The sequence below is a fragment of the Humulus lupulus genome, chromosome 1 (genome assembly GCF_963169125.1).
Source record: "Humulus lupulus chromosome 1, drHumLupu1.1, whole genome shotgun sequence".
Lineage (NCBI taxonomy): Eukaryota > Viridiplantae > Streptophyta > Magnoliopsida > Rosales > Cannabaceae > Humulus > Humulus lupulus.
In genome coordinates, this window is record NC_084793.1 from 293,983,510 (window position 1) to 294,055,598 (window position 72,089).

General features: G+C 38.3%; 1 protein-coding gene and 1 long non-coding RNA gene across 3 annotated transcripts; both read left to right on the forward strand.

The window, feature by feature from the left end:
• Positions 1-24,963: 24,963 nt before the first annotated feature.
• LOC133810481 (uncharacterized membrane protein At3g27390) lies at positions 24,964-28,751 on the forward strand. 2 transcript variants are annotated; one of them, XM_062246063.1, is made up of 10 exons: positions 24,964-25,495; positions 25,651-25,759; positions 25,876-26,071; positions 26,171-26,304; positions 26,682-26,970; positions 27,082-27,188; positions 27,276-27,447; positions 27,732-27,950; positions 28,026-28,180; positions 28,342-28,751. In XM_062246063.1, the coding sequence occupies exons 1-10, from the start codon at positions 25,405-25,407 to the stop codon at positions 28,493-28,495; spliced, it is 1,626 nt and encodes a 541-aa protein (XP_062102047.1). In that variant the 5' UTR covers positions 24,964-25,404; the 3' UTR covers positions 28,496-28,751. The 2 variants fall into 2 exon arrangements, with proteins under 2 accessions (XP_062102047.1, XP_062102046.1); XM_062246062.1 differs by having other exon boundaries at positions 24,969-25,495; positions 27,732-28,180.
• Positions 28,752-31,655: 2,904 nt separating this feature from the next.
• Positions 31,656-47,141, forward strand: LOC133779028 (uncharacterized). Its single transcript, XR_009869137.1, has 4 exons — positions 31,656-31,800; positions 31,891-32,008; positions 40,713-40,753; positions 46,864-47,141. It is a non-coding gene; the product is annotated as an uncharacterized LOC133779028 (long non-coding RNA).
• The last annotated feature ends 24,948 nt before the right edge of the window (positions 47,142-72,089 follow it).

A 72,089-nucleotide genomic window follows, 5' to 3' on the forward strand; every position in this document is an offset into this window, starting at 1 on the left:
TGATTGATTCTCAACCTACCTGGATGGCCCCAATAGTCGATTACCTCGAAACCGGAATTCTCCCAGCAGAACAGAAGAGGCTCAGAAACTGATGTATCAAATCCTGAGATATACTATTGTGGAAGGAAGGTTATATCGAAGAGGGTATTCTATGCCATTACTCTGATGTGTAACTCCACCCGAGACAAAGAAAATTCTAAAGAAATTCATAAAGGATTTTGTGGAGATCACACCGGGGGGCATAGTCTATCCAAAAAGGTGATGAGACAAGGGTATTTCTGGCTCACGGTCATGGCAGATGCGTTCGAATATATCAAAAGATGTGATAAGTGTCAGCGATTTGCCTCAATTCCACAAGCTCCACCTACTGAGATCACCATGTTGACCTCCCCATGGCCATTAGTGGTGTGGGGGAATCGACCTTATAGGCTCGCTACCAACAGGCAAAGGTGGAGTAAAGTACGCTGTGGTTGTGGTCGATTATTTCACAAAATGGACCGAGGCCGAACCCCTGGCCACGATTACCTCAAAAAAAGTTTTAGACTTTGTGGTAAAAAATATCATCTGCTGATATGGGATGCCCAGAAAGATAGTGTCGGACAATGGTACCCAGCTCGACACTGACCTGTTTACCCATTTCTACGAAAAGAATGGGATAATAAAAAGCTTTTCCTCCGTCGCCCATCCCTAATCAAATGGCCAGGTCGAAGCAGTCAACAAAACCCTAAAGAGCTCTATAAAGAAAAGGTTAGACGAGGCTAAAGGAAGGTGGCTCGAGGAGTTACCTCAGGTTTTGTGGGCTTATCAAACAACAACTCGAACTTCAACAGGGCATACTCCCTTCTCCCTAGCATATGGATGCGAGGCCATGATGCTGATTGAATTCGAAATACCCACAATACGGAGCCATGCCTACAATCAGGCCTCGAACCAATCCTAGCTCTAAGAAATTCTAGACCTCATTGAAGAAAGACCAGATGAAGCTCAATTAAAAAATGTTGCATACCAGCAACGAGCTACCAGGTATTTCAACAAGAGGGTTTGAGATAGAAAATTCAGATTGGGAGATCTAGTATTAAGACGTGTATTTTTGGCTACACAAGACTCATCTGCTGGGGTACTCGGACCTAACTGGGAATGACCTTACCAAATCGAGTCTATCATCCGGCCTGCAATATATAGATTGGCGAGACTAAATGGAGAGTTGGTGTCGCGAGCTTGGAACAGTGAACATCTATGACCTTATTATCAATAATGTAGGAATGGTGTTTTTGTTGTAACCAAGCTTGTTTAATTTTCAGACATTTGTTAATAAAAATGTTAAGTTTTGCTCAAAATTTATTTTCTTTACTAAATGTTGTATTTTTTGCAAACTCTCTTAATTCAATAACCTCTGGTCACACTCATAGGATATTAAGGGGGCATCAGTGGTATACAATCATACCATAAGTTTGAAAAATAAATAACATAAAATAAAAATGTCCGGATCATTAACCCGACATAAAAGTTTTAAGTATACACGTAAAATAAAAATGTCTGAATCATTAACCCATCATAAAAATTATAAGTGTATGGATTAATAACCTAGCACACGAGCTAAGATATTTTGGACATAACCAGATTATAAAAATTATACGTGTATGGATTAATAACCAAACACGCGAGCTAAAGTTGTCTGGATGTAACCAGATTATAAAAATTATAAGTGTATGGATTAATAACCTAGCACGCGAACTAAAAAAGTTTGGAACAAACCCGCTAAAACTAATCAACAGAAATTTGGAATGTAAATAAACCTACTTCGAATTAAGTCGAGTCCAAGGCTGGAAAATTTTGCAAAAATTAGTTTCGACCTCACAACCTTAAGGAGCTACTCAAGGATGAGAAAAAGTGACTAGAAAAGAAAAATATAACTAAACTAGTAAGATTACATGTCATATAAGTACTTTCGAGTGTGTGGTAAAAGTAAAATCCGACCTTCACAATAACGAGGTCGGACATGGATATATCGAGTAAATTGTGCATGAATGCATTGGAACTTGAGCTTAAATCCAACAAGTGTGTTTGTATGAATAAATTAACATAAAAGCAAACCTTTAGTATGACATGCTTAAAATATTTCGACCCAAAAATGTAAAGCAAAAATATTAAAGTAAAAGCTGAATGTAAAATCAAATGCATATAGGTTTTTTAGCAAGAAAATCATATACATAAAGATCAAAATTACTGTCTAAATAAATATAAAATAGCCCTAAAACGAGCTATGTATTGTCTTTGCCCCAAGGGCACAAATATATATAAAAAAAAAGGTATTACAAAAATCTTAATGGGACACAGCCCATGACCTCGCTTTTATGGAGCAGGCACATCCCCATCAGCAACACTAGACTTCTCTGCTGCCTCCTCTGCCTCGTCCCTGGCATCCTCCTCGTCAAGCCGAGCTTGCCACCTCTTAAGGAATTCATCTTTGAGGTTGTCCAGAAAGCTGGTGTCGAGATCAACATTGTTGGCCCAAATGCGGTACATGGTCATGTCAACAGCATGACCCTTCTTCTAGTTAAACTCCTCGAGGAGGCGAGCCTTCTCACCCTTGATTATATAAATGGTGGCCTTCTTCTCCTCCTCGAGCTTGGCATTCAGCTCTTCAAGCTCCTTGATTCTGGAGTCCCTTTCCTTGATTTTAGAATCCTTGGCCTCCAATTTTGACTCGAGTTCTGACACCATCGACTTTGCAGCCTTAAGCTTGTCTGTGAACTTTATCTGGAGGTTCTTCGCTTCCTGAGCGTAGGACAGGCTCACGTGAACTTCATTGTTTAGCTTGTAGTTAAGCTGAGCGAACCAAAGCCTGTACACATAAACAAAAATGGGTTAGTAAACATACATGATAAGTCCGAATAAGCAACATGATAGAGTAAAAGGATCTACCAAGGTGAAGAGCTCGCTGCCCTTGTCAAAAATTGTATTGGTATCGCGGCAGGATGTGAGAAACTGCTATTGAGGAGCACCAAGATTGCTGAGACTTTGGCCAACTAGGGATAGTACCTCCGAGCCCAGACTGACTCCGTGTGTCCCCGCAGCATTATCGATCACATACTCGGGGACATGGGGAAAGACCGACAAAAAACGTTCCCGTGTGGGAACCTGCTTCTTTGGGGTCAAAGCAGTCGTTGGGAAGTTTGGATTTCAGGAGGAGGCGGGGGAAGTGAGATCTCGGTAGATTCTCTGACCTCGGGGTTTGAATCAGCCGATAGGCTCGGGCCATGAGTGTCCAAGGCAGGAGGTGTCGCCTCAGATTTCTTCAAGATTTTATAGGGGTGCCCCGCTCTCTGTGATGCCCTTGGGCATTTACTCTGCTTAGCTCCCGAGCGGGGGTTGAGCACGTTGTCTAAATCAAATTCCATGTCGCATGCACATACACAATTTACACATTAGTGATCGAGCCTAAACAACAAAAAGAAACAGGGCTAAAGTCAAAAGAAACCTAACTATTACTCTCCCCCGAGCTTGTGGTCGGTGACCAAGTAATCCCCCTATCTTCAAAGGACGTTGGGGGAGTCCCTTCCTTATATGTAGGAGACAGCCTCGAAAGGTCTCTATAGACATTGGTCTCGTATTTAGTGGCGACCCCATCCCAAACTTTGTTTAAACTATACATGGTTTAGAATTTTCCTAACCAACTATCAAACTTGTGCACCCTATAATCTACCCAGGACCAAGTATGGAAGTTATATCTAGGATCCGGGAATAGGATTAGAGTGTCGGGCTTGTGCTTAAGCAAGGAAGGGGACCACATGGTAGAGCTAAGTATAACTTTACCTCCACCACCCGAGCTCGAGGCCTCATCTTGGGCTTCATTTACCGAGCTAGGTTGATCATGACGACGAGCCACAGGAGGACGGGCCTGTGAGCTTGAAGACCTCTGTCCCGGGGGAAGTCTCTCGGTGGGAAGTGGCACGTGCTCTGTAACGACCCAAACTCCAGGGACCGTTACGGTGTGCCTTGTAAATAGTGCTAAACTCGCTAATCGAGTCATTTGGCCAAAATCGTGAACTAAGTATGATTAGCGGTTTAGGGATTAAAAACTTTGGTTAAGATGTAACGTTTCACTAGAACGTTTAACATATACATTGGGATCCCGAAAATATAATTTCAGAGTCTATTACAGAAAATATTTACAACAGGCCGTTCTAAGCGGCAAAACAGGGTTCACCCCTAGTTCCACTTTAAACCTCGGCCGTGGTGGACGAGCAGCTGCATATGTACACATCATCACCTAAGCCCTTCAACTCAAGGATGGTCTAGCTTCCTCCTGACTTTACCTGCACCACGTAGCACCCGTGAGCCAAAGCCCAACAAGAAAACACAATAAAACATGATATAATATCAACAACGATCATAATAACCGTTCAGGACTATCAGTCCAAGCAAATAGGTGACAATAGCCGAAAGTCACGATAACGAGCATAGCTTCCTCTGGCCATGTGACGATAGGGTCACCAGAGCTTAACTGATAAGTGATTCTTTCATAAGTTTGATCAGGACAGGTGCATGGTGAATGGTCACCAACATAACCTTCCTCCCGACTCTAGAGTCGTGCTATGGACAGCATCCCCTAGCCATGTGACAAACAGTCACCGGGGTCATATACCTTGGCTATAAACATCTGGTCATAGACCAGGCAAGCGCTTATAAGTTCTTCGACCTTAGGGTCGGTCTGGCATTAGTGCCTTAGAGCCACTCAATGCGCAATTCTCGACTTTAGAGTCGGTCCAGCATTAATGCCATGGAGCCATTCAATGCATGATTCATCGACCTTAGGGTCGGTCTAGCATTAATGCCATAGAGTCATTCAATGCATGATTCTCGACTTTAGAGTCGGTCCCTGACTAGTCAGTGTCAAACACAAGTAAGTCATGCCATCAATCATATATCACATGTTCCATATCCACAAACAAGGTATCCAGCATGCTTACTAAACAGGTACTAGTACAATTAGGATGATGCATAAACACAGAGACTCAAGCTCTGAACGATATCATACTCAGTATACAGGCATGTCCTAATCACATGTTTCTCATGCACCATATACAACATATCCAGCAATCCAACATGCACCAACAACAGCCATGCATGTCACGTTTAATAGTCAACCAACATGCATCAAGAATAGCCATGCATGTCACACATAATAATCAACTGACATGCATCAATAATAACCATGCATGTCATACATAATAATCAACCGACATGCATCAATAATAACCATGCATGTCACATATACACAGGGTGCAGTTTTCTTACCTCAGATTCGAGCTAGAACGATTTATAGAACAACCCTTGAGAACGATCAACCTTTAAGCCTTTAGTGGTCACCTAGTCATAACCAAATATAAAACCTCATCAAAATGAGTAATTAAATACTCCCAAACCTAACCCAAGCCTCCGGAACATCGAATCCCACTCAACTAAGTTGTAGGATCGATCCTAGGCCCTTAGAGTTAAGTTTCCATCACAAAAACACACTTTTGGGAAAATTTTCCCTTAAGGGCCGCGGCCCTACATGGACCATGCCGCGGCGCACCCCCCCTGACAGAGCCTCCACCACCTTCTTCAAGCTAGGGCCGCGACGCCCAAGAACAGGGTCGCAGCCCAACTTCGCACCAGCCATTTTTCTTCATTTTTCCACTTCTAAAACCTTCCAAAAACCCATCCAAACATCTCCAAATCATAAAATCAAAGTTCCCAAACTTCCCAATGGTCCAAAACCACCAAAACCTGAAGCTCAAACCAACCAAAAACTCAACAATTGCCAAAGTCCAATTCTAAGTGTAAAAACTTAAGAAACTCAAAAAAACAGAGCACACCTTAAATTCATAACTGGAACTCACCTCAAACATGGTTTTGAATCCCCTTTAATGGCTGTGACAAGTTCCCTAGCTTCCCCCTTTGATCTCCAAGCTTAACTCCTCAAGGTGGCTCTCAAAATTCAAAGAAAAGGATGAAGGAAAGTTTGTACGGGAGAGAAAGGAAGAAAGGATGAGGTTAGGCTCTGTTTTGCTCTGTTTCTACAGCCTTCCAAACCCCCAAAAATTGATATAAATCCTTAAGGTCAAAAGACCATAATGCCCCTAGGCCAATTTAAAAGCTTCTAAACACTCCCAAGGGTAATTTCGTCATTTTCCAACCTATACCGTTAATTATAATTAACGCTCTCCAATTCCAGCTAATCTCAACATTCCCAAATACCAATAAATCATATCCCATTACCCTTTAATTCCCGGTAATGCTCTAATCATTAAATTCACCCCGAGACTCACCTTGAGCCCCGAACTTAAACCCGTTATGACTAGACCGAACACTTACATCTCATGATCGTCTCATGTCGATAGCTCGAACCAATCCACCTTATAGTGTGGCTATATTAATTAATCACAATCATGCACCCAAAATATACAATTACGCCCACAGTGGCCAAATTACCAAAATACCCTAATAATCATAAATTCTCCCACATGCATGCATCCACCATCATATAATAATATAATTCACGTAAACATGCATATAATCATTAAATACTATAATAAATCAATTATGGCCCTCCCGGCCTCCTAATCAAGGTCCTAAACCTTATTAGGAAATTTGGGGCATTACATGCTCCCACTTGAGGTACTTGCGGTAGGCAGCATCATCTATCGACTAGTCTTGCTCCAGGAGACCGCAGGCTCGAAGCCGTTCTTCATGGAGAAAATAAGATAGGGAGCGCCGACCGTACGACAGTTGGAGCAGAGCTGTCTTGTGCTCCACCATTGACTTTGAAGGGGTGGGACAGTGATAGTTGGCTGAATAAATGGATACGTGTTATTATTTCGAGTCCAATCATTAAACGAACAAGAAAGGAATAAGTATGAGTACTTACAGATGCGTTGGAACGAGTATAATTTGGAGGGAGCGAGGCCATCCGTCTAGAAGAAGGCCAACTTGAAGTTTGGAGGATGGTTTGGCATATCCTCAAAAATCTTCTTCTCCTTCGGATAGCTCGACAAATAGTGGAAGCCATCCCTTCCCCGAGCTCGAGAAGGGTTTTCTTTCAGACAAAAGAGATACAAAATTTCTTGTGGTGAGGGTCCTTCCCACTTTAGCTCGTGGTACAGAGACCTGAGGGCGGAGAAAATCCTATAAGAATTGGTCTGGAGTTGGAATGGGGCGAGCCCAACAAAATCCAGAAAATCCTTAAAAAAGGATTTTAGGGGAAGTAGGGCCCCTGCCTTCATATGCTCGCGACTCCAGGCCACGAGCTTAATCTTACTATCGGGCTTGCCATCACTCGGGGCGTACTAGCTCCACTTGTTTGGAGTCCCAGGTCGACACTTCAGTGTGCCAGAGATTTTCAGGCCGTGGCGAGATAAAATCTCAGATATTTGGCCCGTTGAGGTGACCGAGCACCAATAATGCTCCGCCTCAAAAAAACCCTCTTGCAGGGTCGGAATAGATGCCGCTCGAGAAGTAGAATGGCGATCTGAAGGGTCCTCCATCAGTGAGAAGGAAAGTACACTAGGCTCATAATAAATGGTGACTTTGAGTTTTGTATTGAGCGGGATAGGTCTGATCTCGGGGTCCAAATCTGGATAAATCGCGACCCGAAGTTTCTTCCCTTTTATTTCCTCGACCTCGTCAATTTAACGTCAGAAATGGTCTCGAATGTCCTCCTGTTCGCACCTCGCGTGGTGCTCACGTATTAGTCGCTGGTTCCGAGTGAAGGGAGACTCTGGACTGGGAGTTGATGGAGAGTAAGAAATTGGGAGCACTGACCCCCACCGATTCTCAGAGTTCTGTGACATCTAACAAGAAAAAAGAGGGTGAGGGCCAGGCATGCAAGGAATTACAGAATACAATTTTGGTGATTCGAGCTCGAAATCTCGAGATCACGGAGTAAGCTCAATCGAGACCGAGGTCTCGAAAGGACAGATTGAATTCGAAGTGGAACCCCAAATTATTATAAAGTTCAGGCTTCGAGCGTGTACTCAACATGAGAGTGTGAAAGTTTGGATTCATTTTAAGAATCCCGAATTTTCAAGGATAAAGTTGACGGTTACCCAAAAAGGTGATAATTTTGGGATTTGTGCAATTAAAAACCCTAACACAGAACCCCCATCTCTTGGCTTACCCAAAAAGGTGATAATTTTGGTAGCAAGTTTAAATGTGAGGATGGACCCGGAAAATTCATCCGGATCCCACATGATGGGATATGTCCCCCTGGAATGGACTGCCCACCATAATGATCTAAATCCCAGAGGATGGAGATTGGGTGCGCCCATAAAGTTGGTTTGGGCCAACGTCTCAGGTTCGAGCTCTTTACTATGCTTGTGCTATTCACTAGTTATTGTGCCTAGCATGGTCCTAGCCTATAGGGTTTGGTTGCTCATTGTTTGTTGGGCCCTGGTTGGGCCCGAGCCTCTCCTGAGAGTCCATGAAGCCCGTTTGACCATACCATAATTAAAAAAAACAACAAAAACACACTATATCTCTTCTATATAAAAAGTGTGTAGATAACGAAAATTTTTGGTTTTAACAATTTTTCATTTTTTTCCATTAACTTTAATTGAATATTCATATATTTAACAGAATATTCATATATTTAATAGTAGATTGTAAACATGATTTAAACTTAATTAAAATTATGTAAGTAAATAATTAAACAAATTAAAATAGGATATTTTTGAGATATTTTACAATGATAATTATTTAAAAATAATATAGCGTATGGTTTTATTATTAGAATAATATCATATTAAATATATAATATAATCTACTATCAACTAGCAAAAAACTTAAATTTAAAATTCACATATAATATTAATATTATATTAAACATTTAATATATAATCTCTTGTTGTCACTGCTAAATTCAAAAACTAGAACAAACATAAACTTAAACAAAAATTAATTAATTAATTAAAATAGTTGATGCATGTATACTACTCTATGTTTATCCAAAAAAAAGTTGTTGGTGACATGACAAGAATTTTCGACATGTGGCAGAGATACTGCTCGCCTATCGACCAGAAATATTTCTACATGTGAAGTTCAAGTTTTATATACGATCATACTGGTCGTATACTGTGTGCATTTATGTAAAGATCTGTACAGTTGTAATGATATCCGAGAATATCTCTTCATTATGACCTGAAGATCTGTTTATTAAGGAAATATATTATTATTCAATTCATGTAATCCTTCTTGAGCTTATAAATACATAAGAAATAGCTCAAGGAATGGATCCTTTTCTCATTTTCCGAATTAGATTACTATTATCCATCGTTTGTATTATTTTCTTCTTCTAAGGTCTGCGAAACTCAGGAACCCTAGTTCTTTGATCACACCTTTGGAGCTCAATACTAATAATAGGATCAACTGGACGTAGGTTATTACCAATCACTGGGGCCGTACCACTATAATTCTCTGTGTTATTTATTTTCCATTAGATCATTTTCTCAAGCTCTATATTATTTCTCTGTCATTTTCTAGACTCCGTGTCGTTGACCAAAACTAGGGTCAACATTCTGGTGCTTTCATTGAGAGCGTTGAACTCAAGAAGATCTAATAGAAAAAACTACCAAGAAGACTGGACAGGCTGCCGCTGCGCCATCCCAGCCTCCTCCCCCAAATGTGGCTGAAGACGAACCTCATTTGGAGTTTGATGAGGAGGAGTTGGACTCTGAGACCCTGAAGACAACACTGGGGGTGTTGTAAGATGAGTTGGCCAATCTGAGGGCCAACCAGGAGAATGTTGCCGAGATAATGGCGTCCCAGCAAAGGGAGATAGAGCGCCAGCGCCAAGAGCTGAGCGATCGGCAAGCGGAGATGGACTGTCGGCAGAGGGATGCCATGGAAGCTCTTGAAGCAGCCCTCTAGTTGGCTAGGAATCAGACTGCACTAGCCTCGCAGCCTGATCAACCCCCAAGCGGGCCACCTCAAAGGGGTCCGAATCCTAGCCCTCCGCTCCGGCCAATAAGCCCTCTGAGGCCGAAGCAGCCACCTATGCCTCAGGATGATATCCCACCTAGGGATCCTTAGACGCAACCTCCGTCTCAGGCTGGTCGAGGCAATCCCCCGCGCTCGAGGCAGAATAGGGTCGGGCAACAACCCCGCAGCCCTAAACACCCAAGGGGTGAAGAGCCAAATCCACCAAGCAGGGGGCAACGTCCTTCTGCCAACAGAAGGAACTCGGAGACAGGCTCTGCGGTCAGGGGCCCCACACGGCATGACAATGCACGAGGACCCACCGACCAACGTAGGCCTCCCCCTAACGCTCGGGAAATGCCAGCCCAAGGAGGCAACAGAGGAAATAGTCGGTCGCATCATAGCCAGTCACGGTTCAGAGATGGCCACGACTACAATGAGGCCGACTCAGGCAGAGGAAATGTTGGCCGGAGGAACGAAGAAAGAGGTGGAGGCAGGAGCCCCCCACCTAGAGAAGACCGACAAGCAGGACATAACGCTGGGGGCCAGCCCAGACAAAATAACGTCTTTAGCCGGCTCAGAGCCAGCGAACAGCGGCGAAGAGACAATGACTTGAGGGATGTACTCAACGACCGCCGAGAAAGGCACGATGAGTACATTCCCCTGGCACCAGAGGCCCCAGCAATTCCGAAAGTCGTTCGGGCTCAAATCGATGCCCTGAACCAGGCTGTGCAGCAGCTGGTCGGGGGGCGAACATCGCATATCGAGTACGATCGGAGGAGAGACACCCCTTTCGTACAAAGGATTGCTGTGGCAGAAACCCCCAGCAAATTCAAGATGCCAACTCTGCCAAATTTCGACGGGTATGGAGACCCGGTATCCCATGTTAACAAGTTTGAGATACAGATGGACATTCAGAAAGTCTCTGAAGATGCTCGCTACAGGATCTTCCCAGCGACACTTTCTGATGCCACCCAGGAGTGGTTCTTTAAGTTCCCTCCTGCAAGTATAGTATCCTGGGAGATGTTCGTGAAGGAGTTTTACGGACAGTTCTACGCGGGTCGTGTGCACCCCACCAGGCGAACCAACTGGTCGAGATACGCTAGAAAGAGGGGGAGCCTTTGAAGGATTACGTTCAGTGCTTCATGCGAGCTGCAGTAGGAGCCAAGACTGTGGGCAATGAAGGCAAGATGATGGCCTTAACCACTGGGGTTAGGTGCCATTCTCCCCTTTGGAGTAGCCTCAGGAAACATGGGGTTAAAAGTACCCAGGAGTTTTTGGATCGGGCTGATCGGTACATCAAGCTCGAGGACGCGATTGCCAACGAAGGAAAATCGCCAGCAAAAGACAAGGGGCCCAAGGAAGAACCCGCCAAAGCCGCCAATGGGTCTAAGCCCAATGGCAATGACAAGGGAAACGAGAATGGCAATGGTAAGAATGGTGGAAAAAGGACGAGCAACGAACTCTCGACCTCCGAGAGTAAGCGCCCCAAAGGTAATTGGTACGAACCAAAATTCACCAATTACACCACCATTGTTGAAAGTCGAGCCGAGGTTTACCAGGCGACCAGCTCGAGCGTGCCCGACAAGCGACCCGCACCAATAAGAAAAGATATCTCCAAGAGAGATTCAACAAAGTTCTGTCGTTATCATAACGACTACGGGCACGACACCAATGAGTGTAACCAGCTGAAGGACGAAATTGAGTTCCTGATAAGATAGGGACATTTAAGAAGATACGTACGAGCCACGGGAGGTTCTCAGCGAGAAGCTCAAGGTGGCAACGGGTCGGCGCTTGCACGCCAACGCTTGCCACCTTTACAGCCAGCTCCCGTGGCAGGAACCTTTCTCACCATCTGTGGAGGCCCACATCTTGTAGGAGATAGTGGGAAAGCGAGGGAACAATATGCTCGAACCCTACGCCATGACCAGGACATTGAGATGATGAGTGTCGAGGATCGTGCACCAAAAAAGGCTCGAACAGAGGAGGAACTAATCACCTTCTCTGACGACGACGCCCAGCATGTGCGATTCCCACACTTCGATCTGCTGGTCGTGGATGTACAAATCGCGAACATGATGGTGAAAATGGTGTTGGTCGATACAGGAAGTTCGGTCAACATCCTATATAAGTCCTCGTTGGAAAGGATGAAATTGTCCGTAAAGGACCTGGAGCCATGCAACCAAACCATTTATGGTTTTTCCGAAGAAGGGCTCGCCCCAGTAGGGTCAATTAGACTCCCAGTCACAACAAGCACTGCGCCTGCTAACAGGACATTACTCACTACTTTTATAGTAGTTGATTGTCCTTCAACGTACAATGCTGTGATTGGGAGACCAATCCTAGTCGACCTTCGAGCCATCACCTCTATATGGCACCTCGCCATGAAGTTCCCAACAGACACATGGATAGGATGCGTGTTGGGAAACCAAAGGGAAGCAAGGGAGTGCTACAACGCCTCGATCACCAAGGCAAGGAAGGGTGTATCGAGAGATACCACCGGGAAAGAGTTGCAAATGACAACTGATGTTCAAGACCGCTCAGGTGATAATCTCACCAAATAGGGCATTGCCCAAAGTGAGGATAGACACTTAGATCCTCACTTTGGGGATTTTGAAGAAGAAGTGAGACCCATCGAGGACCTTGAAGAGGTCCAAATCGATGAGGAAAATCTGACCAGAGTTGTCAAAGTCGGTAAAAACTTAGAGACAACAACAAAACAAGCACTGGTGGAGTTCTTAAGGAGGAACCAAGATGTCTTTGCCTGGTCACATTAAGACATGGTCAGGATAGATCCCGCAATCATCAGCCATGTCCTGAACATTGACAAAAGCTTTCCACTTGTGCAACAAAAAAAGAGGCTACTCGACAAAGACAGATCAAAGGCTTTGAAAGAGGAAGTCAAGAAGCTGAAGGAGAATGGGTTCATTAGGGTGGCATTTTATCCATCGTGGGTCTCCAATCTCATACTCGTGCCCAAGCCGAATGGCAAGTGGCGTACGTGCGTGGATTTTACAGACCTAAATAAAGCCTGCCCCAAAGACTATTTCCCATTCCCGAGGATCGACCAGCTGGTCGATGCCACTGCAGGACACGAGATGTAACGCCCCAAACTCCAGGGACCGTTACGGTGTGCCTTGTAAACAGTGTTAAACTCGCTAATCGAGTCATTTGGTCAAAACGTGTAACTAAGTATGATTAGCGGTTTAGGGTTTAAACATTTTGGTTAAGATGTAACGTTTCACTAGAACGTTTAATATATACATTGGGATCCCGAAAATATAATTTCAGAGTCTATTACAGAAAATATTTACAACAGGCCGTTCTAAGCGGCAAAACAGGGTTCAACCCTAGTTCCACTTTAAACCTCGGCCGTGGCGGACGAGCAGCTGCATATGTACACGTCATCACCTAAGCTCTCCAACTCAAGGATGGTCCAGCTTCCTTTTGCCTTTACCTGCACCACGTATCACCCGTGAGCCGAAGCCCAGCAAGAAAACATAATACATCATGATATAACATCAACAATAACCAAAGTAACCATTCAGAACCAACGGTCTATACAGGTAGGTGACAATAGCTAAAAGTCACAATAATGAGCATCGCTCCCTCTAGCCATGTGACGATAGGGTCACCAGGGCTCAACTGATAAGTGATTCTTTCTTATGTTCATTTAGGATAGGTGCAAGGTGATTAATCACCAACATAACCTTCCTCACGACTCTAGAGTCGAAACTATGGACAACGTCCCTTAGCCATGTGACAAACAGTCACCGGGGTCATATACCTTGGCTATAGTCATCTGGTCGTAGACCAGGCAAGCGCTTATAGTTCTCATTGACCTTCCGGTCGGTCCAGCACTAATACCCCATATGAGTCATTCAATGACGACCTCGATTAGATCTAATCCTTATTTGGCCCGGCGTTCACAACGCACTGCCACCTATGACCCTTAGGTCGGTAAAACACGACCAGTGCTCAGCCCGTGGTGAACTTAACTAATAAGTCACAGCTTCACAGACAGATCTGACACCATTGTCGATTCTGACTAATAAGTCAGCGCCATACACAGGTAAGCCATGCCACCAAACATATATCACATGTCCAATATCCATAAACAAGGTATTCAGCATGCTTACTTAACAGATATTAGTACAATTAGGACTATGCATTAACACAGAGGCTCAAGCTCTGAACGATATCACACCCAGTATACAAGCATGTCCTAATCACATGTTTCTTATGCATCATATGCAATATATTCAACAATCCAACATGCACCATTAACAGCCATGCATGTCACGTTTAATAGTCAGCCTACATGCATCAAGAATAGCCATGCATGTCATACATAATAATCAACAGACATGCATCAATAATAACCACGCATGTCATACCCAGTAATCAACCAACATGCATCATAATAGCCATGCATGTCACATATACACAGGGTGCAGTTTTCTTACCTCAAATCCGAGCTAGAACCAATATAAGAACGATCCTTGAGAACGGTCAACCTTTAAGCCCTTAGCGGTCACCTAATCATAACCAAACATGGAACACCATTAATAACATGATAACCCAAAGGTTTCCAAACCAATATCTAGCCTCCAAGAGATCAATCCAAACTAATCCAAGTAGTAGGGACACTCCCGAGGCTCATAGCTAAGTTCCCGGGGTCAAAACGAGCAAACAGGGTGAAAACAGGGCAAAGGCTGCGGCCCTAGCACCTTGGGCCGTGGCCCCCAGAATTTCCAGAGGCAAGCGCCGCGGCGCCCCACACAAGGGCCGCGACGCCCAGCGAAACAGAAAGGCCACCTGCTAACTCGAGCTAGGGCCGCGGCGCCCAACCCAGAACCATTCTCCAACGTGTTTTCAACACTTCAAAGTCCCCAAAAACACACCTAAACATTCCCCAATCATCAAAACAAAGTTCCCAAGCTTCCCAATACCTCAAAACCCTCAAAACCCAAGGTTCAAACAAACCGAAAACTCAACGATTCACAAAATCAATTCAAAGCTTAGAAACTCGAAATAACTCAAAACTTAAACTTCAATTACCTTTGATTGGGTTGTTTTCCGTCAAATCCTTCGGCTAAGAAGCTTCTATTCTTTCCTAGGATCGCTATGCCTCGACCCTCGCTTGATTCCGACTCCTAGAACTCAAGATATCTTCAAAGACGCTCAAACGGTAAAACGGACCGTCTTTTAGAGAGAACGAGAGGTTTCTAACGTACGTTCTTATCTGACAAGCTACTTCAAGCTTAAGTAACCTCAAATAAAACCTAGTGCTCGGGGTCCCGAAAACACCCCCGGGGATACTATAGTCAAAACTTCCAGAATTTCATCCTGATCTCAAATACTCCCAATCCATTACCAAATAAACATTTCTATTACCCCGAAATTGACCCCGTTATGACAAAACCGCTCATCCATTATATATGACCGTCTCATGTCAAATAGCTCGAATATATCTCCATAATAATAAAATCTCATTCACAAATTACATTATGCACCCAATTTACAAATATGCCCTCAACAGGCCAAATTACCAAAATACCCTCACAATAATAAATTCTCCCATATGCATGAATTTACCATCATATAATAATATAATTCACGTAAATATGCATATAATCATTAAATACTATAATAAATCAATTATGGCCCTCTCGGCCTCCTAATCAAGGTCCTAAACCTTATTAGGAAATATGGGGCATTACACGAGATCCTCTCATTCACGGATGCATACTCTGGGTATAATCAAATCAGTATGCATCCCCCTGATGAGGATCACACTAGCTTTCGAACCGATACAGGGCTTTACTGTTACAAAGTGATGCCCTTTGGTTTGAAAAACGTTGGTGCGACTTACCAGAGACTCGTCAACCACATGTTTAAGGAGCTGATCGGTGCAAACATGGAGGTTTACGTCGACGACATGCTGGTCAAGTCAAAGAAAGCAGTAGGGCATGTAAGGGATTTGCAGGAATGCTTCAACGTCCTGAATAAATATAGGATGAAGCTAAATCCCCTTAAATGCTCCTTCGGAGTAGGATCAGGGAAGTTCTTGGGATTTATAGTTAACTCGAGGGGAATTGAAGCTAATCCCGAGAAAATAAAAGCCCTGATAGAGATGAAGTCACCGGTGAAGATTAAGGATGTCCAAAGCCTGACCGGAAGGATTGCTGCTCTAAGTAGATTTATTTCAAAATCAAAAGATAAGTGCGTCCCATTTTTCAATCTACTCAGAGGCAATAAGAAATTTGAATGGACAGATGAGTGCGAACAGGCTTTTCAAGCACTAAAAACGCATATGGCGCAACCACCCATCCTGTCAAAGCCGGTCGATAAAGAGACTTTGTTCATCTACCTGGCAATCACAGATTACGCTGCTAGTGCTGTTCTTGTAAGACAAGAAGAGGGTGTACAGAAGGCTGTCTATTACGTAAGCAAAAGGCTAATCGGAGCAGAATTGAGGTATCCCCCCATCGAAAGGTTAGCCTATTACTTAGTTTTGGCCTCTAGGAAGCTGCGGCCTTACTTCCAAGCTCATCCGATTACGGTATTGACCGACCAGCCTCTTCGGCAAGTCCTGCAAAAGCCAGAGGCTGTTGGAAGATTACTAAAGTGGGCAGTCGAACTCGTGCAGTTCGACATATCTTACTTGCCGCGAGTAGCGATAAAAGGACAAGCCCTAACGGACTTCATCGCTGAATTCACAGAGCCTGCTGGTGGCAAGCAGATTAAGGAGCCCAGCGAGCCTGAATGTCAGATTCAAGCACCCTCGTGGAAATTGTTCACAGATGGATCATCTAACGAATCTCACGCAGAAGCAGGAGTGATATTGATAACACCAGAAGGGCATCGATTTCACTGTGCAATAAGATTTGACTTCACTACTTCTAACAATGAGGCTGAATATGAAGCATTGCTCGCTGGACTACGATTGGCCAAGGATATGGACATAAAAGCACTTGACGTCTATAGTGATTCTCAGCTGGTGGTGAACCAAATCTTGGGTGAGTATCAGGGGTGAGGTTTGAAGATGGTCACCTATTTGAACAAAGCAAAGGATCTATTAGCCCCATTCGACAGATATAGTCTCCAGCAAGTACCTCGCGATCAGAATTCCAACGCGGACGCTTTGGCGAAGTTGGCAAGTGCAAAAGATGCTGATACTCTGAACATAGTGCCAGTCGAGCAACTATCAGAACCAAGCATCCAGGCAGCAGAAACCACTTTGGTCAACCAGATGGTGGATATATGGATGGTACCATTTGTAGAGTATCTGTCAAGCGGCGTGCTACCAGCGGACAGAAACAAAGCTAGGACCCTTCAACGGCAAGCTACTAGGTACATCCTGGTCGATGGATTCCTGTACCGAAGGGGATACTCATTGCCACTTCTTAGATGTGTTACAAAGGAGAAAGCCAAAGGGTTAATGAAAGAGGTGCACGAAGGTTTCTGTGGGGACCGCGCTGGGGGGCAAAGCCTGTCAAAAAAGATCTTAAGGCAGGGATATTTCTAGCCAACCATGAATGAAGACTCAATGGATTTTGTGCGAAAATGTGACAAACATCATGATATTATCAAAAGCTTTTCTTCAGTCGCTCATCCTCAGGCGAATGGGCAAGTCGAAGCAGTTAACAAAACGCTGAAGGATACCCTAAAGAAAAGACTCGAAGAAGCTAAGGGAGTGTGGCCAAAACAGTTGCCCGAAGTCCTATGGTCGTACAGAACTTCCCACCGAACAGCAACAGGTCATACCCCATTTTCCTTAGCATACGGGTATGAAGCCATATTGCCTGTTGAATTGGATCCACCCTCGCACCGCAGATTAGCATACGACCAGGACTCTAACAGCCAGCTACTGATGGAATCCTTGGACTCAATTGATGAAAGGCGTGAACAAGCCCAGCTCCGAGTAGCTGCATACCAGCAGAAGGTCGCCCGGTATTTCAACTCTAAAGTGCGAGAAAGAAAATTCAGTGTTGGAGATCTTGTACTCCGAAGAGTTTTCCTTAACACCCGCGACCAAGCTGCTGGAGTACTCGGGCCAAATTGGGAAGGGCTTTACCAAATTGATGAAGTCCTTCACCAAGGCACTTATAAACTTGCACGCTTAAACAGAGATCTTGTTCCTCGCTATTGGAATGGAGAACACCTGCGCAAGTATTATCAATGAACAATTCTTCTTAAAGAATTGGCTTGTATAAATTTTACTTTTTACAAGTTTTGGAAAAATGTAAGATCTTATTGATCGCTCGTAAAGACATGTCTAGTCTATTTATTACGAGAAATAAAAGGGACTGTGCTCAGCCAGTCATTTCTTGCCAACTATTGTATTTATTACAAGTATTTGCTCATTACGTGTGTTGTTTTACTGTATTATAATTCTAATCATATTGCTACGAGCAGTAATGTTTGAACAGGTTTTGGTCAAGGTAAGTGACCAAGGACCTAAAGCTCCCCAATCACTTGGGGGGCATACAAGGTACAAGTAAGCAAAGCATATCGTTAAAAGGTATGTAAACACATGAGCAAAATAAGTGAAAGCATGCTAGGGCACTTAGAGTATTTTTCAAAATTTTGATATTTTGTTAAATCAAACCAAAGTGTTATGCTAAGTTCGGTCATGCGAACAGATAGATGTTATAATAATATGCAAATATATTATAATATCAAAGTGAATCCTTTTACACCGCAAGCAGTAACTGCTTGGATGTAATTGTTTAAATAAAAGTAAAAGCTGCCCATGCAGCAAACCAAAAAATTATATTGTTTTTACATCACGACCCAAAAGTCGTGTAGTTAAAAAAGAAAAAAAAACATAAAGAGAAAAGACTAAGGAGCTTGAGGAGCTGGAGGATCTTGGGGAAGGTTTTGGTCGACAGCACCCGCAGTCTCGTTGTCTGCACCGTCCATTCCAACGGCCAGTGAGATTTCGGGGGAAGCAGGGACCCTTGATCTTTCTTCCTCAGCCAACTGAGCCGCACAGCGAGCAAGCTCGACATCTTTCACATTCTCAGGAAGGTAGCCGAAGTTGGCACCCTGATTGTGCTTCCAGAAATCATAGAAGCACCTCAGGGTGGCATTCTTGTACCTTTCCAAGTTATCGGCGTTGGTCTTCTCCAACTCCTCAACCCGACCCTTCAAAGTTGTGGTCTCCTGCCTGCTCGCGAGAAAGTCCAGCTCGAGTTGTTTGGCAGCTTTATAGTTGAAGCGGTTGGACTCCTTGAATTGGTCCCTCTGCTCGCAGACTTTCTCCAGAGACCTCTGCTTCTCCTCCAACTCCTTAGCCAGTTGGGCCTTTTCCTCAACCACCGCTGCCAGCTGATCAGCATGTTTGGCCTCAGCAGCTTTGAGATCATCCTCGTGCCGTTGCTCCGAAGTCTTAGCCTGCTCGGTGACGGCACCCAGGCGGATACGGCCGGTAGTAAGGGTTAGCATGACCTGCAGTCAGAACAAAAGTTAGACAAACATTAAACTAAAGAAGACCTGTTTCCATAAAAAGAGATGACTTACACTGGTGAACTCGTTCAGAGCACGGTTCAGGATTGGGTCAACTCCCATCGTCTCTGTAGCAGCCATTGCCTCTTGGCAGCGGTCGTGCTTCGCGATCTTGGTGATCCTCTCCTTAATCAACTTGAAGGCGCGACCAACCATCTCGTTCCCGGTTGAGGTAGGATCAGCCTGCTGAGGTTGGTCGGTCGGTGCCGCAGGAGGAGGAGTCGATCCGGCCGGAGCAGAAGGAGCCTGCTGCTTGTGGGTGGAAGTTGGAGTCATGGTAGCAGAGGGCTTGTCCTCCAAAGGGTCTGTGTTCTGAGCTTTCTTCGCCTGAGGCGCTTTGCTTCTCTCCCCTTGGTGTCTCTTGCTAGTTTTCTTCTTGCTCGGGGGAGCCGCGGCAGCCTCTGGAGTGCTGTAGAGATCGAACACGTTGGCGGATTCCATGTATGAAAAAGAAGGACAAAGTTGAACAGTGAGATAGCATGAATAACCAAGTACATTACATCAGAAAAAGAAGCGAAAAATGATTGCAAAGTCAAATACCCGAGCTATTATTACTGGTCGCTATCCTACAGACTCTACTAGTCTTATACTCATTCTTTGACATGAAGAAGTCTGGACCTAAGTGTGGAGCATATTTAAAATTGCCATCCTCGTCGAATAGATGACAGGGAATTGGCAAATTGTCTAAAAGAAAAATAACTATACCATTGTCACCCGATGAGTCGTCAGAGAGTTCGACAGGCTCGGTGGCCTTCTTCTTTCCTTTCCCCAAGAGGGCCGAGGGCCTCTTTGCTGGAGGGGTGCCAGCAGGTTCCCTGATCGTGACCCCAGTCGGTCTCCTCCGTGGAGGTGACGCTGAAGGTTGCTGCTCGGGTTCCTCCTTGGAAAATGCACTCCCTTCTGAAGGCGCCCTCGTGTCCGATTGAGGGGCCCAGAGGCCAACCAACCTAAGGTTAGCCTCTGTAACCAGATGCTTAACGCACTTTTCTGCATCAGGCATGCTGGCGAGGAATGTAGATCTCAACTCCATTTCCGGAGTTGGGTTTGGTCGCAGCCATGGGCCTGGAAGACATTAACAGTTTAAGAAAATATGGAGGAGAACACTAAGTGAATAAGTAACAGCCAGTGATGCGAAAGGTTTACCTCCTTGTGCGAAGGCCAGGTTGTCTGCGATCATATCAGTTGTGAGGAAATACTCCTGATAGTACCTCCCCACATTTGAGATGTGGGTTGTGTCAGTCAGGAAGGTGCGCCCGGTTTCCTGATGAGAGAAGTGGAAGAACCCCGTGCCTTCTTGGTTGGGGTTTGATTTGAGGTCGAACAAGTAGTTGACCTTATGAGGCGATGACACAGGCCATTTCTTTTGGCTGTACAGGATATAGAGTGTAGCAAGCATCCTATATCCGTTTGGGGTTATTTGGAAGGGGGCAACTCCAAAATAGTTGGCCACCCCCTGAAAAAATGAGTGAAGAGGCAAGGTAGCCCCTGCCTCGATATGAAACCTCGACGAGGCGCTGAAGGCGCCTCCAGGCAGATTCGCCCTTTGGTCTGGTTTGGGTCTAACTAAGGTCACCCCTGGGAGACCGTATTTCCTTAAATAGTTGGCGATCATTCTGATCATCACCATGCTTTCAGAATGCTGCTGGTCGTAGATGCGAGCAATGTTATTCCAACTTTCAACATAAGCTCTCAGGCTGTGCGTCTTATCTCCTCCTTTGTCTGTTTGCAGTTTACATGCAAGACCCGTGGGGGGGAGAAAGACCCATCGACGATGATCTGCTAGCTCAACTGCTCGAGGACGAAGAACAACCCTCGTCATTGATACCCAAAATTCCATTTTCTCGTACTAATCCAAACACTTCCCCAATCTTGACCCGAAATATGGCTCGCACCAAAAACAAGGCCCAGAAAAGGAAAACCTCCAACCCTTCTCATCAGCCTGCTGCTTCGGCTGATGCTCGCTCGACCAGTGGTCGAGATGAAAATGCTTCCAACCCTAACATCCAAAGACATTCCCGCCCTCGAATCCAAAGGGGTGACCTTAGCATTCTAACTGAAACACTAAGTTTTATGCGAACAATTTGAAAAACGAATCAAAAAGTGAAAGTAAAAAGTTTTTATGGAAAAATCTTTTTCAACTCCAAAGGGGCGGGAAAAATCCAGTTTTTCAACTAGCCTAAAAATCGAATTTTTACTTCGATTTTACGCCCTAAACCCATGATCTTGACTATCAAACTGATTCCTAACTTCTACAGAGCAAAACTACACTACCTTATCAAGCATCAAACGGTATACACAATATCCTCACGAAATTTTACCCAAGAACACAAAAAGTTTCAGAACTCAAAAGTAGTATGCATGGCATCTCAAAGGGTTTAAAAGACGAGGAAATTTACCTGGATGAAGGTTGGAGATTCTGAAATGGGACGACTTTGGGCTTGCAAACAAAGAATCCTTAAGCAAAGTGACAGGAGACCTTCGAACATCTGAGCTCTGGGATGGAGTTCTTGAGAGTTCTTGGCAAGAAATGGCGAGTAAAAGGTTAAAAGGTGAATGAGAGGATTGTTTATAGAAGCTGAGATGTGTTGAAAATGGGTAATCACGAGTTACCTTTTTCAAGGCATGAGGGAGTGTAACAGCCGTCGGAAAGGTTACTTGGAAACTGAAAAGGCATGATTGGACGTGATTAGGTCACAGTTTTCGAGAACGCACGAGAGGCTCTGCAGATTTCGTGGGGCATACGAAAAGTTAGTTTTCTAAGTTTACTTATTGCTGGTCGCAATAAATAAACTTGGGGGGCAAATGTTTATCCAAAAAACAGCTGTTGGTGACGTGACAAGAATTTTCGACACGTGGCCGAACACGCGGCAGAGATATTGCTCGCCTATCGACTAGAAATATTTCTACATGCGAAGTTCAAGTTTTATATACGATCAGACTGGTCGTATACTCCGTGCATTTATGTAAAGATCTGTACAGTTGTAATGATATCCGAGAATATCTCTTCATTATGACCTGAAGATCCGTTTATTAAGGAAAGATATTATTATTCAATTCATGTAATCCTTCTTGAGCCTATAAATACATAAGAAATAGGTCAAGGAAGGGATCCTTTTCTCTTTTTCCGAATTAGATTACTATTATCCATCGTTTGTATTGTTTTCTTCTTCTAAGGTCTGTGAAACTCAGGAACCCTTGTTCTTTGATCACACATTTGGAGCTTAATACTAATAATAGGATCAAGTGGACATAGGTTATTACCAATCACTGGGGCCGAACCACTATAATTCTCCGTGTTCTTTATTTTCTATTAGATCATTTTCTCAAGCTCTATATTATTTCTCTGTCGTTTTCTAGACTCCGTGTCGTTGACCAAAACTAAGGTCAACATTCTATACTATGACTTTTTCTATTATTATTTTACTTCTATTATTAATTTCTTTTTAAATATTATTGTAATTTATATACATATGTCATGTAGATATGTAAATATATATTTATGTCAATATTGTATTTAGATGTCATATATGTAGAGATTATTGATATAAATATTTATATATACTATAGAACTATAATTTATTCTATTATATATATATTTTAAAAAGTGAACTACTTTTTATTAAAATTATAGACAATATTTTGCCTTAATTTTTTTACTACATATATGTCATACATTATATTAATATCTTATATTTATTTTTATGATATTTTTTTATTTATATGATAATTAATAATATAATAAAAATAAATACATGATAAGTATGTTTACAATTTTAAAATTAAGTAAATGTGCATTGCACGCTGTTTCTACTTAGTAGTCTAATATCTATGTAATTCCAGTATGAAATAGGTTTAAATATGTAATTAGGATAAATAATATTATTATTGTATATTTGATCATATTTTGTTATCCAAAATGTAATTTTCTCTTATTTATTTAGTCAAATTGATAAAAACAACCTTAGTCAAATTAATTATTTAATTAATGAGTAAATTTTTGGAGCCAAATTCAAAGCAACTTAGAATATTTATAACTTATCTTTAATATTTAAATAACAAAATCACCTAAATATATTTTTCAATGTGATATGTCTCCTAATATTAGAGGCATTTTTTTCAATAACATAATTGTTTTTTAAAAAAACAATTACATAGGTTGTACTCATAAATAAATCAAATAATTTTACGCACACATATTTTTTAGACACCGAAAAAAAACACGAATACATTTTTATGATGAGAAATACTATTTTTATGTATATTTCGAAGCAAATACTACACAACCTCGTATACATATTTTTTAACAGTATTTTTATAGAATAGTTTGTTGGAAAAATAGTGTTACACATAATTTTAAAGTAATATTTTGAGGCATAATTTTTATTGAGACCCACTTATTATTAGTAGTATACTAGGATGTCTTTGGAGAATTGTATTCTTCCCCATGAGTACATAAAAATAAAAAAATGATAAAGAAAAATTATGAGATTTTTATAAGTCTCACATGTAAATTTGAGTAACTTTTTAAAAGAGTATATATAATTCTATATTTTTAGCTTAGTAAGTTGATAAACAATGAGACTATCTCTTGTGCGCGCTGGAAGAGTGCAAATCATTGTGGGTGGAGCAAAACACATGCGATTTGTGTGCGCTCGCACATCCTACAGGTATGAATGCAATCTCATAAAACCCGATCTACATTGGGCTTCTTTTGTAATCCATAATTTATTTTTCTTTCCAAATTCGATCAGGATATTGTAGAACACTCTAGAAACAATTATGGGAGATCTCATTCTTACTTGACACGAAAATTGCTTCATTTATTAATCAATTTTGGACAGTTGCTGAGATTGACTTTTTGGCAGTTACCCAATTTTGTTTGTTTGATTATCAAGCACTTGGAGGGCTTCACTTTATTGTTTCACACCTTCAAAATCATTCTCTTTTATTTTCGAAATTCTCTCTTTAGTTGAATCCTCTCTAAGTTCATATCATCTGTTGTTGAAGCTCTCTCAGTCTTTAGTTAAATCTCGGTGGTGTTTTTACACATTAGTCAGTTCGTTGCAAGTAAAAACAAAATTTTGATGGTGTTCTTAGATATTGGTCAATTTTTTTAGAGTAGAAGTAAGGTACTTAGTTGATGCTCATTGATCGTTTATCTTGGGAGACAACATAAATACCGTTAGCAATGTGAGGAGACGTAATTATTTTAAGTAGATAATATGGTACATCATACTCGATTTAACACAAAAACAATATGTCTAATACATATGCGTTATTTTATTTTAATATATGTATACTCGCTCCATCTCTATTTCTCACATACTTAGTTTAGTAACTATCGTGGTTTATAATTAAATATGCCACCAAAAAAAAAAGATCACTAAATAATTTCGCATAGTATAAACTAAATTTATAAAGTATAAAGAGTTGGCATATTATCCTAGAGATCACTGTACTTTCTTTTTTGTTAAACCAAAATTTTCGATCAACCCTCGATTCTTAACATATAAAACAAAAATATCAATACATTTTATGATCAATTTTCTCTATGACCACCACGTGGTGTTTGAAGGCTTTTTATTTTTTATTTTTTTTTAGGGAAAAAATCATTATTTTCTCATATGGGGAAGGGAAGATTTGGTTTTGAGGTTCCAAACTTCTTGGTCTGATGAGTTTTTGGCCAATTGTCTAATCGTCTTTTGTCGTCTTCTCGCAGAAGAAGCAGGCTTCGGTTCAACAATCCACCTCCTCTAAATCCCACCTCTTCAGCTCATATAAATAATTAACATTGATAAATAGTTACTTTCCTATTGAATATAATAAAATAAACAAACGTTCAAACTGGCTTCTTCTATGAAGATGATCACCATTGACTCTAAATTCATATAATCTAATTCCATTCTTCTTTTTCTCTCTAATTTTTATGGTATGGATTTATTACATAATCCTGGTGATTGGTTCAAGCTCAGCTATCTGATTTTTGCATTTTGTTCTGCTCTCTTCCTTGGCGCTCTCAAAGGTTTTTTCCACAATTTATTTATTTATTTTGGGTTTTCTAGTTGAGTTTGGTTTTCACAGTTTTCAAATGGGTTTTTTGCTAAATTTTCAAGGGAAAAAGTTAACATAAAGGTTGGTTCTTGAGATTTCATGGAGTTATTTTTACTTCTTTTGCAGGTTTACTTGTGGGACCTATTGTTGGTCTTATATTGATAGCAGGGAATGTTGGAGTCATTCTTGGTTTGCTCCCAGCCCATGTTGTGTGGACAGTTTACACCCTAGTAAAGTAACTACCATTAAATACCTTAATTTTCTTTTTAAGAGATTTTTACTCATATTTAATAATTTCCTATCTGGGTTTTTTATTTTTGATCTGATACATCTAAGTTATGGCAATTTCAGGATTAACAGACTTGATACACCGCTTAAAGTTGCAATCTTGTTGGGTTTGCCAGCCTTGTTTGGACTTTGGTTGGGTTTGAGCATTGGTGGGAGTGTTCTCGTGGGACTTGGCTATGGATTCTTCACACCATGGGTTTCCACTTTTGAAGCCTTCAGACATGAAAATGAAACCAAGAAATATGTACACATTGTAGTGGTAAGTACACCTTTGAATTTTGGTCGTTTTCTTTGAATTCCCTGCTCTATTTAGATCTCTCTGATTATGGTTTCTAAATTTCTTTCTGTCACCATTAAGGATGGAACATGGGAAACCATCAAAGGAAGCTGTACAGTAGTTCGAGACTTTGCTGACCTGTGCTACCATTCTTACCCAATTTGCCTAAAAGAATTACGTGAATCCCCTGATTCAAATGAGTTTCAAACTCTTAGGTAAGTGTGAAACTAATGAAGTTGGTTGCCAATATAACAGTTCTCTTTTGCTTTGTCATGAGTTAGGATAAACAAAGGTACCTATACTTTGGTTAATAATGATATAATAGTCATGTTGGGCCCTCATTTATTTTTATTTTTATTTGCTGTATGGAAAGGTAACAATCTTGTGTTGGGACCAATAGTATATAGTGGGGGCAAATATGTTTTAGGACTGCTTTCATACGCACACGTGTATCTTTGATTATTAATACTACATTTTCTATCTTTGAATTCCAAGTAAGGTGTTTGTTAAAAGTCCAATTTATGCAATTGCAATGTAATGACATGTGTGAGCTGTTGAGTGTTCATGCTTTGGTAAATTTGGTACTATGTAGGTTCATTCATGTCCCTGCTTGCATCGTAGCTGGGTTGATGGGGCTAATGGTGGAGGTTCCATTGTACACTGCAATTGCTGTGGTAAAGAGTCCATACATGTTATTCAAGGGATGGTTTAGGCTTATACATGATCTCATTAGCCGAGAAGGACCATTTCTTGAAACAGCATGCATACCAATTGCCGGTTTGACAATCTTGGTTTGGCCGATTGTTGTCGTTGGAAGCGTCATATTAGCTGCTTTCTCTAGTATTTTTGTTGGACTGCATGCATCGGTCATAGTCTATCAGGTTGGATCATACTTCAGTGAAGTCTTTTGATATATATATATTTATATGTATCTATATATATACTGGCTTCTTGTTCAAATGAAGTAAACCTTTGACCTTTTGTGGATAAAGGAAAGATCTTTCAGAAGAGGTGTGGCTTATGTGATTGCTATGGTTGCTGAATTTGATGAATACACCAATGATTGGCTTTATCTCCGGGAGGGGTCTATTTTCCCAAAGTAATTGCATAACCAACTATTATATCTTTCAAAGCTTTTGTATTTCTTTTGACCTTTAATGGTAGTAGTAGCATTGCTTGCAGCCAGGCCCCAGTATCGAAAGAAAAGCGTTTCAAGAACACAGTCATCTGTTGGAGCGAATCAAGTGGCTGGAGTCATATCCAGTTCTGTTTCGTCAGAAGCACCTGCAATGCTTGTGCCGAGTTTAGCTCATTCAAGATCAGTGAGAGAGACCATACAAGAAGTGAAAGTAGTGCAGGTTTGCATTTCACTGCCTTTTTATGAACAGAGGATTTAATCTTGTGATGAAATCTTTCTGCCTTTTGAATGGTAACAAATAACATTGAGTTAATAATATAATATGCGCATTCATATGCTTTCTTCTCTAGATTTGAGATTTGGTTTGAAAACTGATTGTTCATTAGTTTGGTAGGTGCTGATACTATGCATCCATTTTATGCTTTCTTGTGAAATTTGTGTACTCAGTAATCAGCTATCACTCTATTTTCTCTCAACAAAAGAGATTTGTTTTGAATGTAACAGATATGGGGAAACATGATGAAATCTTGTGAAATTAGAGGCAAGGAATTATTGGATGCTAATGTGATAACACCAGCGGATCTCTATGAGTGGTTGAAAGCAAAGAACAGCAATGAAGCAGTGATTATTGATGTAGGCTTGCCTTGCTACTCATTACTGCAGTTTTTGCTGCACTCCATTGAATTAAATTCAAGTGGTCTAGTGCTGCTTGATAATTTTGAGGTAACCCACTTGAATAGACCCAAGGACAAATTGTTAGATTGGTTCTTTAATCCAGTAATGGTTTTAAAAGAACAGATTAAGGCCATAGCCTTAGAAGAAGGTGAGGTGAGATTCTTGGAGAAGGTTGTTCTTTTTGGAAGCAATACACAACGCATGGAAGCTTGGGAAAATGGGAGTTTAACACCTAAAGATGCTCTAAGAGCTGCTCAAATTCAGGGACTCAGTAGAAGGTATCTGTACCTTTCGTCTTAGAACTCTCATACATATAGAGCATAGTAAGAATTTGTTACTAACTGTTATGTGATCAACTTGAGAATGATGAAAGCTTTGCTTTAAATGTTCTCATGGTTTTAACATTGTTATGTATTTGACAAGAGAGTATCCTCTGCAGGATGACTGGAATGGTGAGAAGCGTATCGAAGTTTCCTACTCACCGGAGGAGATTTCGCCAAGTTGTGAAGGATTTGATGGCCTATTATTTAGAGAAGGAGAATTCTAATAGGCCATTTTCCATGAGATCTACTGCATCCATTGAAAATGTGTAAGGAGACCTACTTTAACATGGTTCCTTTTATCATTTTAAGCAAAGAAAAGTTTCAGTGTGAATATCCTTTAGAATTAGTATGTGTGTTGATATACATCACTCTAAATTTAACATTCAGACAGTAGTGCAGGCTAAAAAAATACATGTTCGATTGTGCAAAATTTGGGAGCTAAAACATTCCAATTTAATAGCTCTTTCAGTCTTTTAATACTGAATGAAAACATATAAATATATATATATATATATATATTCCTTTCCTTCTTTATTTTTATGCTAATGCCTAATGGGTATAGTGGATTTTTACTTTATCTCAGTCGAGTGGTTTCATTTTGGTTTTGAAAAAATAAAATATCTAAATAATTAAATATATTTATTGATAAACTAATTATAATGTATGTTGAGTCAACTTTTTATACTGGGTAATTGCGATTTTACATGCATGGGTATATAACTATGGAAATGGGCATACACTGTACATCAATACAAGATGAGTTTAGATGTGAAGTGGTAATTACTTGTGAATTCTTATTGTTATGTTTGGCAAAATAGTTAGGAATTATACTGGAAAATAATATTATGTAATAAATACATTTTAAAATTGATAGTAATTAGTAATTACACAGTGTAATTACATCTAATTCTCATGAGACTATAAGAATTGATGAGAATAATTGAGATCCTTTAATTACCTCAAATTACGCAAAATCGGGTAATTGTTCCGAATTATACCAAATTTCAATTACAAAGTTATTTTCCAAAAACACTCCTTATAGATGAGTAGTTATATTCTAAAATATTCACATGATGTATAATAAAGATGAGTGCACTTTTAATAGTTACTATTCATAGATGGTTACTTTAATATTACCCATTAAATTAAAATCAATGGTCCATATTTATAGTTAATTAATATTTCTAAAAATAAATTTTAATTTTTTTAAATTTTGGGAAGAGTTATCTGATAAAAAATGTGTATTTATTATAAAAATATAATATTATAAACTTTTCATTTTTCAAATACTACTAAATTACTATATTGCTATATCATCATAATTGTTAGTACACATCTATGAGTAGTAACTATTGGGAAGACAGTAAATATATATCTATATGTTATCATGTTATTAATGGCACCAAGAGCACCATTGAGTAGTTATATTCTAAAATATTCACGTGATGTATAATAAAGATATATCATCTATCATATTTAGTTTTTAGTTAAGGTAGCATACTGTTCATCCTTTAAACTTATTTAATTATTTCTTTTATTCTTTAGCTACACATTTAGCTATAATGTATAAGTATAACGTAAAATAAAAAATGAGGTTATGTAATAAATATCTATTTTTTATGATTTTTTTATATTTTTTCGATCCTTCATTTTTCTGCATTTTAACTAATTCAAGTTTTTAAAAATATGATTTTAATGTTGCAAAATTACAAAAATACGATTTACATTAAATATTAACCCACAAAATATAATATTAAAAAAACAACAAGAAAGCAACATGACAACAACTTCACAATAACTCAGTGCAACCTATTGCATCTACAAAAAAAAAACATAAAAAAACTCGTTCTTATATTTTAAAAAAGCAACATACTACAGTACAATATCAAGAAAGCAACTTAAATGCAACACGACAACAATACAGTGTTGAAAATGGAATTATACATCAGTTCATTGTATTAACTCAAAATAAACTAAAAAACAATTTCAAAACTTTAAAATGTGTTAAAAATAAACTTAAAATATATCTCAAAACAACTAAACATATATCCAAAATAAACTAAAAAAAATAACATTAAATAACTTATCACTTCATTTTAAAACGTGTAAGAAAAACTAAAAATTTACTTAATTAGAAATCAATTAAACATCAACACAACAATATAATAACTATATATAAACTTAAACATCTAAAAAAAACAATATGAAAATAACTATACATAAATATAAACAACACAAAAATAAAATAATATTAGACAATTATACATAAATCTAAACGTAAACCTAAACAATACGGTGTTGAAAAAACAACTTAAAATTAACTAGACATCAACTCCAAAATAAGATTCAATACATTGCATCATCCTAACCTAAACTAAAAATCAACATAAAAAGTTTATCTAATAAATGCATGTAGTCTTTTGTCTTTATTCAATTACTATATATAATTTAATTGAACTTAAAAACAAACAAAAAATCAACACGTCTTCTCCTTCATTCTTACTTAAGAAACACGTATATTTACACCAATTATTATTAACATGATTTTTTAATAAAAATATTTATTTATATTTTTAAAAAATATATTAATATAGATGGATTTGTATTAATTAATGCATGTAATGGTAATGGAGACATATGTTGCTCCAAATATTTGACATATAGTATTTCATGTGGTATTGGTGGAAGAGATAAGTGTTGCTCCAAGTATCTCATGTTTTGTTTTAACGATTTTTTATTTTTTTAATATTAACTTTAACGAAATGTTTTTATATTTAATAGAATATTATTATATTTAATAGTAGATTGTAAATTAAACTTAAACTTAAATAAAATAAAATAAAATAAATAATTAAAAAAATTAAAATAGGATATTTTTATGATATTTTACAATGATAATTATTTAAAAATAATAAATAAATAAATAATTAAATAAATTAAAATATAATATATATTGTAGATATTTTACAATGATAATTATTTAAAAATAATAAAATAATAAATTTTATAAACTAAATAAAATTTAATTAACTTAAACTCATGTATCAGAATAATATCATATTAAAAATATAATATAATATATTATCAATTAGTAACAATCTGCTTTTTTTAAAAAAACTAGCAAGAAACTTACATTTAAATTTTTTGTATAATATTTAATATTATATTATATTAAACATATAATATATAATATTTTGCTGTCACTTTCAAATTCAAAAATTAGACCAAACATAAATTTAAACAAAAATTAATAAAGTATTTAATTAAAATATGATATTTATTTAAAATTTATATAACATTAATAAAAATTTAATAAAAATAATTAATCAATTTTATAAATAAAATTAAGCACATTATTTGTATATAGTATAATACTATGTATGCCGTGTATTGTCTTCTTCTTTTAGAATCAATACAGAGGTTCTTTCATTTATATTATTATTATATTATATTTGGCATCTCACATTTTGATTTATTCTATAGAAATAGATTTTTCATTGAAAGACAACTCCCATGGCCAGGCCAAAGGGACATGGAGTCCTATGCCATCAAAGGAACCAACAAGGTCCTAAGAGGTCCAGTCATCTCTATTTCTCTTTTTTTGTTTATCTATGAGGAATAAACTTATTAGGTATTAAAGTTCTTATTTTTCTCTCCTTCGGCAGCGATGATTGTACCAATAAGCTCCTGTATGTGGCGTGCATGGAGAAAATCGAAACGGACAACCAAGGTGGTACTACAAACTAGAGCAGTCAACACAAAGATTATTTCTTCTCCTCACAGGTTACGCTTTCTTCATCGCTTAGTCATCCGTATAACTGAAGAAAAAAAAGTAGATACCGTAAAATTAAAATAATAAACGTCCAACCGTATATTTGTAATTTTTCCATAAGAATCGATGTGTTATGTAAAAATCTCTAAAAAAAATTAAAGAGTTTTGGTAATATATTTTGAATGCATTATTTGAAAACTACTCACTTTTATCATTTGTTATTCACAAATAGCCACATATTTTATTTTTATAATTAATATCCACAATAAGTGAATAAAATACCTGTGGTTTACATTTATGAACACATGGTTTACATTTTTGGCTTGTAGATTACATTTCAAAACATGATTGGTTTACATTTTAAAGTCTAAAATGGATAAAATAGATATTGGGGTTAGAAAAGTGGGTATATTTCAAAATTTGGATAGAAATAGAAATGGCTAACTAAAACTGAGTAGAGAGTAGAGAAGGGCTAACTACATGTAAGATAGATGAGAGAAGCTATTGTGAGTGATCTAAAAAACATATGCGCACTCTTCAATTATTGTCACTGATTTACTTTATACAAAATTAAAAAAAATTTAGTCATTAATCCCATTTTTTTTAATGGTACTTTTGAAAATGAAGTCTAAATTAAATTATTATACTACAAACCCCTTGAGAAACAACGAGAGGATGATATTATTTTCTAATAATAATAATATACAATTAAGAGTTGCTGCCTTGGGACACTCTCAAAGGATTGCATGAGAGTGATAGAATGGAGCTATTTGAAAGGAATTTCATTCCGTGAGTAAATGAAATTTGTTCGGCTTAGAACTTGTCCAATCAATTTTTTTTTTTTTTTTTTGAAAGTGATTTCATTAGAATAGATGACAACGTCCAAAGATAAAATCATCACAAAGATTAATTTTTGCTAATATATGGGCTACTTAATTAACCTTTTTAGAAACAAAATAACAAGGACCAACATAGCAAAGAGATAAAAAGCAGGAATATATTCAATTATACGGATAACATTAACTTAACAAATTTGATTTATAAAAGTGTCTTGCTACGTCTCTAAAAAATGATATATTTAAAATGAAAAAGTTCACGAAATCCTAATTTTTTTTTTTATTTTAATGGGTTTTCAAAAGTAAGCGTTTGGTTACTTACGATTCTAATTAATTACTTTTTTCATAAAAAAAATATATCATTTTTAGACTATATTATTTTAAATATATTTTGGTTACTTCCAAAATTTATTTACAGAAAATTGATTATCTTAAGATATAAATTATATTTGAATTTTTTTTACCAAAATTGAGTATAAGGTAATATTTTGTTCAATTTTGTAAAACACAGTGTCTGAATTGTCATCAACAAAATAAAGTATCCGATCGATAACTTTTACAAAACATAGAGTCCAAAATAGTATTTACCCTAATAATAATAATAATAATAATAATAATAATAATAATAATAATAATAATCCTGACCCAAGTCGACCTACAAGGAATGTTTATTACAAGTTGTTTATATTCTAATTTTCAAGAGGCAAAAAAATCATGTTATAGAGTAACAATATACAAATAAGGTCAATCATAACTCTACATTTAATTATTTATATTCTCTTAATTCATAATGCGTATTAAATATATTGCTATCGTGTGAGCCACACTTATTGGTTCATTCTTCATAAATAATTCTGTTAGAATATTATTTGTTTGGTATATAAAATCAACTAATTGATTTAATATATTAAAGTCAATATTTAATTTATTGACAAAATATTCTAATTAATGGTCAACATTGTTTGTTACCTGATTTTGTTGTTACCCGATTTTTCATATCCCAACTGATTGAGGAAATATATCAATCTATGGCAGAGACTCTGATGGTAAGTCTCACTCTATAAATATAGAGTACCGGTCCCCAAGCTCGCTGCTTATTCTGACTTTCAGTAACTCCATCTAAAAGAGTTAGTGAGAGCTTGGAAGCCCGTGTACTCGTTCTAACTTCTGTTCTTTTTCTTTTGTAGATTTAAAGCTAGATCGAGGTTATCAATAGCAATGGCTGGAGGTATACAATATTCGATCATTTTTGTATATGTTCATTCTATATATTAATTCCGCCTACATGTATATAGAATTGTTCATATGCCCACTTTCATATTAATCTAACATTTGGTATCAGTCGCCAGTCTACATCTCTGCCTTGCTAATTTTATCTGCATATATATTTATTTGATTTATATATGTCTTCATATTCATATTCATATTCATATTCATATATATATATATACATATATCTACGTTTTTTTTTGTTGGCCTACATTTAACAAAATTTCTTTTGGTAATTTTATTGTTTTTGTATTGTTTTATGTTTACATATATGTTATATCTAACATATTTTGGCAATATAAACAAATTATACACATATTTTTTTTTATGATTTATAGATGTGCATATGTCTTCATCTATACACATATATTATATATTCATGTATATAGTTTTATATATTGTTTGAGGGCCATATTCATAATTTTTTATTTTTTATTTTTATTTTGATAGAGAGTTTTAATGTCTCATATTTTTTGATTTTTTGTTTCAAAACTAATTTTCCACATAAGTACCATTAGAAATCCTTCAGATTATTTTTTCTAATGATCTATGTTTCCAAATCAAGTTTTGAGAATCCAAAATCAGTTTTGCAACCTTCATGTACCCGGTTATGGCCAAAAACAATTTTGATATTAAATTTCAATTTTTTGTTGTTGTTTAATCAATCTAACGTCATGAATCTCTTTAGACATGAATTTCGAACCAATTTGGACAATAAATTTTATCTTGCCAATTTAATTAAAACATATAATTTTGGTTAATTATATATTTGGAAATTAATTAAAATGTGCACTTACTTGATTTTGGTGTATGGTATATTTCTTTTATTCATGCAATATTAAATAATTGTGCTATTTTAAGAATGTAATAAATTTTTACAATTAAGTTTGTGCAATTATTTTATTAATTCACGAAATCAGTAAATGATGTTATTGTCTTATTAAGCATGATTTTTTCTGCCATTAAGTATATATATGGAATTATTGTATTTTCGTACATATAATTAATTATACTAATTTGTATGATTATTTTGTTCTTATTCATGCAAAATTTATTTTGAGTATAATTATCTTTAATTTTATATGTATGCCTTTATAATTTTAAATACATTATATATATATTTCATTATTGTGCTAGATACATTTAGATTATATTCAAAACATTAAGATAGGTTGAATAATATTTAGCACATTAATCTTCATAATTTATTCATAAAATATTCATAAAACATTTAGGGTGAATAAAATTATGAATAATTCATAAACAATTTTGTGGTTGACATAAGAACGCATGAAACTGAGACAAATGCTCAAATCTAGAACGGTTTTTAATGATCTTCGGACGACCACACTAGGAGCACTACTCTCTGTGATTGCCTATTATGTTATAACGAAATTGTTCTTAGGTCTTCCTAGAGCCTAAAACATAATGTCTAGTGAACCATATAATTTTACATAATTAGGGAGTAGCCACATCATCTTTAATTATATAAAATTATATATTAATTTGAAATGATCACATAATGAACAAAATTGTGATTGATTATATAAATATAACAATTTTACCCCACAGGGATTTTATTATATTTATATAATCAATTAGGATAATATATTAAATTAATTTTCTTAATTTACCCACAGGAGTTATGATAATTAATTTAATAGTTTTATCATAAAGTTTAATAAAGATAGAAGTATCAAACCTTAATTTATCCCAAATAATGCGTTTGAATAATCTATCATCCTTTACATCTAATTTTATTAAATTAAAAATTTAGCCCACAGGCAATTTTTGTTTAATAAAATTTCATTCTTCAGCATGTTATACATTGGTAAAACATGACTTCATTAAGCCACAATCTTCTAAATCTAAGTTTGTAATCCTATTCATGCAGCTTCTTCATCATCCTCTAGTTTCGCTGAAATCCTTACCGAAATACCTGAGCTTAGGGGTGATAATTTCAAAATCTGGAAGGAACGAGTTCTTCTTCATTTAGGCTGTGCCGACATGGACTACGCAATAAGGAAGGACGAACCTGCTGCAATCACTGCGACTAGCACTGCTGCTCAAATCGCACTATATGAGAAATGGGAGCGGTCCAATCGACTCAGCATCATGTTCATCATGTCCAAGATCCCTCTGGGAATGCGTGGATCGGTGGAGCAACCTGAGAAAGTCAAAGACTTGATCAAACTGATCGATGAGCAGTTCGACACTTCGGACAAACCACTTTACAACAACCTCATCCACCAGTTCTCATCCACAAAACTCACTGGTGTCAAAGGAGTTAGAGAACATATTTCAAAGATGAGGACATTTCTGCTCAACTGAAGAAACTCGATGTAGTCATTCCTGAAACCTTCTTGGTCCACTACATCCTTAACCATCTTCCACCTCAATATGGGCCTTTCAAAATTTCCTACAACACACATAAGGACAAATGGAGTATCAATGAACTGATAACCATGTGTGCTCAAGAAGAAGCAAGGCTCCTGCAAGAACAAGGTGAAAGTGCTCACATGGCCACCCAAGGAAAGAAACGCAAACCATCCAAGAAGGACAAGGGGAAAAATAAAGTGCCTCCCCAAGGCGATATAAAGAAGGATTCCATCAAATGTTTCTTCTGCAAAAAGAAGGGACATGCGAAAAAGGAATGCGCCAAGTTCAAGAAATGGATGGACGACAAAGGTAATCCAATTTCATTCGTATGTTATGAATCTAATATGGATAATGTTAATATTAACACATGGTGGATTGATTCCGGATCGACAATTCACATTTCAAATTCCTTGCAGGGTTTACAAAACCTAAGGAAGCCAGTGGGAAGTGAGCAAAACATCTTATCCGGAAACAAGATGGGCTCACATGTGGAGGCTATAGGAACGTGCCATTTAGTTTTAAGTAGCGGTTTTGTTTTAAAGTTAGAAAAGACATTTTATGTACCAAGTTTCTCTAGAAACTTGATTTCCGTTTCAAGACTTGTACCTTTTGGTTTTTCCTTTACATTTTCAGACAAATCTTTTAATTTATATAATAAATCTGAATGTGTTGGAAATGGTATTTTGTCTGATGGTCTTTACTGCCTTAATTTACAAAACAATACCACTTATAATACTGTGCACGTTCACGCTGGCAATAAAAGATGTGTTATGAATGAGAATTCCTCTACATTATGGCACCGGAGATTGAGACATATCTCTATTGATAAAATTAGAAGGTTAGTAAATGATGGGGTACTCAATACCTTAGATTTTACTGATTTTGATACTTGTGTGGATTGCATTAAGGGAAAGCATACCTCCAAGTCTAAGAAAAGTGGTGTCCATAGGAGTTCTGACCTATTAGAAATCATACATACTGATATATGTAGTCCAAACATGGACTCATATGGTCAGAAATACTTCATCTCTTTCATAGATGATTTCTCACGCTACATGTATATCTACTTACTTCATAACAAAAGCGAAGCGTTAGATGTCTTTAAGATATTTAAAGCTGAAGTAGAGAAACAATGCAACAAGCAAATTAAGATAGTGAGATCAGATAGAGGTGGAGAATATTATGGTAGATACACTGAAGATGGACAAGCATCTGGTCCTTTTGCAAATTTTCTTCAAGAAAATGGGATTGTTGCCCAAAATACCATGCCCGGTACACCCGAGCAAAATGGTGTTGCAGAAAGGAGAAACCGAACATTGATGGACATGGTGCGAAGTATGCTTAGCAGCAACCCTAAACTTCCTAAATCCTTGTGGACTGAAGCTCTAAAGACATCCGTGTACATATTAAATCGAGTTCCAACCAAGGCAGTCTCCAAAACTCCTTTTGAATTATGGAAAGGTTGGAAACCGAGTTTGCAACATGTACGCATTTGGGGATGCCCATCTGAAGTTAGGGTATACAATCCACAAGAAAAGAAACTGGACCCAAGGACCATAAGTGGATACTTTATTAGTTACACTGAAAGGTCTAAAGGCTACAAGTTTTATTGTCCATCTCATAGCACTAGGATTGTGGAATCAAGGAATGCAAAATTTCTTGAAAATGCCTTGATTAGTGGGAGTGATCAATCCAAGGACTTAGGTTCTGAGAAAGATCCTTCAGAATCCTCCACCTCAAGAGCAAGATTGATTGTGGTCAATAACACCCCTGCAGTCCAAATGGATGTTGAACCACCACAGCCAATTGTTGAAGATCCACAAGTCAATGATGAAGTTCAAATGGATCAAGTTGTTCAAGAGTTGCCTATAATTGTTGAACAACAAGCTGAACCACCCGCTCCTCAAGAGCCTGCTGGTGTAGCCTTAAGAAGATCCACTAGGACAATAAAATCGGCGATACCTAGTGACTACATTGTGTATTTGCAAGAATCTGACTACAATATTGGAGCCGAAAATGATCCAGAAACGTTTTCACAAGCTATGAATAGCAAAGAATCGGAATTGTGGTACAATGCCATGAATGAAGAAATGAATTCTATGAAAAGCAACGGAGTCTGGGATCTTGTTGAGTTGCCTAATGGGGCGAGGGCTATTGGGTGTAAATGGGTCTTCAAAACAAAGAAAGACTCATTAGGCAACATTGAGAGACACAAAGCGAGACTCGTTGCTAAGGGATTCACTCAAAAAGAAGGAATTGACTACACGGAGACCTTTTCTCCGGTATCTAAGAAAGATTCCCTCAGAGTTATCCTGACATTAGTTGCTCATTTTGATTTAGAGCTACAGCAGATGGATGTGAAAACTGCCTTCCTAAATGGTGACCTAGAGGAGGAGGTATACATGAAACAACCAGAAGGACTCTCCTCTAGTGATGGTGAGCATTTGGTGTGCAAGCTTAAGAAGTCCATCTATGGTTTAAAACAAGCGTCCCGCCAATGGTATTTAAAATTCCATGATGTCATCTCTTCTTTTGGATTTGAAGAGAATGTCATGGATCAATGTATATACCAGAAGGTCAGTGGGAGTAAGATTTGTTTTCTTGTTTTATATGTGGACGATATTCTTCTTGCAACCAATGATAAGGGCATGCTACATGAGGTGAAGCAATTTCTCTCAAAGAACTTTGAGATGAAGGATATGGGTGATGTGTCTTATGTCATTGGCATTAAGATCCATCGAGATAGATTCAAAGGTATCTTAGGTCTATCTCAAGAAACCTACATTAACAAAGTTTTAGAGAGATTTCGGATGAAAGATTGTTCACCAAGTGTTGCTCCTATCGTTAAGGGTGATAAATTAAATTTGAGCCAGTGTCCAAAGAATGATTTTGAAAAGGAAGAAATGAAGAAAATCCCATATGCTTCTGCTGTTGGAAGCTTGATGTATGCTCAGGTGTGCACACGACCCGACATTGCCTTTGCTGTCGGAATGCTAGGAAGATTTCAGAGTAACCCGGGATTAGACCACTGGAAAGCTGCAAAGAAAGTTATGAGGTATCTTCAGGGTACTAAGGATTACAAACTCATGTTCAGACGAACCGACAACTTGGAAGTAGTTGGCTACTCAGATTCAGACTTTGCTGGTTGTACTGATTCACGTAAATCAACTTCTGGTTACGTGTTTATGTTTGTCGGTGGAGCTATATCATGGAGGAGTAACAAACAGACCTTGACTGCTACTTCTACTATGGAAGCCGAGTTCGTTTCGTGTTTTGAGGCTACATCGCATGGTGTATGGCTAAAGAGTTTCATTTCAGGCCTTAGAGTTGTAGATTCTATATCTAGGCCATTGAGAATGTTTTGCGACAATTCAGCTGCTGTATTCATGGCTAAGAACAACAAGAGTGGTAGTCGAAGCAAGCACATCGACATCAAGTACTTAGCCGTGAGAGAACGTGTTAAAGAAAATAAAGTGGTCATTCAACACATTAGCATTGAATTGATGATTGCTGATCCTATGACGAAAGGCTTGCCACCTCATAAATTCAAGGATCATGTAGTGAACATGGGACTTGGTTCCCTTATGTAAATTTATTGTACAAACTGAAGTTATTATCAATGTAACTCTTATTTTGATGTTTTCTCATGTTTATGCGCATCTTAATTTTATTTGAGAAAATTTTATCTTCATAGGACCTGAATAAACATAAGGTTTATTCGTTTAAGTACATAGCCACATAAATTACATTGTTATGTAATAAATATATTGTAATACATGGAAGATAATACTCGTCATAAAAAGAGGACCTATCGCCATGATTCATGTGTTTATTATCTAACAGGGATGATCGTCGGGCTTAAGTAATACATTAATTTAAATGCTGACCAAGTGGGAGAATGTTAGAATATTATTTGTTTGGTATATAAAATCAACTAATTGATTTAATATATTAAAGTCAATATTTAATTTATTGACAAAATATTCTAATTAATGGTCAACATTGTTTGTTACCTGATTTTGTTGTTACCCGATTTTTCATATCCCAACTGATTGAGGAAATATCTCAATCTGTGGCAGAGACTCTGATGGTAAGTCTCACTCTATAAATATAGAGTACCGGTCCCCAAGCTCGCTGCTCATTCTGACTTTCAGTAACTCCATCTAAAAGAGTTAGTGAGAGCTTGGAAGCCCGTGTACTCGTTCTAACTTCTGTTCTTTTTCTTTTGTAGATTTAAAGCTAGATCGAGGTTATCAATAGCAATGGCTGGAGGTATACAATATTCGATCATTTTTGTATATGTTCATTCTATATATTAATTCCGCCTACATGTATATAGAATTGTTCATATGCCCACTTTCATATTAATCTAACAAATCCTACTCTATTTCACTATTTATTATTCTTCATACTTTTCATACTTATTCGGATGTCATTTTAGAAATTAGGTAGTTTCATGATTTTGTGCCTTTTCCCTTCAAACATGTTAACACTTGAAATTAGAAACATCTAGCATACCACATAGGCAGATAGGAGTGGGCAACATTGTTGAGTGTACGAACTCGACACCATTACTCGAGGCTTACCAAAAGATGTCAGACAGAAGCACCTAGCAGTTACTCCAGGTCCCGAGGACAAAATCCCAGACCTGGAGGATTAGTGAACGAAGAAAGCGAGAGGACCACCTGACTGGTCCTCGGGGCATGGCCTTACTTGGAGACATCCACACCTTGGAACTAACCACGGGACGTGGCCTCGCTTAGAGATATACGCGCCTCGAGGACGGACCTCGAGGCGTGGCCTCACTTGGAGACATCCATGTTTGGCCGGATCATAGTACTCGGAGGAGTTTTACACTTCGAGGAGCTCTACACGAGCTCTACAAAACCTCATTAGCGCTCGAGGAGCTTAATTACTCCTCTAATGACTGTCACATGTCCAGTGGTGAAAACACGGACAACATTTGCTCCCTAAGTCTTCACTTGTCCTCAGACAATGGAGACTTAGATTGAGAGGAGTAATTTGAAAGGTCTTTGGGGGGAGACGCTTGGGCTCTTCATGACGTCACACTCTTAAAAAGGTAATGCCGTGTGTCAACTCCCTATTGCTGGACCCATCAATCTGTGTCATTAATGAGGAGTCCACTATTGGGAATAGTGACCTTAAAACAATTGTAGTTGACAAATATTTTAAATGAAATAAATAATTGAATTGAATTATTATCTATATATATAGACTATGTCTGATATTATGTTGATAATATTAAGTAAATATCAGAAAATTCCAAAGTTTATCTATGTGGTCTTAATCTCATATTGGTATGAGAGGAATGAGATTAAGATAATAAACTTAGTTCGCAGTAAAATAAAATTATGGAATCTTTAGATTAATTATTGCTAGCACAGTTCGCTAGTATTATGAATACAAATGATCTAGATCCGGGTCACTAGTGTAGTATGACACTTTAGTGAATGTATTTTATATATAGTGATATATAAAACTGGACCAGAAGTGATTTGTTAATACTTGTTTAAACATTGTTTCATAGTATTAATCAAACACATCAAATGATAATGTAGCGTCTCAGAATTTTACTTAGCTAGATAGTAGTAGTAGTAGTAGTAGTAGTAATAGTAGTAGTAGTTGTAGCTTGTAGTATTTTAGTTTTAGTGGTTATTGGTTCAAGCCGAGATTTAGTTGAAAACTCATAGAAACAGTTATAGATTTTATAAGTTTAACATATAGTTTAGAAATATTAATTATAACATAAGGTTTGATCAATATAGCTGGTCCTAGAAATATTATTTATTATAACCTAAGGTTTAGATAGAATAATTAAAAACGTGACACTTGTCACATGCTTGTTTATTTAAAGATTTAAGGATTTTAGATGAATAAATTAATAATGGATGAATCTAAAAGCTCTAGAACCTTCCAGCAGCTATTAGGATCACGTTTTACTCAGTCAAAGTTGTTTTAACAAACTTCAAATATGCTGAAAGTGTGCAAAAATATGTTTAAAATATCAGCGTATGCCGATATATCGCAGCTATAGGGGCCGATATGTCGCCTACTGTAACGCCCTAATTTCTTATAAATTACCGAGAACACAGCGTTGGATCATAATACATAAAAATATTGCTCTTTTATTGAATAAAAACTTAAAAAAATAAAAAACATGGATCCATGGTTTTACAAAAATAAAATAATTGTCTTTAACACAAAAATGAGCAACATTTAAATAAAACTTTTAAAAAATAACATGATTTCATAAAAATAAATAAATAGGTCTGCTTGATCTTCCTCGACTATATGGTCCCCACGAGTACATCACGAAACTTTTAGGTCCCCACTCACCACCGCTTTCTATCCTTAATTGCATGAAATAACAACATCATAAAGAGTGAGCTTCTAAGCCCAGTAAGAAAAATACAAACAAAAGTTAGTCATATAATCAAACATATCATAAATTTAACCAAAGTCACACAAACTTCTAGGTCATATCATAGCTTAAGTCATAATTCTACATCATAATCTAAGTCATAAATCATAAATCATACTCTAAGTCATAAGTCATAGGTCATAAGTCATAAGTCATAATAATAACTATAGGTCATAGGTCATAATAACAAGTCAGATATAATAAAAAGATAAGTGTTTATATAGGGGTGGAAATTAAGCCCCGGGCATAAGTCCGTCATACACCAGACATCACTTAGGTCCGTCATAAATTTTTGGCAACCGAGCCTACCGGACATAGTCTGTCATACATCATTGGTCACCTTAGGTCTAGACACACATACCCATTTATTGTACCTGAAATGTTAGATCATACAAATATAAACTAAGTCATAATACTAAACTGCCTAATTTTCCATACCAAAAACTGGAATATTGGAGACAAGAGCGGGATTGGGAACTCCTAAAACCAAACATAAGAAAACCATAAGTTTCTAAGGAAATGAAGTTGAAGAGAAGATCTAAAGCATCGATATAAGAACTTAACGAAAACTTTATGTTTCAAAGGAATTGAACACCTAACCAAAAGTCACTATCACAAGTTAGGATTTGAAGAAAATGAAAGAATAATAGAAACTATAGTGAACTAAACCTGAAGACAATGGATACCTTGGATAGCTTAGAACCTCGATCTATACCTCGAACACCAAAATCACACAAAACTTACTTCCCAAATGTTTATAAAAGCTTTAGATTTGAAAGTTTTAACCCCAAAACCCTAGTGTTTCTCTCTAGAATGAACTTAGCAACTTGGGGGCTCTGAACTGTGCTTGAATGGTGAATGAAATGGCTGAGTAAAGGGTCCTATTTATAGAGTTCAAGGAGTGAAACTAAATCCTTTAAAATGAATGAATAAATGATTAAAATTGAATAAATTTCAATTATCTGTTCAACAGATGCCCATAACTCGGTCAAAAACGTTCAGGAGCGAGTCAAGGTTGTTGAGGGCTGTATCTAGTTCAGAATTTTACGAACAACTCAAATATGGCCACTGGAGCCGATATATCACCTAGGGTTGGCGATATATCACCCCTACCATGATACCTAGGGTTCGTGGTTTCGTTCGTGCGAAGTCGACGTGTTTTCTGTATCAATCATAGGCGATATATCAGCCCTTATAGCTGCGATATATCAACATACGCTAATATTTCAAACACGTTTTTGCACATTTCAGGATAATTTGAAATTGATTAAAACTACTTTTGACTGAGTAAAATGTGATCCTAACAGATAATGGAAGGTTCTAGAGCTTCTAGATCTTTCTTTTAATTAAACTATTCATCAAAAATACTTAAACCCTTAATAAACATGCTTGTGACAAGTGTCACACTCTTATTTAATCTATCTAAAACTTAGGTTATAATAAATATTATTCTTAGGACTATATTCTTTAATCAAACCTTATGATAAAATTAATATTTCTAAACCATAAGTTAAACTTATAAAATCCATAACTATTTCTATGAGTTTCTAACTAAATCCCGGCTTTGACCAATATCCACGAAAACTAAAACTCTACAACTACTACTACTATCTAGCTAAGTAAAATTATGGGACGCTACACCTACGAAGATACGGAGAACACGTCGACTTCGCACAAATGAAACCACGGAAGCTCGGGACATAGGTAGGGGCGATATATCGCCTAGGGTAGGCGATATATCGGCTCTTGGAGCCATTTTTGAAACTTTGTGGATTTAAATTAGAAATAGCCCTCAACCACTTTGACTTGCTCTTGAACGTTTTTGACCGAGTTCTGGGCATCTGTTGAACCAAAAATTCAAATTTATTAAATTTATATTCATTTTAAAAAAAGGTTAGTTTCACTCCTTGAACTTTATAAATAGGACCTAGTACTCAGGCGTTTCATTCATCATTCAAGCATTCTTCAGGGGCTCCAAGTTGCTAAGTTTATTCTAGAGAGAAAACACTAGGGAAAGCTTTTCAATCTAAGATTTATAAATACTTGGGAAGTAAGATAAAGTGACATTTCGGTATTGAGGTGCAGATCAAAGTTCTAGTCCATTCAAGGTATTCTTATCCTCATGTTTAATCCATCATAGTTCTTTTATTTTCTTTCAGATCCTAACTCATTATTATGGCTTTTGGTTAGGTGTTTAAGTTTCTTGAAACTTAAGGTTTTTTGGTAAGTTTCAATCTTGATGGTTTAGATCTATTTTTCATCTCCATTTCTTTAGAAACTCATGATTCTTATTGTTGATTTTAGGAGTTTTCCAATCCCGTTCTTGTCTCCGATATCCCAGTTTTTGGTAAGGAAAATAGGTTAGATTATATGTGTTATGATATGTTTATATGCTATGAAGAGTCCAAGAACTTTACTTAGCTAGTTAGATAGTAGTATTATAGTAATAATAGTATTATCTTTATGACTGTGGATTTTTGGTTCAGACCGGGATTTATTTGGACACTCATAGTAGTACTTGTAGATTTTCTAAGTTTAACCTATAGTTTAGGAATATTAATTTTAACCTAAGGTTTGATTAATATGACTGATATTGAGGATAATATTTATTATACTATAAGGTTTAGATAAGAACCAATTAGATAATAGTACATGTTATGTATGGGTTTATTAATGATTAAGTATTTTGAGGATTAAATTTATTAAGGTTAAAATTTGAATACTCTAAGGTCAGTCAGCAGCTTTGAAAACGTTAGAGGGCTTAGTCAAGGCTGTTTACTCAATTTAAATTAAGCTAAAAATGTGTAATTTCGTGTTTAAATAATCAACGTATGCCGATATATCGCAGCTATAGGGGGCGATATATCGCAGCAAGAAGATACAAAAAATACAAAATGTTGCACGATTGCCTCGGGCATACTGGCCCAGGCGATATATCGCCCCTCTCAGCATATTTTGAAAGTTTTCAAAAATGTTCTCCATTCAAACCTTCAACCTCTTGATAAGTCCAGCACCTTTCTGAACGAGTCTTCAGCCTCTGCTGAACGATAATTCAAATTATTTTCACTTAAAAAGCCATTATTTTTATTCAAGTTAAATGAAGATCTTTTCATTCCTAAACTCTATAAATAGGACTTAATACCCAGCCATTTATTCATCTATTACTCTAAGTTCAGAGGCTGCAAGTTGCTAGGTGAGTGTAAGAGTATAAACACTTGGGTTGGGAATTATAAGCTTGATCACTATAAGCTTACTAAACACTTGGGAAGTAAGGTTCTATTCACATTTCAGTTCAAGGTTTAGATTGATCATAGAAGTACTCAAGGTATCCCAAACTCTAGTCCATTTCTGTATTATGTTCTTTAAAAATTCTCATAGTCTTCTACTCATTCTAACCTTATTCTTATTCTTGGTTAGGAAATCCAAGTTCTTAAGCACAAGGTTTTTGGTAAGTATATTTTGATAGCATAGTCCCTTTTTCACTTTCATCCCTATTCTTCAATATACTCACCATATTTTAAATGGTTTTTAGGAGTGTTCCAAGGTCCCAAATCAGTTCTCATATCCCGGTTATTTTGGTAAGGAAAATAGGATAGGATTTATGTGTTATATGCTTTTATATGTTATCTTATGATTTTATGTTATGTAATATGTTATGTTAAGTATGATTGTAGACTTGGGCATATGACCTATATGACTAACAAGCCCCAAATAAATTATGGGCATATGACTTGCTTAGCTAGCAAGACCCCACTAATCTAATGGGCATATGACATGTTTAGTTTATGGGACCCCAAGTAATAATGGCCATTATAGTATGTATGTGACATAAGTGTTATGGTATGTTTTTATGTTGCATTATGAATTTTTATGTATATGGCTATATTTTAGATTTTCCTTGCTGGGCATTAGGCTCACTCTTTTTTGTTTATATGTGCAGGAAAATAGTTTTAGTGGCGGGTAAGGTTCTTGGCAGCTTGGGGAATGTGTATTGAGGCGGAATGGATTCAAAGAGCCGAGAGTTTCGATTCGAGGATGTAGTTTTTGTTCTTATGGTTTTTATATGTATTTTTCCGCATTTTATTATGTAATCTCTTTTCAAATTATCATTATGTCATGTTTTGGTTTTAAAACAATGGGATCCCATATCCTAACTTCAATTTTATGTAAGTTTAACTTTTCCTTTTTACAAGTTTTAATAAAGTTATGATCTTTTCACTTGTAAGTGTTATTAAGAATTAGTGTTTATGTATAGTTTTCGTTAATGGTCCAAAAGTCTAGAGTAGTTGGGTCATTACATGCTATGATATGTTATGTCCTATGTATATATGTATGAGTATGTTTTATAGTCACTTGAGGCTTATAGTTGCTTAGATAGCAAACCCCAAGATTTTTATTATTATCATGGATTAGAGTTAGGATTTACCCTACCTCGATTAGTAGATTGAGGACCTAGATGGGTTATCATATACTACCTTGTGATCTAACCTACCTCGATTAGTAGACTGAGGACCTAGATGGTATTATCACATGGAATGGTAATGAGTTAATAGCCATTAATATTGTAGTCCTATATGATATACATTTTTACGTCATATGTTTTATAGTATATGTTTTATGATATAGTCTTATGATTTATGATATATGTTTTTAGTAGATTTTCCTTGCTGAGCATTAGATTCATTCCTTTTATTTTAGATGGTGTAGGAAAATGAGCTTGGAAGGCGGGATGGATTCGTGGCAGCTTGGCATATGTATTGGGGATGAATTGATTGAATGGACTGCTGGAAGATCGAGGATGATGTTGTTTCAAGTCTTTTAATTTATGTTCTTATGTATTTCCGCACTTAGTTTTTAAACAATTAAAGTTTATGTTTATGTTTTTTTAACAATGGGATCTCATACCATATTTTGTATTACGTACCGTATTTTGAATTTTTAATAAAGTTCTATTATTTCTTGAATGTATTCCAAAAAGTAGTTATGTTTAGTAGTTTTTAATTGTAATACCCCAAAATCCCTAATGAGGTTTAATGGTTGGATCAGTAGGCCGGGAGGGCCATAATTGATTTATTATACCATTAAATGATTATATGCATGTTTATGTGAAATATATTATTATATGATGATAAATGCATGCATGTGGGTCCACATTTCATGATATGGGCATTTTGGTAATTTGGCCCGTTGATGGCATAATTGTGTATTTTCATGCATGTTGGTAATTATTGATGAGGCCACATTATAATGTGGATTTGTTCGAGCCATTCGACATGAGACTATCTTTGAATACTAGTTAGCGGTTTAGTCATAACGGGGTTGATTTCGGGGCTCGGGGTGAGTCTCGGGGTAATTTGATGATTAGAACATTTTCAGGAATTAAAGGGTAATGATATATGATTTATTAGTATTTGAGAATATTGGAAATAACATGAATTGGAGAGCATTAATTAAGATTAACGAGATAGGGGAAAAATGACGGTTTTACCCTTGGAAGCCTTTAAAGAACTTTAAATGACTTAGGGGTAATATAGTCTTTTCACCCTAAGGATAGATATAGCCATTTTAAGGTTGTAGAAGCTTAAGTAAAACAAAGCATTCATCTTCTTCTCCTGTACACCATTTTCCTTCCTTTTCTCTTTGGATTTTTGAGCTTCTTTTGAGGATTCAAGCTAGGGAAGTGAACATTGAGGGCTTAAGGTTGTATCCCACCATTGAAGAGGGTTCTATATTGAGCTTGAGGTAAGTTTTTAACTATTTAAACTCTATCTCTTGCTCTGTTTTCATTTGGATTTTAGTTTGGATTTTTAAGTTGGATAATGAGAATTGATGGGAGTTTTTGGCTATGATTGCTTGGGTTATGATGCCTAGGACTTGTGTGTATGGTTTTGGGGTTCTTTTGTGAGTTTGGGTGAAGCTTAGAATCAATTCATGAAGGTTTTAAATGGAGGAGTCGAAGGAGGGAAAAACCAAGGTTGAAAACCCTGGTTGTAGCGCTATAGCGCCCAGGTATGGGCGCTACATCGCTAGCCAGGGGCCTTCAACTTTGCTTGTAGCGCTGGGGCGCTAGGGGGGCAGCGCTACAACGCTTTTCCATATTCCTATTTTGAGCACTTTTGAGGGTTTTTGGCTCGGGGTTTTAATTCCTAAGGCTCGGGATCGAATCTACTCACCGTTTGGGTACTATTCGAGGTCCCGGGAGTAAGGTTTAGGTCATGAACCTTTCATTGCTCATTTTCTTTGATGGAGGTTATATTTGGTTATGACTAGGTGACCACTAAGGAATCAAAGGATCACTAGTTCTCAAGGGTCGTTCTTGTTCTATTTCTCACTCAAACCAGAGGTAAGAAAACTGCACCCCATATGTGACATGCATGGTTATTAACGAGGCATGTTGAGTGTTTAAATGTGGACATTGATTGCATATCAAATGCTTAGAAAATCTTGCTTACTTGTGAATGGCACTGACTTATTAGTCAGAATCGGCAATGGTGTCGGTATTAAATGTGAAGCTGTGACTTACCAGTCAAGTTCAACAGTAGTACTGAGCACTGGTCGTATGGTATTGCCTTAAGAGTCAAGAATGGTTTTAGCATGTTTAACGCAAGGCAAAAAGATTAGATCTGATCGAAATAAGCATTGAATGACTCATCATGAGCATTAGTGACTGACCGACCTCAAGTTCGATGAAAATTAAAAGCACTTGTCTAGTCTAATGGCTAGTCACTTAGAGCCAGGGCCAGAAGGCCCAGGTGACTGCATCATCACATGGCTATGGGTGTTGAGCCCACGTTAGTGACTCATTCATTAGCCACTCATCTGATTAGGGCTACACGCCCCAACATGGTTATCAAAACCTCAAAGTGTTGAATCACTCATATGATTAGGGCTACAAGCCCCAACGTGATTATCAGAGTCTCGATATTATCTGATTAGGGCTACAAGCCCCAACATGGTTACCAAAGCCTTGAAGTGATATTCACTCATCTGTTTAGGGCTATAAGCTCTGTATGATTATCATGATCATCATTTGATATATACATGCAGTAATAAGTTTTCTGCTGAGCCTTTGCTCACAGGTGCTATGTGGTGCAGGTAAAGGGAAAGAAAAGCTCACCCAGCCTTGAGTGGAGAGCTTAGGTGGCGATGTGTACATATGCGGCTGCTTGACCACCATGGCCAAGGTGTTTCTCAGAGGAACTAGGGGTTCACCCTATGTTTGCTGCTTAGGTCAGCAGTTGTAATTTTTACACTGTAAGGACCGTTTTGAGTTGTAAATAACTTGTAAACGCTTTTATGGGCCCATGTACAGTTTTATGTTTTAAATAAAATATATCATTTCCTTTTAATCGCGTTTTTCACCTTAGCCTATTAATAACACCTAGATGCACATTTATAACCAAATGACTCGATTAGCGAGTTAAGCACGGTTCAAAGCTCACAGTAACGGTCTTGGAGTAACCAAGGCGTTACATTAATGGTCTGAGGTCTAAAATTAGTCGGGGCATTACAGATGATCATACACGATGATCTTAATCTTGAGGTTACTATGAACTCCTAAATATGTCATATGGTCCTTTGATTTATGTGTTAAGGTTTTTCAGAATGATCAGGCTTAGAACAATTATTTTGGGATTCAATGATATATATGGCTAGGGACATAGTTTAACAGATATGGAATCTATACCTTCTTATAAATTGAATAATGGTTCCCTATTGGGTTAACTTTTAGAACTAAAAATGTTATGAGCGCTCACATCACAAATTTGTTGTGACACAATCTTCACTAGTAAAGTCAATGGTACACTAGGAACTAGATATAGTAAAAATGGTAAAACGGTAATTTTATTCCCTTTTAATTATGAACCATTAATAGATGATTAACATTGTATGTAATGATTATATCAATGGACACTTTATTCTTTAATAAAGTACTCTGTAAATATATGTCTATAATTATCAAGAGTTCAATCTCTTATTTATAGTGGAGTAATCATGAGATTAATAAATATGATTATTTAATCAAAGAGCTTTGGTTAATAAAATAATATTTATTGGAGCTTGATATTATAGGTCCATAGGTCTCCAGGGTGGTTCTATCAACATCATATCAAGGTAAGAGTTGATATAAGGGTAAAATTGTAATTTCAAAATTTGAGAAGAATTTTATTCTTCTAGTAAAAAATACAATTATATGATAATTGAAGTTGAATAATTAATTTGGAATTAATTATTAAATTTTCAAAAATATATTTATTTATTTAAATATAGAATTTTGAAATATATATAAATAAATAAATAAATTTTTAAAATTAATTATTTTATTTGAGTGGGAGAAAATAAAATTGGTAAGTCAAAATAGTTTTAATTTATTGATTTTTAAAAGATGATGATCATCAATTTGAATTTTGAATTTAAAATTAAATTTTGAAATAAGGTTGTGATCTTTTCCTTAAAAAGATAATATCATATTTTGTGGGAATGGTTTATTTTAATTAATTAAATAAATAAAATGCAATATTCCCTGAAAGGGAATACTGCTACACGCATGACACAGTCCAGGGACTGTGTCATGCGTGTAAGATGGTACTGATAAAGTATCACTATTGTTTTATTTTATTTATTTAATTAATTAATAATTTGAAAGTAGATTTTTTAAAATTTGGTAAGTTATATATTACATAAACCAATTCCTATCATCACTATGATTGTATTATTATATTACTATTATTATTATGAATAATAAGGTAATATATAATCTCTATATATATTATGTGATAATAAGAAATAGAGAGTGGTAATTCAGAAAAAGTTTCAGAAATTGTCAGACAATAAATTCTCATCTTCTTCTATTATTCCAACATGTCTCAAGCCATAATTCAAGTACTCATGTGTTGAGAAAAACTTATGATTTCTAAAGTACAAACTCTTGTTCTCTATGTGCCCACACACATCTTGAGGTGTAGAAAACACTCCGGAAAATCGTGGTCTGAGTACTCAAAGTGTTAGATAGGAAAAGCGTTATTTATACAAAAAAACTCAAGGATACTCTATAGGCTTTAGGAAGTAACTATTTTTGTTCTTGAATATTTGAATACATGTGCATATGATATATATATATGTATGTGTATAATTATATATATGTTGCATGATTAATGATGTTGCATACTAATGGTTCATGTATGGATGTATTCTTGAACATATAAACTATTTATATGAGAGGTGGAATTTTTTTTTTTGTTCATAAATTGGGTCCACCATGCAAATTCCCTGCGCACTCCGATTGTTTTTCCAACTTCCACTCCACAACCCAAAACCTTTAATTCGTATCCTAGGTGTCCTTTCACCCCGTACCTGAGGCACCATTTTCCCATGTTAATAATCACGATCCACGCCCTTTGGATCCTGACCGTTGGATTACTCTCGAGTGCCTATGTCGTAGGTAATCAACGGTCGGGGTGGAGCTTGTAACGTCCCAAATTTTCTTATAAAGAAGCCTTGATTAGTGTGTCGGGAGGGATAATTAGATTTATATATGTAGAATTAATTTAATAAATGTGTGACTACGTGGCATACATCATTTATATGGTAATATGAATATATGTGCATGTTTATGTGTATTAAATATGCATGTGGGTCCGTTCTTGTTAATAAGGGCAATTTGTAATTTTGACCCATTAAGGGTATAAATATGATTAAATGAGTTATGTGATTGATGCCACATTATTATGTGGATATATTTACAATAATAGGCTCGAGGTGATCCTAGTGAATGGGTTAGTGAAAAAGTCACAAAGGGTCAAATACCCAGCTCGGGATGAGCCTAGGGGTATTTTGGGAAACTTAGTGTGTATTCGAGATTTATCGAGTAATGGGTAGTTATATGGTGATTATTTGGGCACGTCAGGATTAATTGGGAATTTATAGGACTACTTGAAGATTAGCGGGAAATGTGGCAAATGACGGATTCGCCCTTAGGGGCATTTGGGGAGTAAGGGTCTAGCAAGGGGTAGCTTGGTCATTTACCCAACTGGAATGACTTAGTCACTTGGAACCTTTCAGAACAAAGGAGAAAAACACCAAAACACTCTCTTAGTTACTCTCTCTTTCTTTCTTGAAGTTTGGGGGAAGCCTTGGGATTTTGAGGAGGAAGGCTTGACAATTAAGGTTGTGTATTGGGGGATTGAAGCTAAGATTGAATTGGGACAGCTCAGGGGGTCGAAATTCTCAGTTGAGGTAAGGTTTTTGCTCTGGTTTTGGTGGATTTCTGCTATGATTTTAGTATAGGCTAAGTTTTTAGCTAATGGTTGGACTTTGACTTGGGTTAATAAAAGGCTTGGGAATTGAAGCTAGGAAGTGATTAACAGCAGCACAGGGGCGTGATTATGATGAATTCCTACAGTGGTTTAAGTTTTAGCAAAGTTTTAAGCTATGGTTGGGTTTTGATTTGGGTTAGCGATTTGGTTTGGTTTTAGAGGTATTTTTACTACTTATGTTGCGTTATTGAGAGTCGTGGACTCATTTGGGACCTTGGTGCAAGTTTGGAATGAGATTTGGGAGTTTTGGCTAGGGAAAAATGGTGAAAAAACCTAGTTTTTCTGGGTTCACGTAAGGGCGTCGCAACGCTATTCTTCCGAGCCGTGGCACTGGAGTGTTCCAGGGCAAGGTGGCACTGGCTAGGGGCCGTGACGCCTGATAGGCTGTGTCACAATGCTATGCCATTTTCAGGGGCCTTAGTTTTGTAAATTTTAGGACATAGGCCCAGAGGCTCGGGGGACAATTTCACCACCCTGTGTGGGGAAATTGGAGGTCCCGAGAGCACAAGATTAGTCCCAGGGTTTAATTATGGAATCAAATGGTAACGAGAATGTTATTTGTGGCTTGTTACTAGGTTACCGTTAGGGCTCGGTAGAGGATTGTTCTCGGGAGTCGTGTTTGCTTGCGCTTGGACCAAAGGTAAGAAAACTGCACCCTGGTTGTGATCGTGGCTTGGGCCCCTGTTAGAGACTATGATTATGATTATATCTGGTTAGGCATGCTTGTTTATGCTGCAACTGATTGCATGTTATGCGATCTAATTGTTTGATTATACTTGATCTGAAAGTTCAGCCTAAGGGAGTCGGGGCTGACTAACATTAAGCATGCGGAATGCAGCTCGACCTAAGAGTGCCAGGGTCAGCCATATGACTAGAAGACTTGGCCTAAGGGCACCAGACCTGAACGTCACTAAAATAAACAGAAGTGTTGTTTGCACTTAACTAACTATATTGAATGCTGAGATTGAATTATGTGTTGGATTGAGCAGATTATTACTACCTAGCTCATTGCTTATGTCATGTCATTATTTGAGTTGAATGTTCTGAGTCTATTATTTATATATTGTTGTTCATTTGTGTTTGTGATTTATGTTTTCTTGCTGAGCCTTGGCTCACAGGTGCTATGTGGTGCAGGTAAGGGAAAGGGAAAGCTGGACCAGCCATGAGTTGGACAACTTTAGGGGTGGCGTGTACATTTGTAGCTTCTTGACCGCCATGGCTAAGGGATCAACAGGAGCTAGAGGCAACTTAATTTTTCCACGAGGGATCAACAAGGGCTAGAGGCAACTTAATTTTTCCATTTAGGCCAGCTTTGTAGCGCCTAAGATTTTTACTTAGTTAGATAGTATTATCTTACGTTGTAGTATTTTAGTTTTCGTGGATATTGGTTCAAAGCCGGGATTTAGTTAGAAACCCGTAGAGCTAGTTATGGATTTTATAAGTTTAGCCTATAGTTTAGAAATATTAATTCTATCATAAGGTTCGATTAATGAAAATAGTCCCAAGAATATTATTTATTACAACCTAAGGTTCAGATAGAATAATTAAGAATGTGACATTTGTCACATGTATGTTTATTAAAGATTTAAGGTATTGGATGAATAAAAATAATCATGGATAAGTCTAGGAAGTCTAAAACATTCCCTCAGCTATTAGGATCTCGTATTACTCAGTCAAAGTGGTTTAAACAACTTCAAGTGTGCTGAAAGTGTGCAAAAACATGTTTAATATATTAGTGTAAGCCGATATATCGCAGCTTTAGGGGCCGATATATCGCCTATGATGATACGAAAAATACGTCGACTTTGCACGAACAAAACCACGGAGGCTCGAAAACATGGGGCAGGCGATATATCGACTCCGTCAGCCATTTTTGAAAAACTGTAGAATCCAAGTTAGAAACAACCCTCAACAACTTGGACTTGTTCTGTAACGCCCTGGATAGCCAGACCGCTACACTGTGTACTTATAAAGGTGCAAGACTTGCTAACCAAGTCATTATTTTAAAAACGTGTCACTAAACATGTAAGAGCTAGGGTTAAAAAGGTTTTGGTCTCAAAAGACTCATTTCATATATTTTAACTATTATAAACACAGGATCCCATAAGAAAACAAAGTTAGAATAAGTTTACAGACTCCCAAAAGTACATGAGTATTCACTAGCCATACTAAGGCAAAACAGACAGTCTTCAGGTTTCTTGTCCTTGCCTAGACCTCAACCGTGGCGGCCAAGCACCTGGCTATGTACATTCCGCTCACTAAGCTCTCCAGTCAAGGCTGGTCTAATTTTCCCTTGCCTTTACCTACACCACGTAGCACCCATGAGCCAAGGCCCAGCAAGAAAACATCTTATACAACTTAATCAATGATAACAGACAATTAACTCATTATGCATGTATTCCCATCAGATAATCCACAACAGATATTCAGCACATACCATCAGACTCAAGATACAATCTATCATATATAACACTCATATCACATAATATTCAGGGCCGACGACTTAGGCCGCACCCTCTGTTTAACCCACTGACTCCGGGCCGCTTAAACCGAGCTCAGCGTATAATAAGCTGTCCTCGGCTACCAATGGCCGAGCCGCGCCCTGTGCGCTAGTGAAACCCTTGGCACCCTTAGGACGTTGGTTCACTAAATGGCTTGCATGGCATAATACCATCTTTTCAAGCGTTTACAATAGGGAGCCCTTAGTCCCATCACATATATTCAACCAGGTGCAGTTTTCTTACCTTTAGTCTGTACGGTTATTGAATTACGAGCAACGCCCCTCAAGCACGATCCGTTCCCGAGCCTAAGCCTTTATCACCTAGTCACAATCAAAGTATAGGGTTTCATTAATACTCGAAAATAGGTTTCCGGTTACAAGAATAACTCCCGGGAATTCGAATTCCACCAAGCACGGTGGTGAAACCAATCCCGAGCATACTAGACCACTTTCCCGTGCCTAAAACCCTCAAAAACTCATGTGTGCAACCAAGGGCTGCGGCCCTTGAGGCTTAGCCGCGGCCCTAGCCTCAAAACAGAACCAAGCCCACGCTGAACAACACACACACCGCGGCCCTTGCCTTGGGCGCCGCGGCGCCCTCCCATGGCCGAGCCTCCTTGGCCCTTTTTCATCCTAGGGCCACAGCGCTCTAGAACAGATCCGCAGCCCTCCCCTTCATGCCCAAAAAACCCACCATTTATAAGCTTGAAACCTCACCTTAAACCATCCCAAAGCTCCCCAACTCATAACCAATTAATCCCAACTCCTTTAACATGACTTAAACAACATAATTCCACAGGAAACACAACCTAAAACACACTAATCTTCTCTTTTAAATTTCTGAAACCCAAGAGCTGTAAACACTCAAACCAGCCATTCAAATCCAATTTAAAACCTCTAAACCATGAGTTGAAACTTACCTCTTCTATTGAACCACTTCACCAAGCCAAAGCCAAGCTAAGTCTCCAAGTTTCCTCCTCAATTCTTCCTTAAGACATCAAAACCATGTTTGCTTCAACACTTAACCAACACCCAGAATTCTAACCACAGAGAAGAAGATTATATTGCTTACCTTAACCCTGAATCAGTTCTTGATTAATCTCTGAGCTAAGCCTCCAAATCCCCACCTGAATCCTCAGAAATTCCAGCTTGATTCCCTTAAGTTTTATGTGTTTTCCTTCCCTTTGTTTTCCCTTGAGAGTGAGAGAGAGTTGAGATAAAAGTTTTAGTCGGTTTGTATTTTCTAAAGGCTTCCTTATGTCTATCTTACTCGTTAAGTTAATCCCGAGACTCGGGGTGTCGGAGCCGTCCCCGAGGCCAAAATGGTAAAATCCCCCAATATTCCCGCCTAGACATCCTAACGTCGAATATATCTCCATATATTTATTTTCATGACCCGATATTCCAAATCGCTACCCGATACCTAAAATACCCCTGACTTATCCAAAGTCATATCTTAAATCCCGTTGTGAATTTTCCCTCTATCTGACCCTAGGATCGTCTCAAGTCGTGCTCTGCGAACCTGCCCACATAATAATGTGGTTCTCACATATATCACATATTTATTTCATAATATCACATAATATCATCAACTATCATATAAAACATTACTAAACATATAATTACTCATTTAAATCACAATTATTCCATTAATGCCCTCCTGTCACACTAATCAAGGCCCCTAAGCCTTATTAGCGATTTTGGGTCGTTACTAGGGTTGAGCATTGGGCGGGTTGGTCGGGTTACAAGGCATTTTTACCCGTCCAATAATTTGGGCGGGTTGGTCGGGTTAACCCGCCCAAACCGAAATTGTATTTTTTTTTTTGGGCGGGTTGGTCGGGTCAACCCGCCCAAACAAAAGTGGTATTTTTTTTTTTTACATTTTTGTAATTTTTTTCTTTTAAATACTAGTACTAATAGTGTGAAGTTTATCTTTTTAAGCTTAAAACAATATTTTAAATTATAGTAAAAAAATTAAAACAAAACTTAATTAATTTATATATTTATTTGAATATATTAAAAATAATAAATTCTTAATTGGGCGGGTTGATAATTATTTTCAACCCGCCCAATGTAACAATTGGGCGGTTTAAATTTTAGTCGGTTTATTCGGGTTGCGTTTTTTGGCGGTTTTTTCGGGTTGGTTTGGGCGGATTATTCGGGTTGGGCGGGTTGTAAAAATTTCTGCACAGCCCTAGTCGTTACATGTTCCTGAACGTTTTTGACAGAGTTCTGGACATGTGTTGAGCAAAAAATGTTATTTTTTATCATTTATTTATCCATTGAAATGGGAGTAAGTTTCACTCCTTGAACTCTATAAATAGGACCCTTCACTCAACCATTTTCATCACCTATCAAACACTTTTCAGAGCCATCAAGCTGCTATTTTCGTTCTAGAGAGAAACACAAGGGTTTGGGGTTAAAGCTTTCAAATCTAAAGTTGTTCTAAACACTTGGGAAGTAAGGTTTTGTGTGATTTCAGTGTTTGAGGTATAGATCGAAGTTCTAACCTATCTAAGGTACTTTTAATCTTCAGGTTTAGTCCATTTCCATTATTCTTATTCTTTCCTTTTATTTCAAAACCTAACTCGTTATAATGACTTTTGGTTAGGTGTTCGATTTCTTTGAAACTTAAGGTTTTTGGTAAGTCTTTATTCCAAATGGTTTAGATCTTCTCTTTATCTTCTTTTCTCTAGAGGACTTATAATTTCTTTATGTTTGGTTTTAGGAGTTTCTGATCCCGCACTTGTCTTCAATATCCCAGATTTGGTAAGGAAAATTTGGTAGTTTAGTTTATGACCTAGTATGTGTTTTGTATGACCTAACATTTTAGGTACAATAAAAGGGTAAGTGTGTCTGGACCTAAGGTGTCTAATGATGTATGATGGACTTATGTTTGATAGGCTCGGTTGCCAAAATTTTATGACGGACCTAAGTTGATGTCCGGTGTATGACAAATTTATGTCCGGGGCTTAATTGCCACCCCTGTATAAGCACTTATTTTTTTTTATTATATCTGACTTATTATTATGACCTATGACCCATAGTTACAATTATGACTTATGACTATGAACTATGACTTATATTATGATTTATGATTACGACTTAGGCTATGATATGACCTAGGGTTTTATGATGTGGTGTGATTAGTATAAATAAGTTTTGTAATGACTCTTGTGAAATTTATGACATGTTTGATTATATGATTATATGACTGACTCTTGTTTGTATTTTCCTTATTGGGCTTAAAAGCTCACCCCTTATGATGTTGTTGTTTCAAGCAATTAATGATAGAAAGGTCAGTGGCGAGTGAGACCTAGGAGCTTCGTGATATACTCGTAGGGACCATATAGTCGAGAAAGATCAAGTGAGACTATTTATTTTTATTAAAGAATGTTTTCTTTTAAAGTTTTATTTGATGTTGCTCATTTTAATATGTCAAAGATAATTATTATTTTTTTTTGTAAAATCATGGATCCATATACTTATCTTTAAGTTTTCATTCAATAAAAGAGCAATGTTTATGATTATGATCCAACATTGTGTTCTCGTTAATTTATGAGAAATCATGGTGTTACAGGCTTACCTTGTAATTATTTTGAAGTTGTATATGCCTTGTAAACACTTATTTTTGGGATCCTATGTACAGACTCGAACCTTTTAATAAAAACAATTATTTCTACGATCAAAATCGTTTAACCCTAATTTGTTAAGTAGCCTGATAAGTACATTTTTGTATAAAGTTTACTTTGTATTCATCAGGGTTTTATGTTCATAAGTAGTGTGTTTGGGGATGGTTAGAATCGTTTTGCTAATTTGTTTCATTTAAACTAAATCGTCATTTTTTAGGATAATGTCTATATTTTTGATGAGTTTTTGGTTAAATGATAATGTTGTAGGATTCTAACCAGTGGAGTGAAGTCAAAGAAGAAGAAAAAAATCGAAAAAGAATGAAAGTGTGATCAAGCAGAGAGCTCACCGCTACAAGGAAAAGTCCTTGCCGTTATGAGACAAGTCAGCAGAGTGCTCGCCGCTACAAGGAAAAGTCCTTGCCGCTACGAGGCAAGTCAAAGAGTTCCTTGCCGTGGCAAGGGAAAATCCCTACCGCGGCACGACAGCCCAGCAAAGCTTTTTCGAAGTTCCTTGCCGCGGCAAGGGAAAGTGCCTGCCGCGGCGCGCGTTTAAATTTGAACTTAAATTCAATTCTTCTGATTATTTGAGGGGAGATATAAAAGGGGATTAGGGTTAGATTCGAAAGAGGTTTTATTTTACGTTTTTAGAGAGAGAAACTCAGAGAGAGCTTTGGAGGAGAAGGAAGATCGCAATCAACATCTCAATAGTTTTCTTCTTCCCCTACTCTATTATTCTTTATCTATGTTTATGTTTTTAATCATGATGAAGATTATTGGCTAGTTTCTTTTAGGTTAAGGGTTATTCAAAACCCAGACATGATTGTTTGACTTTAGTTATGAGTATTATTTCTTGATTTCCTTCATATTAAATTGATTTTATTCTTCTATGCTTATCTTATGAATTTTATGATTCCTTGTTAGGGTGTACAACTAATTAGGGTTTACATTATTTCATTATCATCTTAGAATTTCTATTCACCTAATAGTTTAGGGTTCTAAGTATTGGTGATAAATTGCAATTGATGATATGGTCAAATATGTTGTTGATTGTGATGAAGGATAGAACCTAGGTTAAATAAATTATATGCTAAATTGATTTATTGCCTAGATTAACCTATCTCCATTGTTCTTAATGCTTTTACTAAATTAAATGAATCATATGCTTCATAGGTTTGTTATTTGGTAAAAAGAGTTAATTATTGAGCGCTTCGTCGTGATTGATTGTAATAGGGAGATTAGGATAATTGACTGTTTAAGCTTTATCTGCAGGGTTAATAATTTAATTGGGAATCGGAATAATATTCAATATTGATATTCATGCATGATTGTTTGAGGTGGAGAATAATTCTTAACTGTTCTTTAAAAATCGTTATAAATCCTTATTTGTTAATCGTCTTATTAGTTTTAAATTTCAAAATCCCTTTTTCCTTTTAACTTTGTTAAACTTTGTGAATAATAAATTGAATATAGTTCCCTTGGGTTCGACCTCTATTTGCCATTGTACTAAATTAATTGGTGATAGTGTAATCAAAATCTTTATTAAATTTGGGACGCCAAACGACACGCATCATAGCCTTAGTAATACGTTTTTATCCAAATGACTTGATTAGCAAGTCCAACAGTATTTAAAATACACAGTGTAATAGTCTTGTCTATCCAAGGCATTATAGAGATGCTTCCACCCCAAGCTCTTCGAGTATAAAACTTGAGAACCGCCTCTCAAAAATCACTTTAGCATTCAAAATTCAAAATCTCAGAACCTTCAAACTCTTTCTTCTTCATCACTTTTTAGCTTCCAAAATCTCACCCACTTTCTGAGTTCTCGACATTCTGGACTATTGGCGAGAATCATCCTACTTCTTGTCAAACGTCAAACAATTTTTTAAAGTCCAGACTCACTTCAGCATATACAAGCGCTTCATCTCGAGTAAGTCTTCACTTCTTCATTCTTGATTGGCTTTGAGTTTATTTTTGAATTTTGTCGAGGATTTTAGGTGCATGCCTAGGATTTTGAATTTCTGGCACTTCAGAGGTCATTATGACCTTCTTTAGACCTTTCTAGGCACATTTTGACGTTAAAAATTGTCAAAATGGCCTCTTACGCTCTTTATGCGACTTTTCGTATTTCTGGGCATTCGACCGAAATCTGGAAAATTCCTAGATTTCGACGATGTTCATAATTTCTGGTAGTGTTCTCTAGCAACCATCCTTTGGCCCCGAGGACATTCCAGTCATTTAGAAATTTTCTTTCCTCTCCACTCCTCAAGCAATAGTATAAGGTTCTCGTTTTGGCCTATCTTTCTTCGGGTCATGGCGCTAACTACTTGGTTTCTTGTTTCAGATATCCAAGGAGCTTCAACAACTACACCAGCAGGGATTCTACGCATTCGACTCCGAGATAATAGAGATGGCTCGAGAAGAAGGAAGACTTCTCGAGAAGGGAAAGCAAGTGGTGGAGAGTAGTCAGGCTTTCTTTGTAAGGGAAGACCACGCCCTGGCGGCGGAGAGGCCCCTCCAATTTGGCATCTCAGAGGAAGAGGCAAACGTGAGTCATTTGAGAATGGACCTAACCTACACCACTGAGGGATTCAAGGCGGAGATGATCCCTTGCAAGCTCAGACACCAGGGAGCTCTGGAGAGGATTCTAACCCACTACAGGGTTGACGCCCTAACATACGGGTGCACTTGTCTCGGGAGAGTGCATGCTAGCGTCCACGGCCTCGGGGTCTGGAGTGCATCTCATCTCTAAGATGGTGCAACCTTGCCACTGCACCAATACTATGTTAGCTTTTTGAAGTTTGTCAGCAAAACTCCATTCCAGCTATCCCCGAATGGATATCGAGTGCTGGTCGGGCTATTTTTTTCGTACAAGAGGCAGAACTAGCTCGTTCCTATTCCAACTGAGATATTATATGTCTACAGCTTCCGACAATGCTCGAAGAATGATGATCAGGATGGGTACTATACTCTGATGAAGCATACGTACCCGGGAATGAAGTACAAGGATCCATGCGGTAATGAGAGCCACGCGAGGGACTACATGGAACACTTCTTCTGGGCAAGTGGCTTCCTAATGTGGACCAACCTAACTCTTCTCCTAGATTTCACTGGGGTTGATAAGTGTTACTCCTTGAGAGTCATTTTTTTTATTGGTCCTCTGCTCGTAGTTGGTCCTTAGAGTCCTAATTGTTTCTTTTCAGCCCCTTCTGCCGCACACCTTTTGTTGACTCCTACAACGAAAGGTTCAAGCAAATGAATGCCCTCCTCAAAAAATAGATGAATCTCACCTTCCTCATCACAGAGGCTCATCTTTAGTAGTATGGTGTAACGCCTCAACTCCAGGGACCGTTACGGTGCACATTGCAAACAGTGCTAAACTCGCTAATCGAGTCATTTGGCCATAAACGTGTAGCTAAGTATGATTAGCGGTTTAGGGATTAAAAATTTCGGTTAAGATATAACGTTTCACTAGAACGTTTACTGTATACATTGGGATCCCAAAAATATAATTTAAAGGTCTATTACAAGAAAATATTTACAACCAGCCGATCTAAGCGGCAAAACAGGGTTTAGCACTGGTTCCTTTCCTTCAAACCTCGGTTGTGGCAGTCGAGTAACTGCATATGTACACATCGTCACATAAGCTCTCCAACTCAAGGATGGTCTAGCTTTCTTTTGCCTTTACTTGCACCACATAGCACTCGTGAGCCGAAGCTCAGCAAGAAAACTCATATGCTCATGAACAGTCATATCATGATATCAAATCATATTTGGCATGCCTAGCAAACATAACTTTATTCAAGCATGCAAATGAATTCAAACAATGTTGGGGTATCCAGGATAAGAAATCCTACCCTTTTGATTGGATGACTATCAAGTCAATCTTAATCAGATGAGTGTTTCAACACTTGAGGTTCTAGTAAACCATGCTGAGTGACCAACAAGCAAGTCACTACGGGGGCTCAGCATCCAAAGCCATGCATATAATGATAAAAATGATCATACAGAGCTTATAGATCTGAACAGATGAGTGAATATCACTTTGAGGTTCTAGAAAACCATACTGAGTGACTGACAAGTAAGTCACTACTTTAAACAAAAGAGTGGCTGCTAGGTAAGCCACTAGCCTTAAACAGATGAAAGACCGATAGGTAAGTCTCTAGCTTAACAGATGAGTGACTGATGGGTAAGTCACACAAGCGCTTATAATATTCATCGAACTTTAGGTCGGTCCGGCATTAATGCTCTTGTTGAGTCATCTAATGCAGAATGTTGATTAGATCTAATATTTATTGGCTTGCGTTGAACACGTTAAGGCCGTCCTGACATATGAGTCAGCACCGTGTGACCAGTGCCCAGTACCACTGCCAAACCTGACTAATGAGTCACAGCTTCACAGTTGATACTAACACCTTTGCCAATTCTGACTAATGAGTCAGTACCATGCACAAGTAAGCATTGCTACCAAACATATGTCATATGTTGAATATTCAAACGTAGGGCATTTAGCATGCTTACTTAATAGTTGCTGGCACAATTATGATCATGCACAAACACAGAGACTTAAGCTCTGATCAATCTGACAGTCAATATTCATGGCATGCCCTAATCACATGTTTCTCGTGCATCACATGCATCACACTTAATCACCCAGCATGCCTCAATAATAACCATATGCAAATGAGCAAGATTGCTAAGCATTCTATATGCTATCAATGTTTACATTTAAACATCCAACATGCATCCAGAATAACCATGCATGTCACATATGGGGTGCAGTTCTCTTACCTTTGGTCCAAGCACGAGTTACCAATAAACGAGCCACAAGCACGATCCTGATTCCAAGCCTCTAGTGATAACCTAGTCACAACCACAAATGGTGATCCAATGAGTTCAAGTTCTAAAAACCAATCCCGGAACCAAAACCTAGCCTCCAAGACATCAAACCCCACCAACCCGGGTAGCAGGACTAATCCCAAGGCCTAAAACCAAGTTCTCGAGGTCAAAACACTCAAACGGGCTCAACCCTACTCAAGGGCTGCAGCCCTGGCACCTTGGGCCGCGGCCCCCAGCCACTCTAGAAGCAAGGGCCGCAGTGCCCAGCAAGGGCAAAACTGCACCACCTGCTTCTTCGAGCTAGGGCCACGATGCCCAAGAACAGGGCCGTGGCCCCCAACCCGGAGCCATCCCCAAACACGATTTTCAACATCCCAAAGCCTCCAAAATCATGCCTAAACATTATCAAATCATCAAATCAAAGTTCCCAAACATCCTCATGATCCAAAACCCATAAAACCCAAGCTTCAAATCCAACAAAAACTCATCAAAACCCAAAGTCCAATTCAAGCTTAAAAACTTTTAAAAACTTAAAACTTATAACTTGAATTACCTCCAATTGAGTTGTTTCCAACTAAATCCTCCGGCTAAAAAGCTTCTAATCTTCCCTAGGATCGCTATGCCTCAATCCTCGCTTGAATCTGAGTCCTAGAACTCAAGTTATCTTCGAAAATGCGATCGGGAGACAAAAAGGAACTTAGAGGAAGAGAGAACGTACAAAACGTTCTTTTATTCTTTTAAAAGGTTACTTCAAGCTTAAGTAGCCTCAACTAAATCCTAGTGCTCGGGGTCCCGAAAACACCCCCGGGAACATTATAGTCAAAACCTCCAGAATTTCCCCCTGATCTTACTAACTCCCAATTTATCACCAAATATTAATTCTCATTACCCAATAACCCGGTAATGCTTTAAATACCCCTTGACTTACTCCAAGTCAAGCTTAAATCTCGTTGCGACTTTCCCACTAGCTTACCTCCTAGGATCGTCTTGTGCTGAGTAACCCTAGCATAACCAAATAATAATAAAGCACCACACACATTTCACATATATGCCAAATATGCCCGAAATGGCCAAAATATGAAAATCACCCAATTACTCAGAAATGGGTTTACATGCATATTTAATACACCTAAACATGCATATTATCATTTAATAACATAATAAAGCAATTATGGCCCTCCCGGCCTCATAATCAAGGTCCTAAACCTTATTAGGAAATTTGGGGCATTACATGTGGGCTACTTCGAAATGGGCAAATGATAAGCCCCGTGGTCCTCACCAACTTCAGTGACTCGAAGAAGTCGCTTCACGAAGTGAGGATCCATACGAAGTACGTGGCGGCGAAGGCCCGCTATGAGTGCACTCAACGTCTTTGCGAGGAGCACACGGAGAATGTAATCGTAATCAAAGTCGCCACAAAGACGAGAAATGACAAGGAGCTTGAGGCAGAGCTCGAGGTTGGGATCGAGTCATCCTCCATTCCTCAAGGTAAATCTCCAATAGTTGTTCACTACGCCCATCATCTAGAGGAGGGAACTAGTCCCAACCACTCTTTATTCTTGACATCACTCCTCAAGTGTGGGAAAATCTTGGGGCGTCCTTGGACTTATGAGGAGTACCAGGAATATCAAGACCTTATCGACTTATTTCTCCACCACCCAAAGAGAAGGAAACACCCCTAAGGGTTCGTGCCTCTAGACGAGGTGACGTCCATGCATGCGATATGGTTTTGTCAATATGACACCAACACGATACGTGACATGGGCTGAATCATTCGTGAGTTTTCCCACTCCATTCTTCACCTGGAGGAGCTTTATTGTGGTGGGGCTTCTGAGGAGGCTTCTTTTATATCTTGCAAGCATGTTTTTTTTGCTTTTTCAAATTATCTTTCCTTTCTTTTCCTTCCAAGGACTAACTCGATTTGTTCTTTGTGCAGAAAGCATGGGCCTATCCAACTTGATAAAGCAGAAGTGCTAGACAGTGTCGGGATCCTCTCAGATAGACACCCACGTGGCACCAGCCATCGTGCTTTCGTCCCAACGACATCGGCTGCGGTGCTTCCGTCCCCAGCGGCTGTGCCTCCAGCCCTGGTGGCCCCTGCAACTCCAGCAGCAGCTCCATTAGCCACTCCTCTGCGGCCATTGGTTACCGGTGAGGTTGTTGACCTTGAGTTTTCCCCTCTCCGAGATGAGGGGTCCTCCCGAAAGGGAAAGGAAATCCCATCTAAGGTGCCTGACAGTCTTTCGGTCGAGGCACCTCTCCTTATGGTCTTTCCCGATCACTATGAGAGGGAAGACTTCGAAAGGCATAGGCTGGTAGTTTAGTACTTCAATGCCCGTATTTACGAGGGCAAAGAGGACTTCAAAGTCCTCGTGGAGCACCTGCGGGTAGACAAACTGCAGGGTCCAGTCGTTTCTCCCAGCCGCAAGGAGTTAGAGTCTCTTCTCGCGGGGAGAGTTGGAGAAAGGACAGCTCTGCTTGCCGCAGAGCTGCTCTAGGGATTGGCGGGGTCCCTGTGCGACATTCCCTTCTGCAGCTTTGCTCGTTGTGGAAGCGACAACGATATCTCACTGATAGCCGCTAGTCATCACATCTCCTTGAGGGTAAGTCAAATATTTTTTAACTCTTCCCATTTTTCCATTTTTTTAATCTAAGTTCTTCATTGAGCTAACAAGTCTATTGGTTTGGTGCAGTCTGCGGCCTACATCCAACGACTCGGGGACATCGTAACCATGAGGTCCTTCGAGCTAAAGGAGCTTTGGGAGGAGCTGGCACAATTCAAGGAGACTACAGTCCTGCTGGCGGAGCAGTCACAGCTCCAGAAGGAAATGGAGGACGTTAAGGCTCACACCTTAGAGCTGGAGACCCAGCTGGCCATGTAGTAGTCCAAATTGTCAACGCTTGAAGACACTTCCTTAAATATAGTGGAGGATGTTGCGGGTCAGCCTCGAACCATGGAGGAGGCCAATGATAAGCTATCGGCGGACCTCACAACTATTCGAGAGAAGCTCCACCATAGCCGCGAAGAGTCTTCAGCTTGCACCGCAGAGCTGGCCAGAGTCCAAGAAGAGGCCACCAAGACCAAGGAGGAAGCCACACAAGCTTCTTCTCGCACTGAGAGCCATGCAAGTTGATATGCAGCTTGCACTAGTTTTCTTGCTATTATTGCTTCTTTACTAACATGTTAATATTTAGTAATTATGCAATTTAATCTTACTAATTTTGTTGGGTTTTAACATAACTCAACATAACGTAACACTACGAGAGTTTGAAACCTCCACCCGTCGACAACTTGTGGGCCTTAAGTCTTAGAGAACACAGCCCAAACCCTATCTCGATGCATCATAGTAAACCATAAACTTCTCATGATCTGTTGGAAGACTCAGTACTAGAGTTGTAATCAATCGCTACTTTAACTCCTAGAAGTTGTTCTCACACCTATCTGACCACACAAACTTCTGATTCTTGCATGTCAGTTCCATCAGTGATGCTTGAGAACCCTTCCAAAAAAAGCCTATAGTAACCTTCCAATCCAAGGAAGATTCTAATCTCTGAGGCATTCTTTGGTCTTGGCCAATCTCTAACTGCCTCCGCCTTAGCTGGGTCCACCTCGATTCCATCTCTACTGACAAGGTGACCAAGAAAAATCATTTGTGGTAACCAGAACTCATACTTCTTGAACTTCATATACAATCTATGTTCTCTTAGCCTCTGTAAAATCAACCTAAGATGTTGCTCATGCTCTTCCTCCAACTGAGAAAAAACTAAAATATCGTCGATGAAGACGATCACAAACCGATCCGATAATCCTTGAACACCTTGTTCATCATATCCATAAAAGTTGTTTGGGGCATTAGTAAAACCAAATGACATAACCAGAAAATCATAATGCCTATATCTGGTGCGAAAAATGTGTCTTTTGTATATCTTCCTCCCTGATCTTCAACTAGTGATAACCAGATCGAAAATCTATCTTCAAGAATATCGTCTTACCCTGCAACTGATCAAACAGGACATCTATCTTTGGCAGAGGATACTTGTTCTTAATGGTTAGCTTATTCAGTCCCCTGTAATCAATACACATCCTCAGAGAACCATCTTTCTTCTTTACAAATAGAATTGGTGTGCTCCATGGCAACAAACTAGGCCTAATAAACCCAAGTTTAACAACTCTTGTAACTGCACATTTAATTCTTTGAACTCTGCTGGGGCCATTCTGTACGGTGCCCTAGACACTGGTCCTATCCCTGGTGCCAGTTCAATGATAAACTCTATCTATGTGTGTGGCGGCAACCCTGGTAAATCTTCTAGAAACACATCCAAAAACTCATAGACTAGTCTAGTCTCTTCTAGTCCCACTGACACGACCTGAGTGGTATCCACCACACTGTCTAGGAATCCTATGCAACCACCTCGCAATAGGTCTCTAGCCTTCAACACTGATATCATAGGTACACGGGATCCATGCATAGTGCCAACAAATACAAATGGGTCCTCCCCCTCAAACTCAAAGGTTACCATCTTCTTTTTGCAGTTTATGGTTGCCTCATATTTAACTAACTAGTCCATGGCCAAAATCATGTCAAAGTCATTCATAACTAACTCAATCAAATCAACTGACAACTCTCTGCCATCCACTGTCACCGACAGTGATCTGATCTATCTCCTAGAGACTACTAACTCCCTAGTGGGCAGTAAAGTTCTAAACCCCACAGTATAATAGTCACATGGTCTACACAATCTATCAATTATCTTACTAGAAACAAACGAATGTGTAGCACCAGAATCAATCAAAACATTATAAGAGGCTCCAGCAATAGAGACCTGACCTGTCACTATTGAGGGACTAGCCTCAGCCTCTGCACGTGTCAATGTGAACACTCGAGCTGGATTCAAGTTTTCCACTTTCTTTAGTTCCTCTTACTTTGCTCTTGGGCAGTCTTTCTTCAAGTGTCCCACTATCCCGCACAGAAAGCAGGCCTTTGCCCAACACTCTCACACATGGCCCCTCTTACACCTAGTGTGCTTTGGGTAGGTCCTCCAGACCTCATTGCCGCCCTGACGGCCTATCTTTACACCACGTGGCCTCCTGTCGGGGCCTGAAACTGAAAAGGTATCTGAAGCCTTCCTTTTCTGGTCACTAAGGCCTCCGACCCAACCAGAACCCATAAATGGAGGTCCCATCATCCTAGTGTGTCTTCTGGCTGCGTTCTCGATCTAGATTTTGTTCTTTACGCCCTCTACAGTAAGGGCTTTCTCTACAACCTAAGCATATGTCATCACCTCAAGAATGGTGGTAATTCGGCTGTCTCAGGCTATCATAGACTCTAGCCCTTGAGGAATCTTTCCTTCCTTGTCCCATCAGTGGGCACCAAGTCTGCAACAAACTTGGCTAATCTGTCAAACCTTAGTGCATATTCTGTCACTTACATATTTCCCTGTAACAACTTACTGAATTCCTCTGCCTTTGCAGCCCTAACTGTATCATTGTAGTACTTTTCATTGAATACAATTCTAAACTGTTTCCAATCCATGGTTTTCACGTTCCTGGTCTGGGATATCATTTCCCACCAAATTCGAGCATGCTCTCAAAACATATAAGCGACACAGGCCACTCTCTCATTACCTTCCACCCTCATGAAATCCAAGATAGCGGTAATCATGCTCATCCATTGCTTGGCCTTTGTCAGATCTGCATTACCCTCAAAACCTAGAGGGTGTTGTTTCCTGAATCTCTCATAAAGAGGTTCCCATCTGTTCCCAGCCTCTGCCGGGTACCAACACAGGTGGCACCTCTAGCTGAACGTTCCCTGCTGAAATCTGTTGGTGTCTAATTAGGCTGATCTCTTCTTCCTGTCTCTGTAATCTAGCTTGCATATCAGCAAGTACTTGCTGCCAGATCTCTAGAGCTAGCGGAGGGGTCTGACCCTGATTATTATTCTTGGCTTGTATTTCTTGGCCAGTTAATGGATCTGACTGTCTTGGAAGCATACTTCAAAATTTACCTCTCCAGTTAACAATTCGACCTATTAGGTAGTAATAACAATACCTCTTGCCTCCTTACGATCCAAGACCAAACAAGAAAACATTCACACTCAACAGTCATGCTAATAAGCATGTCGATTCATCTTCATACTCAAACATGGAGATAATAAGCACTTCTTGACATTTATATGCAGATAATGATGCTAATAAGCATTTCTTTAACATTTACCAGTATTAACAGTGCTGATAAGCGTTTACTTAACATTTACAAGCAATAATAGCGCTAATAAGCACATCTTTAGCATACACACAGCAGTCAAGGACTAGATACTATCAGAATATCTCATGCTCCCTAATAAGGCATGCAAATAAGGCATTTATAACCTATTTAAGCAATTAAACACGTAACCACATAAATAGTTACCAAACCCTGAGTCGAGTTTGTCTTTAGTGGCGAGTGTACATGCCCAGCTAGTCTTCAGGACTCTTAAACCTTGGCAGCTCTGATTCCAAGTTGTAATGCCCTGGATAGCCAAGACCATTACACTATGTACTTTAAATAGTGATAGACTCGTTAATCAAGTCATTTGTCCATAAACCTGTAACTAAAAGTGATTAACGGATTCAGGTTAAAAATTATGGTTAAAAGGTATGATCATTTCATTAAAATGTTTAAGTTCGTACATGAGATCCCAAAATAAACATTTAAATGGTCATTTACAGTTCAAAAGGGGGAATTACAACACAAGACGGCCTAAGCGGCAAAATTGGGGTTCGACCCTTGTTCCTCTGTGAATCCCTGGCCATGGTGGTCGAACAAGCTGCATATGTACACGTCGCCACCGAAGATCTCCAACTTATGGCTGGTCCAACTTCCCTTTTCTCTTACTTGCACCACATAGCACCCGTGAGCCAAGGCTCAGCAAGAAAATCTAAACATGCTCATAAGCTGTTAATAACATATTACAGAATCATAATCTGCATGCCTAGCATTAATAACCCTACTCATGCATGTATTCAATCTAGATAAGTGACTATGGAGTCACACCGGAGCCCGTTACCTTATATAAGTGACTTTAGAGGCACCCTGGGCCCATGTCCCTAGGATAAGTGACTTTAGAGTCACCCTAGGGCACATTGCCCTATCCTTTATATAACCAGCCTTAGGGCTGGCCAAGCATACCTAGCGCTTTATTTTCCAAACAACCATAGGATCAGTCAAGCGTATACCTTACTCCTAGATAGACCTAACCGCATCAACCAGTGCTCAGTGCACTATTGCTGCCCTTGACTTATAAGTCAAGCCTTTCGGCCGACACTTAGTGCGCTATTGTCGCCCTTGACTTATAAGTCAGACCTTTTCAATCAGATAATACAGACAAGCATACATCATTTAAAAAATATTCAGATATAGAGCATTCAAGCATGCTTAATCAAATAATCATAGGCATAATCATAGTCATGCTCATTCGCAGGAGCCCGAGCCCTAATCATAACCTAGGGTACAGTTTTCTTACCTCTGGTCCAAACACAAGCTAAATAAAAATGACCCTCGAGCACGATCCCCTTCAAAGCCCTAATGATATCCTAGTCACAACCATAATAGAGGATATCCATAAATATCGAGTAAATAAAGGCTTCTGGACCAAGTCTTAGCCTCTGGGACCTTGAATTCTACTAAAATGGGTAGTAAAATCCTTCCAAAGCCCTTAGGTTTGAGTTCCTGTACTCAAAAACCCCTTTTGGCTAACTTTCTCAACTAGCGCCGTGATGCACCCTTGAAGGTTCGCATCGTGCCTCAAGTAAGAGAGCCCCCCAAGCTATCTCCCTGGACACGCGCCGTGGCACGAAGGCGATTCAGAGAACTGCCCTAGCCTCTGAGTTCATGCGGGCCGCG

What these genes read in the sequence shown, in the direction of transcription:
- LOC133810481 (XM_062246062.1), top strand. Translation starts at nt 25,405, where the DNA reads ATGGATTTATTACATAATCCTGGTGATTGGTTCAAGCTCAGCTATCTG. An exon ending in GAGGGGTCTATTTTCCCAAA is followed by an intron (nt 27,189 to 27,275) that starts GTAATTGCATAA and finishes GCTTGCAGCCAG; the next exon opens with GCCCCAGTATCGAAAGAAAA. An exon ending in AAGAAGTGAAAGTAGTGCAG is followed by an intron (nt 27,448 to 27,731) that starts GTTTGCATTTCA and finishes TGAATGTAACAG; the next exon opens with ATATGGGGAAACATGATGAA.